This window comes from Ambystoma mexicanum, chromosome 6q (assembly GCF_040938575.1).
Source record: "Ambystoma mexicanum isolate Mex_15411 chromosome 6q, UKY_AmexF1_1, whole genome shotgun sequence".
NCBI classification, from domain to species: Eukaryota; Metazoa; Chordata; class Amphibia; order Caudata; family Ambystomatidae; genus Ambystoma; species Ambystoma mexicanum.
The window spans coordinates 1,676,956,306-1,677,028,394 of NC_090937.1; the positions used below are offsets into that span (position 1 = coordinate 1,676,956,306).

At 48.4% G+C, this 72,089-nt stretch overlaps 1 protein-coding gene across 2 annotated transcripts; it reads left to right on the top strand.

Annotated features, from left to right (window-relative positions):
* Window positions 1-14,342: 14,342 nt before the first annotated feature.
* On the top strand, window positions 14,343-42,356 carry LOC138517041 (zinc finger protein 615-like). 2 transcript variants are annotated; one of them, XM_069632559.1, is made up of 5 exons: window positions 14,375-14,477; window positions 22,591-22,649; window positions 22,902-22,994; window positions 36,902-37,089; window positions 40,289-42,356. In XM_069632559.1, exon 5 carries the CDS (start codon window positions 40,941-40,943, stop codon window positions 42,252-42,254), a length of 1,314 nt encoding a protein of 437 aa, XP_069488660.1. In that variant the 5' UTR covers window positions 14,375-14,477; window positions 22,591-22,649; window positions 22,902-22,994; window positions 36,902-37,089; window positions 40,289-40,940; the 3' UTR covers window positions 42,255-42,356. The 2 variants fall into 2 exon arrangements, with proteins under 2 accessions (XP_069488659.1, XP_069488660.1); XM_069632558.1 differs by lacking the exon at window positions 36,902-37,089 and having other exon boundaries at window positions 14,343-14,477.
* The last annotated feature ends 29,733 nt before the right edge of the window (window positions 42,357-72,089 follow it).

A 72,089-nucleotide genomic window follows, 5' to 3' on the forward strand; every position in this document is an offset into this window, starting at 1 on the left:
TCAGCTTTACCCTTGTCGGATTCTTAGGTCCTGTGGCGACTTCTGAAGATCCAGTCCCAAAGCCCTGCTTTTATGCAGAAAACCCCCTTTCATTCAGCCTAGCTGTCAATCAAAACACGCTAAGTGGTGCGCGGGGTGGCTCACCACTTGGGCCAATCACACCAGAGTGCGACTGGAATTGGCAAGGCAACTCAGTCCAGGGTGCCTAAACCCCCTCCCACACCCCCCGTGGTACCCAGACAGAATGGCACCACTTTGGAGGGCCTCTGTGCAGAAGCCCGCCAAAAGTGGAACAAAGGGCTCAACCTTTGGTTCGGAGTTTCAGAGGCGAACACATACGCCATTTTAAAAAACCGAGTTCTGGCAGAAAATACCATCCGGTAGATTTAAGACAAATCAACCAGCAGTATGTTAGAGACTAATGTGAAAAAGTATTAGCCTCCAACAATGGGAAGAATCCCATAGAACTATATTCGGGGTCGAATATAACAAGTAGTTTCTACTGCCACCAGCCAAAACTCGACGAGGGGGGACGGGACAGTGCCCCCTCGAACAACAGACCCAGGGGTAATCGAATTACCCCTACCAGTACGTCCACAATAGGATGGTTTGTACTGGTTCTGTTAGTAAATTTAGGTCTAGTAAAGCCAATGGTGACTTTACATGCCCTGGGAGACAGTAGTCAGTCCCAGGGTATGGAGTCTATGGTGGGGATCCTCTAGGACACCCCAGTGTTACGGCACGGAGGGTGCTGTGTAACACACATCGCAAAACACATCAGACCCTATGGAGTATAAGACCCCATAGCCCATAGAACACATTGACATTCAAAAGAATTAACCACATTCATGTCCAAGAGTGGGAGAAAAGAGTCTCACTCTTGGCAGGATGGAAAAAAAACAAACTCCAGAAATCCAGCAAAGCTGCTGGGGGACTCACTAGGTTAGGAAATTCAGCCTAAACAGAGAATTCTCCCTAACACTCTGCAAACGCGTTTCCCTCTCCTACTTTGCATGTTACCTTTTTGTGTGCCTCGCATTTCACTATTGCCAGGCGTTTTGGAAGAGTGAGTGCAGACAGCAAACGTACAATCAAAGGGACATGCTGAATTCTGGAACCATGTGATGTCAAAAACCCCCTCTCAGCCCAGAATCGACCAAAGTTATGAACCACCCCAAAAGCATACTGACTATCAGTATATATATTTATATTCAAATTTTCAGAAATCTTGCAGGCTCTGATTAATCCTATCATCTCTGTGGCTTGTGCCGAATTGTAGGGGATTCTTTTGGTTTCTACAACGCTCTCTAGGGTAGTGATAGCGTATGCGGCAGTTATCGTACCATCTGGTAATTTAAAAAATGAGCCGTCACAAAATAACTCTCCATCTGGCTCTTTCTGTGGGGTATCACTTAAATCAACTCTCCCCTTAGTTTCTTCCTCAGTGACCATTAAGCAATCGTGGGGGGGTAATTCATTCTCCCGAATTTCTTTTATGGGTAGTGGCATTAATTCTGCAGGATTCAAAGCGCTACACCTCATAATTTGGATATGGGGCGTGAACAAGATAATCTCATATCTTGTCAGTCTAGCAGAGGTGAGGTGTTGCGTCTGTGTCCTATTTAATAGAACGTCTATAGCATGTGGCACCATCAGAATGAAAGTGTGCCCCAATACCATCCCTTCCGTTTGTTTCACTGACGCAGCAGCCGCCGCGACAGATCGCAAACATCGTGGTAGTGCGCACGCTACAGGGTCCAGCGCAGAAGAAAAATAGCCGCATGGCCTATGGAGCCGAGCATAATGCAGTTTTCAATTGATCAAATGCTTTCTGACATTCCTCATCCCACTGTAACGGCATAACCGCATCTTTTTTAGTCAAATTCACCATCGGTTTCACAATTAACGCAAAATTACCAATCCATTGTCAGCAATATGAAGCCATGACTATTAGGGCTCTGACTCCTTTTTTTGTCTTTGGAATAGGCATACAAGAAATACTTTCTATGCGTTCTGGCGTTAGCCTTCTCCCTTCTTTCGAAAGTAGGTAGCCCAAATAGGCCACCTCCTTTCGATTATATTGAAATTTCTTCAAACTAGCTTTATTGCCATGTGCCGCTAGGTGTGACAGTAGTAATACAGTGCTTTCTTTACAAATCTCATCTGTGTCAGCAGCTAACAATAGATTGTCTATGTATTGCAAGAGTACACAACCCACTGGTAATTCTAGCATGTCTAGCTGCTCCTTTAATGCTCTACTGTAAATACTCAGCCTTTCCGTGTAACCTTGCGGAATCCGCGTGAATGTAAATGAACGTCCTCCTAATGTGAACCCGAACAAATATCTGCTGTCCTTGTCCACTGGAATGCTGAAGAACGCGTTTTTCAGATCAACTACACTAAAATATTCTGCTGAAACAGGTATCATTGTCAATATTGTAGTGACATCTGGCACTAAAGGAAATTGTGGATCTACTACCTTGTTTAATGCGCGCAAATCAATTATCAAACGGTATGGTACTTCATTGCCTCCTTTTTTATAAACTGGAAGAATCGGGCTGTTGCATGTACTGCCTGTAATTTCTTCAATTACCCCTAATTTCACCAAATCTGTAACAATACTCTTCAATCCTTTCTCACCTTCAACCGAAATTCTGTATTGGGGAATTCGCGGTAGGGTAACACCTTCTTTCAAAATGATCTTTACTGGCTCTATCTTCAAGCATCCTACATCGTTGTCATGCATTGCCCATATACAGGTTGGCACTTTACTTAGTTCTCCTGGTAAAGTTTCAGACATGAATTCTGACACAGGGGCATTGTGTGGCCAAATCGTTAGGAACACCCCGTCTGCCGTGCAATGTATAACGGAACCTAATTTTTTCAACAAATTTAATCCCAACAGGTTCTCCCCACAATTTTCTGTTAAAATGAAGGGACAATGTTCAGTGAATGGTCCTATAGTAATTGGGAATGGTTGGGACACTGGGTTTATGACTGGTGTACCTGCGAACCCTATGGAAACATTCTATTGCCCTGACAGTGGTATATCCGAAACCAAGTGGTGGTCTATTGAACACTTCTGCGCTCCTGTGTCTACAAGAAAGCGGTGCTCCTCATTCCCGACTCTCATTTCTACGTAGGGTCCTCTCTGATTCACGGGAATAGACACTGGTTCCGACCCCTGTCCTGGGCTGTCCTATTGGGGAAATAACACATCGTCCGATATGTAATCATTGCTGTTACTGTAATACGTGTTTGGCTGTGTATCAAAAACGTTCCCACTCTTTCCTCTATTTCCCCCACTCTGGTTTCCATACTGTTGGTTTTGCTGTCTCTGGCTCTGGTTAAGGGCATTTTGGTTTTGGGCTTGGTTTTGATTACCTCTGTTATTGTGGTGCTGCTGCATACTATTCCTATTTGGTCCATTCGCTCCTTGGTGTCCTCTATGCTGTCTTCTCTGACCAGACCCATTTCTATTCTGCTGATGCGGACATTGCGCTCGCCAGTGTCCTTCCTCCTAACAATAGGCACACTGATTTGGTCCCACTGTTCCCCCATGCATATTCGAATTACTCCTTCCTTGTGCGTTCCCACTCCCTCTATTGTGTCCTACTACTTGCTGTAGTAGTACCCGTGTTTTCAGATTTACCCTATCCTTCTCCTGTTTCTCTTTTTCCGCAGTCACTATGTGCTCATAATATTGTGCCATGTGTAATACTTCGCCCAGCGTTTTTGCTTGCCATGCACTCTCTGATGTCATTATTAGATCCTGGATTGGATGTTTTAACCCCCTCACATATTTGTCAACAAATAACCTCTTTCCCGCTTCCGAGCCCACATCCTGCCCACTGAAGTCTGTGAATGCTTCTTCAAATCTGTTAAAATAATCTGTAGCTAACTCATCCTTGCCTTGTACACATGCAGTCAATTTGTCCCATTGAATTCTTTTCTCTGGAACAATTTCTTTTAATTTCTGCACTATACGTGCTGGTAATGCTACCAGATTCGGTCCCGGTGTTCCTCCTGTCTTCTATTATCAAGTCTGCCTATGTGGTGCCAAAGGTCGTTGGGTCATCCACCTTTCTTATTTGTTTCCATATGTCTGCTGGCAGGATCACTGGGAATATTAGGTCTATGTCACCCATGGTAAGCACGGATGATTGCAGGCAGGACTCTACTTCCTTGTAAAACCCTGCAGGATTCTTTCTTATATCAGGAATCGTCTGCTTTATGTTGTTCACCTCCTGGGCCTCATTACACAGATGGCCGTGAACCATGGCGCTATTAGCGCCATGGTTCATGCCGGTAAAATACCGGCACCGCCTTGGTGGAAAGGGGAATTACCGCCCTATTCCAAGGTTGGCGGGGCGGTAATTCCCCCTTCCACCATTGCCTTTCCCCATTCCCATTTTTGCCCCATAGGGCTCTATGGGAATGGGGAAGGCGCTAATTACGGTACCGCAAATTGCGGTACCGTAATTAGTTCCCTGGTCCCTTTGCGGGTTGGATTTTTAACGCCTGCTTCCCCAACCCGCAAAGGGACCTCGTAGTAAGGCGGTAAGGATTTACCGGTACCGGTAAAATACCAGTACCGGTAAACCCTTACCGCCATCCATGTAATGAGCCCCCTGTCTGGAAAAGGGGACATGCACATATTGGGCGGTATAATGGGCTGGTGTTACCTGCACTGCTACATTGCCCGCTGCGGGAACCTCTACTTTGGGTACAAAGGTAGGTGGGACCTCTCTCATAGGAAATGCCCCACTTACTGTCCCTCCCCCTTCTCTCATGTGTAACAATATTCCCAGATCAAGTGATAGGGCTGTTTCTCCTGTCCCTCGCTCTAGTGCTCTTCTATATACTGCCATTATTTCGGGTGGGCTGGCCTTGTCGGTTTTTATATCTTTGTCTAATAAATGTTCAGCCATCGACTGCAGTGCTTTTCTTTTCATGGGCATGGAATATTCATCAAATATCTCATGTATCTCCATTGTGGGGATACTGGGATCCGACATCCATCTAAACGCTTCTCGTATACATACTTTTAACTGGTCGCCCCTCTGTACTGACGACATTGAATGTCGTTGTTGTATATACGGCTCTACAGTTTCCTTCCTATTTCTCCCGATATCCCTACTCCTGTACCCAGTTGTAGTAAACATTTTGGTATAATCATTATCTAATTCATCTTTAAGTTCAAAAAGTCCATATACATGTTCTCTCACTTTTTCATCCCTCTCCCTACAGCGTGCCAATGCATTCAAATCTAACAATCGCTGCGGTGGTAATTTCCCAATTAACTGTTTCCATTTCTCCACCAAATATTCATCCATGCATTCCAACACTACCTGTCTTTCTTTGAATCTTCGGAAGTCATATATCGAAGCCAATGTTGTTTTCCCATCATTCCCGTCTATATACATCTCTGCCTGTTGCTGCAATTCCACCTTCCTTTCTTTGCTGATCGCGCTGCGAGTTACCCTCGTGCATCCCCGTAATTCAGTCCCGCCTCTTGCCCCCGTGGTTTCAACTTCAACCCTGGGAGGAACAGACGGTACCGAGTCTGTGTCTGAGGCGGGAGGTGCGGAAGGGACGATGGTAACAGGGAGAGTCTGTTGTGGGCCTGGTTGGCTAATAGGAAGTGATATGTGCGCGGTCGGTGGCTGGGGGAGAGCTTGAGCTACGGGAGGGAGAGCTTGAGCTACGGGCGGGGTTTGGGCAATAGTTACTGACGTGTCTGGCCTCACTTCTGATCTTGGACCTTGTTTTGTATGGGTCAATATGTTTTCTATCAATTCATCTGCTATGTGTAATTCTCGTTGTGGGTATATTTTTTCTATATTCAACTGGTCACGCCTACCTGCCCTTCTTAGACTCTCAGTCCACTCCTCCTCTTCTTTCTCTTCCGCTACTTCATCTTTCGATTTATGCCTGCGCGTATGCTTTGCTCTTCTTCTAACTCGGAGCATTGCTTCCCTTCTCCAGTCTTTAATAGTCTCTAATGCTGCATGACGCGCTTTCTTTCTTGTCAACACCCTTTCCAAGTTCTCTATTCTCGCTATCTCAAAACTACCATTAATCGGCCACTGATGATCTTGTTGCTTTCTGGTTTGCCTATGCCAAGTCTCACAGAATATTATCGCACCCACTCCATACTTCACATACATCTCATACGCCGGCGTTCCCCCAGGTGGTTAGCCATCTTCTAAAGATTGTCTACCACAGCGGAAAAACCCTGCTAGGGTGTACAATACCTCAGGCATGTTTCAACCATCCCCCTGGTTAATCAACCTTACCTAGGGCATTTGATTTTGCAAAGTCAACTCTCAACCAATATCAGGATCACTTTGAATCGGGGAATGACTCACCTCATAAATCAAGACGTCTGTATACTGATGCACCAAATGACGTTGTATCTGCGTTTCTTGGCTTCCGCCTCGTTTCGGGACCCTCGCCTCCTTGTTCTCTAGCCAGGCAAGTCGATCAGGGATCAGATGTGTGCAGATCTGCAAAGGAGTCTCTCATCACTTCTACAGGGCGCCCCGAACACCTCTTGATCCCGGCTCGATCGTCCCATCCTCGCTGTTCTGCAACTTACTGAATTACAACGTATGCGATGGAACAAGTGGGGGAGGGTCCCTATTTGGGCGCCGTCTTGAAAGAGGCCCCTGGGGGTCCCTTATGTCTATGGAAACAAGGCGAGTCACCACACACGATAGATACGCCAGACACGAGGTTGTAGTCCCAAAGCTAGGGTTTATTGCAAAGGAAAAGTCTCAGTTGGCCAACTTGGTCTCACGCCCCGCGACGTGTATCTCTAGACCTCGAAGGACGCAAGAGAGTGAATTACGTACATCAGTTACATATATACAAAATGCTTATCAAACAATCAGCTATGACATGTTTAACACCCCCCTTTATTGGGTTTCTTTGAACTTGGTGTGATGATGGACATTTTTGACAACTATGACACCTTCGAACATCTATTCTAGTAACAATTTGCAATTTGTGAGTGCGGAGGCATCTTTCAGTTGTTGAACAGAACACAGCGCTTTTGTTCTTGGAAGCTAGCTACATACCGGGGGGAGAGTTGCATTCCAGACCTTGCTATCTATGAGGTGCTATTCGTGTCCTGGGAGCCGACACGCTCTAACGGGGCTCAGCAAAGGGGGGCTGTAAGAAGAGCATAATTCAAGCCTTTAGCTGCTTTATTCTAACATATTCTACCATATAACAAGACTGGCTGGCAGCTGCGAAATGATTAAATGCCCTGCAGCCCTGCTTCAAGGCTACATTCGGGAGGGAGCCGGGCATTCTTCCTGGCGCTGCCTACGTTGTGTTTCAATGAAGTCTTGTTATCCTCGCGGCACTGCGGCCTTGTCCTTTTACGTGCAGACAACAATGTTTTACAGTCGAGCAGTGTAAGCAGAAAATGTACTGCGAAGCAATAAGAACAGAAAGCAATGAGCAATGGTTAGAAAACAAAATGGCGATTCTTGTCACATCAAAATAGCTGTTCATTGGCAAACTCGGAAACCTATATTCTGTCATATCGTGCATGAGACGGTTGGCCCACGGCCATCAAAATATGTTTGCGGTCATACAGTAGCGGTATCCATTTTTCTAGACTGACAGCCCTCTTGTTGTTACATGAGTTAATATGCAGGTTTCAAGTTGATGTTCCACGTTTGAATAAAGAAACATCATCTGCAGCTATGCAGCCTCCTGCATCATTTCATAATTATACAACATAATTGGCGACGAGGATCACCACTGAAACCCTCGTGGTGCCATGCAAGGAGCAACGCCACCACCGCCTTTCCTGCAGACTCCACGTAGCCCTGCCATTCCGTGGCCACAGTGGCAACCCTTATTCACCATGTATGTGGAGGCCTTGGGCAGTGCAGGCTACTCGGCAGCGAGACGCAGAGCGATGCTACTAAATGCCCTGGGCGTCGAAGGACAAAGGGTGTTCGAAAGTCTCACCCCGGAGCCAGTAGCCGGCAACAACAATGACGTATTTAAGATAGCCGTGAGAAGAATTGTCAAAAGGTTCGCCAGCAAGGAGAATACTGTCCTACACAGTAAACGGTTTTACAGCCGCAAACAGGAGGCGTCAGAAGCAGTGGGTGACTATGTTACCAAACTGCGCAAATTGGCGGCGCTATGCAACTTTGGAAACAACGCGGAAGATCTGATCTGTGACATTCTGGTGGTTCATACGAACAGCAGGAAGGTGCAAGACAGGTTCATCCTATAGAAAGAACTATAGCTGGAAAAAGCAATTGAAATAGCGAGAGCGGTGGAAGAAACGGCAGGTAGAAGGAAAAAATACGCAAGTGGGCACAGCCCAGCCGAAGAGCAAGCAGTAGATTTTCGCACAAAGAAGGAGAGGCCGGTCCTCGGCGCGAGAGAAGGGAAATGGGTGAGGAAAGAACCATTAAAATGCCACAGGTGCACAGCACGAAACACTTAGCTTTTGATAAAGAGTGTTCGGCAAGGGACAAGGAATGCTCAGCGTGCAAAAAGATTGGACATTTTTCAATTGTATGCCAATGGCGAAACAGAAACACAGAGAGGGAATCGTCCTCTGAGGATGAAGGGAGACCTACCATCATAATGGTGAACTGCCCACGGGCCAGAAGAGAAAACTTGGATTGGAAACAAGAGTCATGGCCGACTCGGGCTCTGACCTCACCATAATACCGCTGCGCACGTACAAGGAGATGATGGGAACAGAGACAGTCCAAGTGGCATGCGGCACAGGCCTACAGTCTTCGGTGGCTCGTCGGTAGACCTGCTTGGTTACATTAAAGGTAAAGTGGAGTTCAAAGGAAGAGAGACTACCACAAAAGTTTACTTTAGTCAAGAAGGCCCAGCAGTGCTATGGTGGTATGACCAGGCAAAACTGAAAATTAAGCTGGACCCCAGCACAGAGCACCAGGTACTGTCAGTCTGTTTGAGAGGAGCGCCAGTAGCAAAAGGAGATTATCCAAAACTATTTTTGGAAGAGCCAGGACACATCAAGGGCTTCATCCACGAAATACTACTTGAGACCAACGCAGTCCCGGTCAAACACAGGGTAAGACCCGTACCGGCAACCGCAAGAGACGCACTCAGAAGCCAATTGGACAGAATGAAGAAAGATGGCCTTACACGGCCTCTGCCTCAATGATGAGAAGACTGAGCTTCTCTTTGTCGGATCAACAAATAACCTGGCAAAACTCAGCCCCAGCTACAATAGCTTCATCATCGGTGGTAATATCATTCCTATTGTTAAAAGTGTGAAAACCCTTGGCTTCTATCTTGATGCCAACACTAACCTGTCCAAACAAATTAACATGACTGCCTCAGCCACTGCCTACACTGGCAAGCTGGTCATGGCCTGCAGACCTTTCCTGTCCTCTAACAGCTGCCTTACGCTGGCCAGGGCTCTCATACAGTCCAAACTGGACTACTGTTACAGTGTATACCTTGGTGCAAACCAATCCATAATCAATAAACTACAGGTACTCCAAAACAACGCACTACGAGCAGCCCTAAACATTCCCAAACGAGATCACATTTCCACCACAATAAAATCATGCAAATGGCTCCCCATACAACAAAAAATTTACCTTAAAACCATTTGTCTCACCTACAAAGCCTCAAACCATCTAGCCCCACCCTATCTCACCAACAAATTCACTATGAAATCTACCACCAGAATTACTAGATCCTCCAATACCTTATGCCTAACAGTACCTAGATTCACATTAAAAAGAGCCGGAGGATCCAGCTTCACAGTCCTTGCCTCCCAACTCAACATCAAATCTATCGAGTCCTTTCAGTCTTTCAGGAAACATGTTATTAGTTGGCTACTGGACAAAAATGAGCATTCTCCATCTCTCCCATGCCTGACGATACTGCCTATACTTAACTGTACCTACCTGAAAACTGTATTATTGCATAAATGTACAAATGTATAAATGTAAACTGTATATCATGTATTCTATAACCATCTCCTGATGCGCCCTTTTACCTCCGTGTCTGGAGCGCTATATAAATAAAATAAACACACAAACCATCGAGGAAATTAAAGCATCAGAGTGGCTGAGCCCAGTGGTACTCATAAAAAAACAGAATTCACAAGAGCTAAGGGTATGCATCGATCTCCGCAGTCTAAATCTGGAAGAATTTGCGGACAGCTACCCCCTGCCGAGCATCAACGAGTTAATCCTCATGATGAAGGAGAGCAGAGTGTTCTCGAAGTTGGACATGAGGAATGTGTATCATCAAATACAACTACATAAGGAGTCCAAGCCACTGACTGCTTTCATCACTCCGTTTGGCACTTATCAATTAACAAAGATGCCGTTTGGCCTATCATCTGCAGCCTCAGCGTTTCAACGCATGATGGACTCCCTACTACGGAACGTCATGAACGAGTCCTACTTCCAGGATGACATCCTGGTATACGCAGCAGATGAGCAGACACATGATGCCACATTGAAAACAGCCCTCACCAAGCTTCAAGAAGCAGGAGTAAGATTAAGGTATGAAAAATGCTTATTCAAGGCGCAAGAAGTTGAGTATTTGGGGTACAAGATATCAGAGCAAGGTATAAGTCCCAAGCAAAACCTACTACAGGCTATAATTAAAGCTCCCAAACCCACCAACAAAGACGAAGTGAGGTCATTCCTCGGGCTGGCGGAATATTACGCCAAATTCTTCCCCTTATTCTCTGAATCCTCAGCGCAGCTCTGCGAGCTTCTCAAAAAAGGGTCAGAGTACACGTGCATGGCAAGAAGCCCAGAAGAAAGCAGTGGAAAGCATCAAACGACACATAGTGGAAGCACCATGCCTGCAACCGTTCAACCTAGACTGGAGTACAGTCATAACTACGAACACCAGCGCATACGGATTAGGAGCTGTTCTCACCCAGAAAAAGGGTGACACGGAACATGTGGTAGCATTTGCCGCTAAAGCCCTATCGTCGGCCGAACAAAACTACTCCACCATCGAGAAGGAGATGCTGGTGTGTTCATGGGCTGTGGAACATTTCAGGACATATGTGTGAGGCACAAAGTTCAGGTTAGTCACCGACCACAAACCCCTCATCCATATGCTCAGCCCAGGTGGCACCAAAGTGTCAACACCCAGATTAGCACGTATAGCAGCCAAACTGCAAGAATACACCTTCTAGGTACAACACATCTCGGGGTGGAAGAATTTGCAGGCGGACTGCATGTCAAGATTGCCAGAAGGCAAGGACAATGTCACTACCTTCTTGCAAGAAGAATGCATTGTATCGTCCATCACAGATCTCAAGGCCCCAGACTACCTAGAGCTAAGTGAGAGACATTGGATGGAAGAAGACGGAAAAGACCCCACCATGGTGAGAGTTAGAGAATGGGTCAAGAACGGATGGCCAGATGAAAGGGCAGTGCCAGAAGGAATGAGACCATATTGGAAAGTGGCAGATGAAATCTCGGAGGCTGACGGCATAATTATGAAGACTGACCAGGTGATTCCGCCCACAGGCATGAGGAAAACCATCCTGTGCAGAGCTCATGCAGGCCATTTGGGGAACACCATGACACGTCGTAGAGTGAGGGAAGCCTACTGGTGGCCGTCCATGGATCAGGAGATCCGTACTATGATTGAGAGATGCCATGAGTGTATCAACAGTGATAAGCGCCTAAAAATAAGACAAGTGCCCATGATTCCCACGGAAACCCCTGAAGCAGTGTGGTCAAAAGTGGGCCTGGACTCATTGGAAGCAATGGCGCCCGAACCTCGCTATGGTGTAGTGCTAGTGGACTACTTATCAAAGTGGGTTGAGGCCGAGTTTGTCCCCAACATCACGACTGCCACCGTAAAAGAAGTCGTCACTGCCATCTTCCAGAGGGAAGGGCTGCCAAATGAGTTGGTGACAGACAATGGGGTACAACTAATATCCAGAGACAAGGAGCTGTTCCTGAAGAAGCACAACATACACAAGAAAGCCATGCTGTATCATCCCCAAGCTAATGGGCTCGTGGAGAGGGCCAACAGGTTTATTAAGGGAGCCATCCAATTAGCGAACGCCTCGGGAATGGATCCCCTCAAAACAACCAAAGAAACCATTGCAGCTCACAGACTGACTCCCAACAGGATCACCCAAATCTCCCCTTTTCGCATGTTGAGAGGGAGGACAGCAGCCGCCACACTAGTGCCACCATGGTTGGTCAGAGTAAGAGAAGATGAGGAAGTAGACATGTCGGAAGTGGTGTGGAGAATAGAGAACAGCAAAGCACGCATGAAAAGGTGGAGTGACAGAAGAAGGACAAAACCAAGGGTCAGACGTAAAAGAAGGAGATTGGATCAAAATACGTTTGCCAACCAAGGATCAAATGACGGGCTCAAAGTTCAGCAGACCCGTAAAAGTGGTTCACAGAGGAACCAATCACGTCCGCACCAAAGACGGCACACATGGAACATGGAGAGAGTAGCCATGTTTGAAAAGAGGCGAGGGAAAAGACCCATGAAAGACCCGAGGAGAGAGAGAGAGAGAGAGAGAGAGAGAGAGAGAGAGAGAGAGAGAGAGAGAGAGAGAGAGAGAGAGAGAGAGAGAGAGAGAGAGAGAGAGAGAGAGAGAGAGAGAGAGAGAGAGAGAGAGAGAGAGAGAGAGAGAGAGAGAGAGAGAGAAGAAAAGTCGAAGTAGATGAAATTGAAGCAGATGCAACCACAGTAGAGGAAGAAGATTACCACAAGCAGGATGCCCATAGCGAGAGAGGTGAAAGGCCGAGAAGGGGAACACAGAAGACCGGTGAGACACAATAACTATGTCCTGCAATAACCTGTTTTGCATTATCAGAGGGAGGTGTGTAGAGATATCGCGAGGAAAGGGAAATGCGGCTCCCGCGCTTCACGCGCGCAGACGCTGGGAGTGGAGGCATGGCGCAACATAAGCTCCTGTGTGCTCCTCCATTGGACTGGCCTGAGAGCCTTAATAGAGGCTAACTACTGACACCATCTGCACCAGAGTTTAAGGGCCTGTTGCCCTCTTGTTGTTACATGAGTTCATATGCAGGTTTCAAGTTGATGTTCCACGTTTGAATAAAGAAACATCATCTGCAGCTACGCAGCCTCCTGTGCATCATTTCATAATTATACAACAGTAAATTTTCTTTTTTGGTGATTCTGATTTTGGTTTATCGTGTTTTACATATTTGAATCCTAAATCCACTGACTGCGATGCTGTGTGGGCCAATGGAATGTGATGTCATTAAATATGAGGAGCATGCGCAGTGCGCAGTGCGCAGTGCTAATGGTGCCGGGCATGCGCAGTGTGGGGAGATTGCCTCGCCAGTCGGGGTTCGAGGCTGCCGTTACGGATCGCGTCTAAAAGGGACATTTCGCTTAGACGCATGCGTAGAATGGTTAAAAGGTTGCCGAGCATGCGCACTAGAGAGAGCCGCGCCATTGTGAGGGTTGAGGCTGCCGCAACCGAACATGTGCGAGATACAAACTATGGGCGGGGCGCACGCAGTTCGTGGCGCTTCGAGGCCTTGAGTTTCGGAGGCGGCAGTCGGAGTGCGGGCCCCCGGGGGTTTGAACGTTGGAGTGCGGTCGGCGTGTTTCGGGTCGGTGGTCGGGCTGTTGAGGGGTGTTGCGCGGGTGGCGGTTGCGATTAGTAGTGGCAGGAGTAGCGGAGCTGGGGTCGGGGAGTGAGTTGGTGGGGGGCGTTTGTTTGTGGTGGGGTGGCTGTTGGTGTGGATTGGCTGGGTGTGGTTGTTTGCGGTGGGATTGCGGGTGGCTGGTGTTGGATTGGTGGGGTGTGGTAGTTGGCGGGGGGATTGCGGGTGGCTGGTGTTGGATTGGTGGGGTGTGGTAGTTTGCGGTAGGGTTGCAGGTGGCAGGTGTTGTTTTGGGGTAGTAGTTGTTTGTGGCTGGAGGTTCGTGTCTGGGTGTCGCTTAGGTTAGTCGCGGTGGGTTGGCGGCAGCGCGCGGTGCCTCGCCTGAAGCGCATGTGTAGGCGTACGGGCTGGGGTCTCGCGGGTCTGCGCGCTGGTCTCCGGGCTCCCTGGGTGGTGTGTTTGGGGTGTAGTGTCTGTTGGTGTGGATTGGTGGGGTGTGGTTGTTTGCGGTGGGATTGCGGGTGGCTGGTGTTGGATTGGTGGGGTGGGGTTGCGGGTGGTTTGTGTGGAAGTGTGGCCTGTGTGTTGATTGGTGTAGGTGGTGCACATCATCCTTTAGGATGGGGAAGCGCCTGCGTGGGTTCGCCCACGCGTTCGTTAATTAAGAAGAAGATACAAACTATAACTGAGCATGCGCACATTCGTATTCAGATACTGGGCATGCGCATATGCAGTGTTAGATTACTGGGCATGCGCATATGCAGTGTTAAGGTGCTGCGCATGCGTAATCGGGCGACACTGCTCAGCTCATGCCCGGTCTCTCTTCGCCTGCGGGAGACCGACGTGACGCCGGATTATCTCCAGAGTCGGAAGGTCAGTGGTTTATATTCCCCTTAATATCGTCGTCACCCCATTAGTATCTAGGACCGACCGTTTCTGCCCCCGATAATCCCCATTCTCGTCTTTTTCCACTCCTGCTCTCCCCGGGCCCTCCTTTTCACTCTGCCTGTCTCTGGCCCTCATCTTCCTCTCGGTCGCTCACACTCCTGCTCTCCCCGGGCCCTCCTCTTCTGGCCTCTCCTCTTCACTCTGCCTGTCTCTGGCCCTCATCTTCCTCTCGGTCGCTCACACTCCTGCTCTCCCCGGGCCCTCCTCTTCTGGCCTCTCCTCTTCACTCTGCCTGTCTCTGGCCCTCATCTTCCTCTCGGTCGCTCACACTCCTGCTCTCCCCGGGCCCTCCTTTTCACTCTGCCTGTCTCTGGCCCTCATCTTCCTCTCGGTCGCTCACACTCCTGCTCTCCCCCAGGGCTTCTCCTCTTCACTCTGCCTGTCTCTGGCCCTCATCTTCCTCTCGGTCGCTCACACTCCTGCTCTCCCCGGGCCCTCCTTTTCACTCTGCCTGTCTCTGGCCCTCAACTTCCTCTCGGTCGCTCACACTCCTGCTCTCCCCCAGGGCTTCTCCTCTTCACTCTGCCTGTCTCTGGCCCTCATCTTCCTCTCGGTCGCTCACACTCCTGCTCTCCCCGGGCCCTCCTTTTCACTCTGCCTGTCTCTGGCCCTCATCTTCCTCTCGGTCGCTCACACTCCTGCTCTCCCCGGGCCCTCCTTTTCACTCTGCCTGTCTCTGGCCCTCATCTTCCTCTCGGTCGCTCACACTCCTGCTCTCCCCCAGGGCTTCTCCTTTTCACTCTGCCTGTCTCTGGGCCTCATCTTCATCTCGGTCGCTCACACTCCTGCTCTCCCCCAGGGCTTCTCCTCTTCACTCTGCCTGTCTCTGGCCCTCATCTTCCTCTCGGTCGCTCACACTCCTGCTCTCCCCGGGCCCTCCTTTTCACTCTGCCTGTCTCTGGCCCTCATCTTCCTCTCGGTCGCTCACACTCCTGCTCTCCCCCAGGGCTTCTCCTTTTCACTCTGCCTGTCTCTGGGCCTCATCTTCATCTCGGTCGCTCACACTCCTGCTCTCCCCCAGGGCTTCTCCTCTTCACTCTGCCTGTCTCTGGCCCTCATCTTCCTCTCGGTCGCTCACACTCCTGCTCTCCCCGGGCCCTCCTTTTCACTCTGCCTGTCTCTGGCCCTCATCTTCCTCTCGGTCGCTCACACTCCTGCTCTCCCCGGGCCCTCCTTTTCACTCTGCCTGTCTCTGGCCCTCATCTTCCTCTCGGTCGCTCACACTCCTGCTCTCCCCGGGCCCTCCTTTTCACTCTGCCTGTCTCTGGCCCTCATCTTCCTCTCGGTCGCTCACACTCCTGCTCTCCCCGGGCCCTCCTTTTCACTCTGCCTGTCTCTGGCCCTCATCTTCCTCTCGGTCGCTCACACTCCTGCTCTCCCCGGGCCCTCCTTTTCACTCTGCCTGTCTCTGGCCCTCATCTTCCTCTCGGCCGCTCACACTCCTGCTCTCCCTGGACCCTCCTTTTCTGGCCTCTCCTCTTCACCACGCCTGTCTCTGTGCCTCATCTTCCCCTCGGTTGCTCACACTCCTGCTCCCCCTGTGCCCTCCTTTTCTGGCCTCTCCTCTTCACTCTGCAGGTTTCTGGACCTCATCTTCCTCTCAGTCACTCACACTCCTGCTCTCCCCGGACCCTCCTTTTCTGGCCGCTCCTGTCTCTGGTCCTCATCTTCCTCTCGGTCACTCACACTCCTGCTCTCCCCAGGCCCTCCTTTTCTGGCCTCTCTTATCTCTGGGCCTCATCTTCCTCTCGGTCACTCACACTCCTGCTCTCCCCAGGCCCTCCTTTTCTGGCTTTTCCTGTCTTTGGGCCTCATCCACCTCTCGGTCGCTCACACTCCTGCTCTACCCGGACCCTCCTTTTCTGGCCTCTCCTTCCTCTCGGTCACGAGAGGAAGGAGAGGCCACACTCCTCAGCCTCCTGCCTGTTCTTTTTATTCTATTTTACCCTGCGCAGAGGAATCACTGCAAAGCTGTCCATGACACTGCACAATATCTATTTCTATAGGGATGCATTTAATAAAGGTGCAGCACAAGCCCAGGAAGCTCGGTCAGCATGCACATGTGGGTCTGCCTGTGAAAGGGCCCTTTATATCCCAAACCTAGGGGGCCGTTCAAATGTACGGCCCCCCTAAACCATTTTAGGACATGGTGGCTCGAGATGCCTCTTGTCTGGAGAAGCCGCCCCTCAGTTAAGCACTGTGAGGGTAATGCAGGGCAGCACGTGGCGTGTGGAGGATGTGCAGGAAGTAACCTTGCTTCTGCTGGCAGTGACCCTCACATCCCTGCCTGTGTCTAGAGAATGCTCCACTCAGTTATGCACTGTGAGGGTAATGCAGGGAGCGCGTGGAGTGTGAAGGACGTGCTGGAAGCAACCTTGCTTCTGCTGGTAGTTACCCTCACATCCTTGCCTGTGTCTGGAGAAAGGTCCCCTCTGTTGTGAGGGTAATGCAGGGCAGCAAGGGGAGTGTGGAGGATGGGCAGGAAGTACCCTTGCTTCTGCTGGCAGTGACCCTCACATCCTTGCCTGTGTCTGGAGAAGGTGCCCCTCAGTTAAGCACTGTGAGGGTAATGCAGGGCAGCGTGTGGAGGACGTGCAGGACGTGTCCTTGCTTCTGCTGGCAATGACCCTCACATCATTGCCTGTGTCTGGAGAATGCTCCCCTCAGTTAAGCACTGTGAGGGTAATGCAGGGCAGCACGTGGCGTGTGGAGGATGTGCAGGAAGTAACCTTGCTTCTGCTGGTAGTTACCCTCACATCCTTGCCTGTGTCTGGAGAAGGCTGGAAGTGACAGGGACAATGGTGTACTTCAATATAAAGTGGAACTATTTTCCTCCTGCCTCGCTCCCTCCTTCTACCCCGACTCCATACACCCCACGCTCCACTGGCACCCATCAATTCAATCCCCATATCTGTGTCCTTCTTCCCCTCCACCCACTGTATTTTGCAACACTACTATCACAACTGATAAACTACGGTAAAAGGGTAGCATCAGTGATCACAGACACGTTCTCCAAGAGAAACTCCAAATCGCGTCGAACAACACGGGCCATACATAGCCATTTGTGCGACCAACTCATGCTAATAAGGGAAGGATTCTGCGGGCCACTCTGCCTGCACTATCTATGTCTCTTTTGGATGGACCAGCTCTTGCTATTCGCATCAAGTTAGCAAAGAGTGATTATCGCAAATTATCGTTGAAAAAACGATACCACCTAGACTGTGGCTACTAGCGATCTCTAGTTGGCCTGGCACTAAATAAAGACAGCCGTCCATTCTGGAAGGCCGTCCAGGGATACCATCTGGTGCCGGCTCGTGATATCATTGGCCTCTTCGAAACAGTTTGGTCTGAATTCCTTGCCAATTCTTTGGGAAACAGTGGGAAAGCCCTACTCTTGCCTCTAATTGAACGAGCAAACTGGCAATACCAAAAGGGGCCCTGTGACATGCTGAAGTTGATCACAGGTAGCAACTCATTGAGGGCCCCGGGACTGGATGGAATTTGCAGTTCCTTAATTAAAAACGATGCTGCTCATTGGGCGGTTGCTCTCGGTTGGCTCTTCAAATGCATTGCAGAATTCCAGGTGCTCCCCCTCTCAGGGCACGATAGCATCATTGTGCCTATTTGGAAGAAGGGTAGCCGTGAGGAATCAAGCAACTACCAGTTGCTGGCAACGTTGGACGCTTCATCTAAGATTTTCTCTCGATTACTAATGAGTGAGCTACATGAATGGGTTGTGGACGCTAACCTTATTCCTCTAAATAAAACAGGTTTTCAGCTGGGTTTAAATACGACCACACATTGCCTGGCATTAAGATCTGTAATACAGCAGGCATGGGGTATCCGTGGAAGCCAAGTGTTCGTGGCCTTCATCGATTATAGTGCAGCCTTTGATTCTGTGAACAGGGGTCAGCTTTGGACAAAACTGGTGGACTGGCATATTCCACCAGAATTGGACTCTATGATCATCGCTTTACACGAGAACACTCGGGTAAAGGTTAGGTTAGACCAAACAGGGACGACGTCTACCTGGATTTCCACCTACCAGGGTTTAAAGCAAGGATGCAATCTAGCCTCTCTCCCATTTAACCTACATTTAGCGGACATGGGGTCTGCACTGGTCAATCAGACCTCGGTCGCAACGAAACTGGGCACTGCCTCAATGCCGTGGCTAGTCTACGCCAATGATATTGTATTGATGGACCTCACTCCGGCAGCCCTTCAGGCATCCTAGGACCGCCTGAAGTCCTTTTCAGATGCAAATTCCTTGGTCATCAACATTAATAAACCCAAGGTCATGGTCTTTTGCCCGATGCCATAAAACAAAGCGGATGAGATGGAATCTTGACAGAAAGAGTTGGATGTGGTACAAGAATACAAATGTATCGGTCTTCTTTTTGACCACCATTTGCTGGCTCTAGCCATATGGAATCTCTGAAACTTAAGGGTGCCCACATTACAGGGTGACTGAAAAATCTAGCCTCCAAGGGCGGTGATTACTCAGTGGGCATTTTAGTGCAATTGTACACAGCCACGCTCCTACCCATTTTAATGTATGGAGCGGACAGCTGGGCTAATGCTAATACGAATGCTCTCTCCAACCTTGAGGGGACTCTCTTAAAAAAGCTGTTCCACCTTCTGTCACACACTCCTGCAGAAATGTTATATCTCAAGCTGGGATTGATGCCGTGTATAGCCAGAAATGTTATATCTCGAGCTGGGATTGATGCCGTGTATAGCCAGAAATGTTATATCTCGAGCTGGGATTGATGCCGTGTATAGCCAGAAATGTTATATCTCGAGCTGGGATTGGTGCCGTGAGTAGCGGGAGTTCAACTGTCTAAACTTTTCTCTCACTGGAAACTGGCTAATGCACCAACGGGAAGCCTCCATCATCTCATCTTTGAGGCAGCACATCTAAAGGTGTCTTTATTCCACGCAGTAATCTGATTAAGATCATCACAGATTCTTCTAGCTGGCACTCTGGGTTCCTGGAGGACCCTTTGACCTTTAGCTTCCCCCGCTATAAATATGGGCTGAAATCGAAGGTTGTAAACAGCCTTCCAGGAGCAGTACTTCAGTAAAATCCAAACTAAGAATAACTGCCTGGAGTTCTCTGCTTATATTAGGAGCAGTATCGGGTTCCAAGCTATATCCAGGAGTTCCTGGAGAATCCACTAGCCTGGGACTTTCTAAGGCTAAAAACAAAATGCAGTTAATACCTTCGAAATTACTGGCTCATGGACCAGCAGCCGGCATAGCCAAAGAACTTGTCGCTTGTGTAGAGAACAGGTTTTGGAAATGGTTAAACATCTATTGACGGAATGCGAAACCATGGTCACAATGAGAACGAGTGCTTTGAATTCAGCAGGAAATTGCAATGTATTGAGGGGGGAACTCTGGGACCATCTGATTAATAGGAATGAAGTTGGTGGCAATAGTTAATTTTTGTGGAAGGGGGAACACAAGCTTATGGACTGTGATTAGGGGAACTGTGCTGGAAGCGATAGTCGTGGGTCTGTTGTATTCCATTTGTTGTTTTGGAAAATTGGTTACGTTTTTGACTCTTATTCGGGGTCCGAAGGGGGGAGGGGTGTGGATGATGCATTATTTTGTCGCGAAAACACAAGTAAAGAAAATGCATTTAAAAGAGCACCATTAGTTTGTCCCCACAGCAATGCAGCTTCATGCAGCCCCCCCTCTAATCAGCTAACATTCACACCTCTTATGGGACGCGCCCAGGACTATAGCCAGACCCCCCTCCCATTGCCTGGACAGGACAAACTCGCATCATTGCCGAGCGCTGGCAATGGACGTTCTGCCATCTAAACAAAATCGCACTGGCACTTGCTCCTTGCACGCTACTCACTTGCACCCGCCCAAAACAAAATCCTCAATTTCACCCGACCCGGTCACTTCAATGCGCTCTCACCCGTCCAAAATGAAATCCTCTATTGCCCCCGGCCGGGTCACTTCAATGCGCTCTCACCTGCCCAAAATTAAATCCTCCATTTCCCTCCAGCTGGGTGACTTCAATGCGCTCTCACCCGCCCAATATGAAATCATCCATCCCCCCCCCCCCCTCCCGCCGGGTCACTTCAATGCGCTTTCACCCGCCCAAAATGAAATCCTCCATTTCCCTCCAGCTGGGTGACTTCAATGCGCACTCACCCTCCCAATATGAAATCCTCCATTGCCCCCCGGCCGGGTCACTTCAATGCGCTCTCACCCGTCTAAAATGAAATCCTCCATTGCCCCCGGCCGGGTCACTTCAATGCGCTCTCACCCGCCCAAAATGAAATCCTCCATTGCCCCCGGCCGGGTCACTTCAATGCGCTCTCACCCGCCCAAAATGAAATCCTCCATTGCCCCCGGCCGGGTCACTTCAATGCGCTCTCACCCGTCCAAAATGAAATCCTCCATTTCCCCCCGGCCGGGTCACTTCAATGCGCTCTCACCGGTCCAAAATGAAATCCTCCATTTCCCCCCCGGCCGGGTCACTTCAATGCGCTCTCACCCGTCCAAAATGAAATCCTCCATTTCCCCCCGGCCGGGTCACTTCAATGCGCTCTCACCCATCCAAAATGAAATCCTCCATTTCCCCCGGCCGGGTCACTTCAATGCGCTCTCACCTGCCCAATATGAAATCGTCCATTCCACCCCCCCCCCCTGCCGGGTCACTTCAATGCGCTCTCACCCGCCCAAAATGAAATCCTCCATTTCCCTCCAGCTGGATGACTTTAATGCGCACTCACCCTCCCAATATGAAATCCTCCATTGCCCCCCCGCCGGGTCACTTCAATGCGCTTTGACCCGTCCAAAATGAAATCCTCCATTTCCCCCCGGCCGGGTCACTTCAATGCACTCTCACCCGTCCAAAATGAAATCCTCCATTGCCCCCGGCCGGGTCACTTCAATGCGCTCTCACCCGTCCAAAATTAAATCCTCCATTTCCCTCCAGCTGGGTGACTTCAATGCGCACTCACCCTCCCAATATGAAATCCTCCATTGCCCCCCGGCCGGGTCACTTCAATGCTCTCTCACCCGTCCAAAATGAAATCCTCCATTGCCCCCGGCCGGGGGACTGAAACAGCTGAGAGGTATGCTTGGCAACACGGGGGCAGTGTTGGTGAAGATTCTGCCCTAATGTTCTCCAGCACTCCTGAAACCAAAGGGGCAGCAGGCGAACGCTAGGAGGGGCCACATGGATTCAGACAGGCCAAGGTCATCATGTTATGTAGAACGCTAGGAGGAGGAACATGGATTCAGACAGGCCAAGGTCATCCATATTAAGAAGAACGCTAGGAGGGGCCACATGGATTCAGACAGGCCAAGGTCATCCATATTAAGAACGCTAGGAGGCGGCACATGGATTCAGACAGGCCAAGGTCATCCGTGTTATGGAGAACGCTAGGAGGGGCCACATGGATTCAGACAGGCCAAGGTCATCATGTTATGTAGAACGCTAGGAGGCGGCACATGGATTCAGACAGGCCAAGGTCATCCGTGTTATGGAGAATGCTAGGAGGGGGCACATGGATATAGACAGGCCAAGGTCATCATGTTATGGACAATGCTAGGAAGTGGCACATGGATTCAGACAGTTCATTGTCATCCATGTTATTTAGGGGTTCATCCAGACCTCCCCTTTTCTATTCAAAGCATCCTCAGAATTGTATGGGGGCATGTTTGTATGTATGACCACTTTTTGGGGTGTGAATTGAGTGCTTTGTCCTTAGTCTCTCTACACTGTGAAGAAATATTGCCAGCTTGATCATTAGAACTTGCTTGAGTATAGGTACTCTTCTTTTGAAGTTATACACATTGTCAAAAAAGAATTGCATGAACTCAGACAAATAGTAGTACTTGATTAAAGCACGACTTGTGATGCAGTAGCCACCGATGGTTATAACTGTGAGAATTGTTCTTTGGTTTTTGGGTGGTGGGCTGGAGGAAGCTCGGTGTTACAGAATGCTCGTAGAAGCCACACCTGAGTTAATTTTTCAAATATTTGACCTGCTGTCCTCTTCCCTTTTAGGTTCAAAATTCTAGAAGAGCAGTCCCCGGAAGTTGGACCTTGTGGAAGTGCACTGCCAAGTAAGCGCACCAGAGTGACTTGTGTGGTCATCCTTAGTGTGGGGCAAGCATGGTAGCTGTGGGGTGGGTGCTGCAGCTGTGGGGTGGGTGCTGCTGACAGGAATTCACAACTGAAGGCTTGTTCGTGTGGGTATTTTCTTCTCAGTGACTGGCAAAGCAGAGGCACTGGGAATGCCGAGGGCTCACAAGAACCATCGTTGAGAGTTTTCTTTTCTAAGATTAATATTCTGACTTACTGTTGTTACTTTCCAGGGTCAGTGGTCAATATAAAACAAGGCAGTGCCTACCAATTTCTGAGGTTGAAGCACGCGACATCCTCTGCATGTCTCACCACAGTGAAGTGAGGTAAGAAGTTTGGTGGAGAGGGATCCAAAGCTGGTGCATTGTGTGGGAAGTTTGTAAGCAACCAGCAAGCATGTGTTCATATGTGTTGCTACAGCGGGTATTCCTGCAGAATTCTGGTTGCAGAATTATTTTGGAGTGCTGTAAAATGGAGGGGCTGTGTATTTGAAAGTTGAAAGGTTTTAAAAAAGTTGCCATGTACAGAGGGCTTGTTTTTGTGAAGTGATGGGCAAAGCGGCTTGGAGTGCGGCTGAGCTTACTGGATGCAAAGCTAGAACCTCACACTTGGAGAGGCAATACTGAATTCCTGAATGGGCTGTGGTCAGCACAGTCAGCAATGTCCCTTGGAGAGGCAATACTTAATTCCTGAATGGGCTGTGGCCAGCACAGTCAGTCAGCAATGTCCCTTGGAGAGGCAATACTGAATTCCAGAATGGCCTTTCGCCAGCACAGTCAGTCAGCAATGTCCCTTGCCTATCTTTCGATGCTGGAATCCACCCAGCTCTTTAAACAGGGCTCCTTAGGACATGTAGAAAACACTATAGCACCTGTGGGGGCCCTTTTAGAGGAACATGATTGTCCTGCCCCTGATTTTACTTAACAGCCTTTTGGTGCACCTCATTCGGTACATGAAATTCAGGTAATCGTGATAGGCTTTGTTAGGGAGAATTCTCTCTTTAGGCTGAATTTCCTAACCTAGTGAGTCCCTGTAGGCCGAAGATACAGAGATAATGACCTTGGAGATGGTGGTATAAGATTCCAAACTTACCTCACTTCACTGTGGTGAGACATCCAGCTCCCCTGAGTGCAAGACTCAGGCTTCCTCAAAGAGGGGCTCTTTTCCACAATGTACCTCTCTGCTGTTTTAGTTAGAACAGACAGAGATGTCAATTGAATAAAAGAGCGGGGAGAACACACACCGCCAATACCAATGCTGCAAAAGAATACCAAGATATTAAAAAGTGTTGATATTATGCAAGTAATTAGAACAGATGAAATGATGGGACAACTACCTATATAGATATTGGAGTGGAGTTGAATTTCCCCGGGAATGATCTAAATAAAGAATAACACAAATGAGTGGAATTGAACTAAATTCAGTATCGGTTCCCACTATAGCTATAGGATTGATATTCACTGACCTGAAATAAGATAGTAGAGTAAGAGGAGTCCAAGATTCTGAAGACAACGACAGGAGAAAATAACAAACAGGGAAGTTAGTACTGGTAAGTAACCCCAAACGGCACTAGGGACGCACTAGTGCCGGGTTGGTGCAGTTCAGGAGGGCGTTCATGTGCACTTAAGAGCAATCACAAGAAAAGTCACTCAATGTCCCAGAATCCAACAGAAGACAATATCCATGGAAGGCAATAGGTATGCACCTGAGTTCACGAGTATAGCTGAGTAGCTGATCCAGATAGGAGACGGCAATTGAAGAGCAGAGCGGCAGCTGGGAAGAACCACCAAAGAAGAGAGACGTATCCATTAGCGTTCCGAGTCCAACAACCAGATGAGCACGACAGGAATAAAGGATGAGACGAAGCAATCCAAAAGTCAGGCAAAGGGTCAAAACTAGGAGTTCAAAAGGATTCGTGTAAGGAAACACGAAGAGGAAACAGTACGTAGATCGCGTGTAGCTGGTAACGCTAATTAGCAGTAACGAGCCCCTTGGAAGACAGTGGTTTTATAGTCGTAAGTGGGGCGTGGCTTGCTGTGCGTCTTCCACGTACAAGACGTATCAGGTGACGTGGAGTGCGTCGACGTCTGTACAGACGCCGTGTTAGCTTGTACCTGGACCATAGAGGAGCCTGTAAAGAGGTTGTATTTTGCAAGGATGCCCGCGGGGAAGTCTGAAGTGTAACAGTCCCCCAGCAGCTTTGCTGGATTTCTGGAGTTTTTTTTTTTTTCTCCTGCCAAGAGTGAGACTCTTTTTCTCCCACTCTTGGACATGATTTATGGTGTTCCTTTGACTGTTAATGTGTTTTATGGGCTATGGGGTCCTTTACTCCATAGGGTCTCATGTGTTTTTACTATGTGTGTTACACAGCTCCCTCCGTGCAGTGACACAGGGGTGTCATAGTGACACCCCACCATAGACTCCATACCCTGGGACTGACTACTGTCTCCCAGGGCATGTAAAGTCACATTGGCTTTACTAGTCCCAAATTATTAACAGAAACCAATACAAACCATCACATTGTGAACGCACTGGTCGGGGCAATTCGATTGCCCCGGGGTCTGTTAGTCGAGGGGGCACGTCTCCGCCCCCCTGATCGAGTTTTGGCTGGTGGCAGTGGATACTACTTTTTATATTCGACCGCGAATATTTCCCTATGGGATTTTCCCATTGTTGGAGGCTACCAACTTGAATTATTTAATTCTCATAGCCTCGAACATACCGCCGGTTTATTTAATTAATATTAATTCGCCGGTTGGTATTTTTTGCCAGGACTCGATTATAAAATGGCGTTTGTGTTCTCTTCTGTGACTCCAACCCAAGTTGAGCCCTTTGTTCCACTTTTTGGCTGGCTTCTCCACAGAAGCCTCCAAAAGTGGTGCCACACTGTCTGGGTACCACAGGGGGTGTGGGAGGGGGTTTAGGCACCCTGGATTGAGTTACCTTGGTAACTCAAGTCGCACTCTTGTGTGATTGGCCCAAGTAGTGAGCTGGCCGGCTCACCACTTAGCATGTTTGACAGCTAGGCTGAGTGAATGGGGGTATGCTGCATAAAAGCAGGGCTTTGGGGACTGGAACTTCAGAAGTCGCCACAGGACCTGAGAATCCGACGAGGGAGAAGCTGAGCCGACCTACCACGACAACCCCACCGGTGGAGCCCTGCGGAACCGACTCACCACTTCCCGACGACAGAGAAGATCTCCCGGCTGGAGAGGCTTCTTCCCCTCACTGGTGGGCACAACCAGTTTACCTTCTTCTCTTCGCACCCCAGACCGGTCTGTGGTCGAATTGCCCGTGCCAAGCACCCCGGCAGCCGGATAGCCACTTACCACTGGACCGCGAATGAACGGACCGCTCCTTGTACCTGAGAAACTCCGCGGCTGGTTTCTTCCCTGGCAGTGCAACGGACTCCTGTCTTCCTCCCTGACGAGATCCTCTCTTCCCCCGGACGAAGCACCGACTTGCATCCGCTGCCAGGAACAACTGTCCCTGCTGGAGTATTCTCACCACTTTAAGGTACCGTGTCCGCCAGGCCTCCCTTTCTAAAGATTGCTACAAGGTAATAATAACCCCTTAACCTTCTGGACTGGGCTGGCCGCCTTGACCCTGTAACTGGTCCCTTTCTTTGGTCCAACTCCTTTTTGAACCGTTACAAGACTTTTGTGCACTGCAACCGTGTGACCTTGGACACGTTTCGTTTTGATCCTCTTAAAGCGGATGCGGCCTACTGGCTCTGAATTCACGGTGTTACTTTGCCTTCCTCTCTTGTTGTGTTTGTGAAAAAGTGTTGGGATCTGTTTCAATTTATTCTCTGCTTTTCTCTCCCTTTTTAAAACAAATTATTAGAGTGCCATCTACGTTAAGCGCTCACCGCTGTCTGAAAATAAGTGGGGCTTTACTTAGACTTGTCTAATATTCTTTTAAGGGAGTGTATATCTTTTAGTGACCGTGTTTTTAAATTGCTTACTATTAGTGCCTGTGTGTTTTTCTAGATGTGGTTTTAAATAAATAATTATATCTCTTTTACACCAAGCCCTGGTCAGTGTTTACTTGTTCTATTGTGTTCTCTTGACCTATTGTGAATACTCTGTATACTGCCTAACTCTTCTGAGGGAAGTCTGACTGCTCAGCCACAGCTACCAAGTGAATCTGTGTGGTACAGACTGCTACCAAGTGGGTTTACTGCCAAACACCTGTAGTCCTAAATCTTTTGCAGTGGTCCCAGAGGGAACTGCCAGGTTTCTGCCTAACGGGCTTTAACACAGGAGTTTACATTTTTTGTTAGGTGAGGAACTCGTTTTGAGATGGTTTTTGTCCAAAAAATATAGTGTCAAAAAGAAGTCAGACATTGGCAGAGAATGAAACCTGCAATGTCCAGGAAGTGATGGCACATACGGAAGCTTCTCCTTGGCCAAAATAAAACAACCTACCACTGATGCTGAGAAAATGGTTCTACCAGCAGGCATGGAAATGTGCAGGAGAATGAGTGCTGAAGTCCAGCTTTGTTGTCTGTGGCCATCTGGCCACTGGCCATGGCCAGAGGGGACCGGCTATGTGGTTGTAGAATCCCATTATGTGGGAATTTTGTAGGAAAAGTTGGCAGCATTGTTCTGGAAGAAGGTTTTCCATATCCCAAAAGCAGTACCATTGGCCGATGTGCTTCACAAACTGGGTCAACCCCCAATCCAGACCTTTATAGATCGGGGTTGTCTACAATTCTATGCCAAGACTTTGGTGCCCAAGCCTGCTTCTTTTTTTGTCCATTATAATTCTATGCTGGGAAAGGGTTCCTGTAGAGCATTGGAGCAGTGGGGGCGATTGTGTAGAGAACTGTTGCTAAATATAGATATGTCAACCTAGGAGTTGTCAGGGGGACCCCAATAAATCAAAAATGACGTTGTATAGATATGTATGGATTGAGTTGAGGGCAGAGTTAATGGTATATCATTGTTTTAACACCATTTTAGTTGATCAGTTTAAAATGTTAATGTGCTGTTGCCATACTTAACGAAACATCCTTCCAGGGACTTCGATTTTAAAGTCCTGAGGTTGAAAATAAATCTGCTCCAGACAAGGGAAGTGTTGGGGATTAGGGGGAAAGGTCCAAGAGGTGTGCGACTGTGGCGGTATTGTTTGAGGAGGATCAATCCCTGAAACCCTTGTGCGTACCTTGTCCTGATTCCGCCCCCCCCCCCCCCTTAGGGAGAGAGAAACACTTTGGGTTAGACTGGTCCTTAGCTGGTGATGAGTTTTGGGTTAGGATTTTATTAGAGTTTTAGATTTCTTGGGAAATATGCTAGAGTTTTAGTAATGATTTGAATCAAGAGTTTTAGATATTCTGGGAAACGTGTTGGATTTGTAGTATTGCTATAGAATTAACGTGTCTGGCTGATTAATAATGTATTCATTCTTACTAAGATTGACATGTGTGAAAAGTCCAATTTTCAACTAAAACACAATAAATACAATTAAATAAATATGTGGGTAAAGTGTACAGGGGGGCCCTGTGGCGTCCCTTCCGACCCACGTTGCAGCGGCGGAACTGGCACCGCAGCGGTATAAGGGAATCAACGGCAATAAGGGAAGTAAGGGAGGGGGGATAGATATAGGGCTGCTGGCGGGCAAGGGATTTGGCTTGTTTGGCTGGAGGTCAAATAGATTAGCAGCGAAATAAACTACGGTCAATTCCACCATAAATGTATTGACCTCGGTCAAACAAACCATATCCGCCGCAAAACATGAACACTGCACATTGTGAGGAATCTGAAGTCTGCCTCACATCTTTTCCTATATATCCTCCTCCCAGGGGGCCAGGGAAAGGCCTTTGCTTTTGGATCCTGACCCTGGGGGTGGATTTGCAAGGGAGGATCACCTGGTTGGAGAAGACTTGGGGAGTGGGGACGAGGCCCCCTTGGGTGAGACACGGTATCCCCTATTTCCCTTTTAAGATGTCCCATCAATCCCCTAGACCTTTGCAGGGTATTGTAGGTTAGACCCTTATTTTCCCATAGACATTCATTCATTCATACATACACACACCACTCAAGTACTGTGACGAAGAAGATGACTAACGAGCTCTGCAGGTGGAACAACCAGAAAAGTCCACCTAATAGCTTTGGCCAGTGTTGGGTAAGATTTCCACAGAGCTGGTAAATCTTCCTGACCTGGGTCAACCCCAGAACATTTTGCTTTACTGGTGGGATATTTTTCCTTCATACCTCAGTGAGTGGGAACATTTTTCCACACTCACATAATCTTTAACTCCTACTCTCCATAGTGTCTTTTTTAAAGTTATTCTCTTTGACAACTTATTGGCAATAAGTGACTATTGTTGCTGGGTTGCCTAGGGGCTCCTCTTTTAACTTTCTTTTGCTAACCTTGAGAGAACTACAGTTCCCATGGGTAGAAAGGATCTTTGGATCCCTTTTACATTTTGTTAAGTGAAACCAGCAACCCCCCCTTATGTGGATTGCTGAGGAGATACAATGTATCCCCTTTCACATTTAAACTGTAACAATTCTGTTGTAGGGACAATCTCAGCTTCAATGGCTGGTGGCAGTGATACCTTGTATTAATTTGGTGCACCTTTACCGCGGGCTGTGTTCACGGTTGCAGTAAAGGGATCTAAGGGTGTACATTTTTACCAAAATGGCTCCTGTCTTCTTTTTTCACCATTTTAGTGTTTCTTGTCGTTTCTTGATCCTTCCCCTGACATCCAGGGTGGGAAATTCCTTTGTGTGATTTTTATCTTTAACGGGAGTCCCCTGGACTCCCCTCCCAGGCTCTAGTCTGTCGGTGAGGGCAGGAAGTGAGGGAGGAGTCCAAAACTCCACAGCCCTTTGTCTTACGCCTTGCCTGAATGGGGACAAATCCCAGTGGGGGTGCTGGCTGTCCTGATTGGACAACCAGACGACCCTTCTAGTAAAATGCAGGGAGAGAATGCAGAGGTTGTGTTGTAATTCCTGATAAATACTGTGAAGCTGAAGAGTAGTCGACCACTGGAACTTAAACCGAAGAGGATAGCGAAGTAAAAGTGGCAGAAACATTTTCTAGCGACCGGAGAGCCTGCTGTGTAACCCGATCCTGCTGCAGCCCTTCCTTCCAATCGACCATGGGACTCCGGAAATGACGATCCTGACCCAGAGACTGGTGCAACCACTTGACTTAAGAAGACCTGCATTTTGAGCTATCCCACATGTTGCTGCGACCTTCCGTTGCTGCAATACCCCTATACCCTGGGACCTCGAGCCACTGTGCGGTGCACAGTTTTCTGAATTCCAAATCTCGCTGAAACTTTGTGGGCATCCTGGTGGATCTCCAGAGACACTAATCGAGTCCGAAAAGTCCCCTCAACAGACTACTGGACATTGATTATTCAGTGTGCGTACATTTATTTCTAAACAGTCTTCACCATTCCCAGTGCCTTGTGTAACCCAGTTCATCAGAAATATTGTGCATGTGCAGTCAAAGATTGGCATACAGCACGTCTTTCGGGCACATTCTGCTGTGGCCGATATGCAGCATCTTCCTCCTCATCTTCCGGTGGATTTAGTTCCATGTCAGGTGGCAGGGTACATTGCGCCGGATGCACATGTTGTGCAGCATGGCACATACCAAAACAATCTTCCCCACCTTCTCAGGGCTGTATACGAGTGCCCCACCAGACCTGCTGAGGCAAGGCAGCGAAACCGTGCCTTCAACAGCCCAAAAGTCTGCTCAATCATCACACGAGTGCGTGCATGTGCACGATTGTAGTCCTCTTCATGCCTGTTGAGTGGATGCCTGGCAGGGGTGAGGAGCCACGGCTTCGGGGATACCCAGCATTTCCTGTATGGGAGCAATTGAGATTATCATTGTGAGGGTTTTTGCCATTCCTTGTGTGCGCTGGCTGTACATTGTTCGTGGTCAAATGTAAGAGATCATTGCTGCCAGCTATTGCCATTTCATTAGAGCAACACTCAGGTTGGTGTACTTGATGTTGATCCATGGTAGGGGAGCATGGGTAACTCCCCCCAACAACCACCCCCATGACCCAGCCAGCAGACAGGTTACATATGCTTGTTGCCCCCACAACAACCCCCATGGCCCAGCCAGCAGACAGGTTACCTATGCTTGTGCCCCCCCCCCAACAACAACCCCCATGGCCCTGTGGTTGTACTTACCCAGCAGCCAGGCATGTTGTGCAGCGTGTCGTTCCATGTAGCGGGGAAGCGTGGAGTTGCGCAGCACCATTGTATCATTGTGGATCCCGGAAATCTGGCACTGCAATGCATTATTATCTTGCCTGCATCGCACACCATCTGGACATTCAGGGAGTGGTAGAGTTTCCGGTTGCGGTACCCTACCTCCACGGCATGCCAGACTACCAGCTCCACATGGGTGCAGTCGACAACACCAATGAGGTTTGGCATGCCTGCCAGTCCATAGAATGCAATTTTGGTGGCATTCACCTCCTCCGCAGTCCGTGTTAGCGATAGGTGGTGCCTTGCGTGTTTCAGGAGTGCATCCAGCACCTGGTTGAACACACGGGAGAAACATGGTTGTGAGATGCCATGCAGCTGCCCCACTGTGTGCTGGTAGGTGACTGTGGCAAGGATGTAGAGCACAGACATTACCTTGAGCAGAGGGGGGATGGCGGTATGGATGTTGATCAGGTCATCGTGAATGAGATCCATAATTGTGCGTATTGTGTCCCAGTTAGGGAGACTTCTCATAAATGGCTTATTTCCCTTACCTAATGAGTACCTCAGCAGCATTGCTGGATTTCTAGGATTTATTTTTTCAACTGGTAAGAGTGTGAGCCTTTATCCCACTCTTACATGTGTTTTGCTGTGTGTGTTTTTACCACTTGTATGATCTTGGGCTCTGGAGCCTCACCTACTCCATGAGCATCGTTTTTATGTGTGTTACACAGCACCCTCAGTGCAGTGACACAGGGTTTTCTTTTAGACTTCCCACTGACTCCATTTTTCTGGGACTGACTACTGTCTCCCAGAAACATGTACAGTTGCCATTAACTTTATTTAGTCTGTTAACCACAGACCCAGTACACCTCATCTTACATGGAGTCTTGGAAAGGGTTAATTTGTATCCCTTTTTGTTTGTTTCTCTTGGAGCACTGTTTCGCTCATCAAGACCTGGCTGGTGGCAGTGGTAACTACCCTATTTTTCATACTGCAGTTATCTTAAATAACCATGATATTGTTTTAGGCTATTATATTATCCTCGAACATAAATCTGCTTGACCAAATATATTTTATTTCTGCTTTTATTCACCATTTCTTTTTGTAAAAGTCTTTCTCGTGTTTTACTCTGCGCACCAAACCAGGTTTGGTCCCTTTGTTCGCCGTCTTTTCGCTGGCTTCTGCACAGAAGCCCTCCTTAAGGCGCCTGAAAGTCTGGGTAGGCAGGATGTGAGGGAGGGGTCTTAGGACCCCTGCCATGGGTTCCCCTGGTAACCCAAGTTGCATTCCTGTTTGATTGGCTGGGTGACTGTCCTTGTCAGGACAGCCACCCTGCTGTGTATTTGACAGCCAGGCTGTGTGAATTGGGGGAAAAACTGCATAAAAAGCAGGTCTCTGGGACTGGAAAGGCAGAGTCGCCACTGGAACGAAAGAACCAATGAGGAGCTGATGGAAGAGGACCCCTACTATGACTGAACCGCCCGGTGAAGCCCTGCTGCAGGTCCGAATCTTCAGAATCCGACAACAGAGAAGATCCTCCATGAAATGTCTTCCCTTGAGCTAGTGGGACCAACCAGTTCGCCCAAACTGCAAGCCAGGACCCCTCCTCTAGTCAAATTTGCTGTACAGAGCTATAGTGTGCCCGATAGCCAGGAAGGTCGGACCCTGCTTGGGTTTTAAGGAGCGCACCTTTTATTCGCTGCTTTGCTCTGCTGCTAGTTTCTTCCCTGGGTAGTGCAGGACCCTCCAGTCTTCCTTCTTCGTGTCAGTCCGACAGTCGCTTCAGGAACCGTCAGCCTGCAGGAACTACCAGGAACGTCCGTCTCAGCTACAGCTTCTTCTCCATTTTAAGGTACTTTGCAAATCCGGTTCCGTTCAACCGTGGTGAAATTGTTTGAAATCTTTCTCCAATCCGAGGGCTTGTCCTTCTCTTCTCTTTGAACTAACTTTTCTACCAACCAATCTTGTCCGGAATCCGTGGCACAAACTTTACCGCGAACTACCCTGAACCGTGTGATCTTCAGCAAAAGACTTTTGACCTAGTGACTTTGGCCCTAAGCCTTTTTTACCTGATTCTGTCATTGTAGTTCCTCTTGCTCAATTGCCCTGAGTACTTACCTGTTGGTGTGGTTCAATTTTAATTAACTTGGTCTTTCCCTCCCTTTTGAAGTTGCTGGAGTGCCATTTTGCTCCCACTTCATTTTGTGAGCTTAACTTGTCTGGAACTTGTTGGGGGTGGTGTGGTGTATTAAGAATGCAATTTTTAAACTGCTAATAGAGAAATGTTATATAACTGAAGAGTAAAATAAATATATATTCTTTTACTTGAAAACCTTGAATCAGTGTTTGTTGAATCATAGTAATTGTTGTCCTTTGTGTAACTATTTGAAACTGCTCACTTACTCTAGAGATAAGTCTGGCTGCTCAGCCATCACTACCACTTTAACTTTAAGCCTTAACTGTGTAGTACAGGCTTGTACCAAAGGCGAATTTGTACTGTCACTTGTAGTCTTAATTGTGTGTCGTATTCTCGAAGGGTACTGCATATAATTCTGCCTAACAGTCCCTGTCCTGGGGGTACAGGGTGTGGATCTGTGCAGGGGTTAAGTCAAATGGACTGGCCCTTATGCGAGGAATTGGTGGCTGACTGCGGGGTACACTGCCTGCACTGGTGGTATGTGCTGGCCCAGTCTCACCCTCCTTCTCCCCCTGCTCCTCCTCTGCATTCCCTGGTTTAGTGCCTGCTGCAGTAGTAGGGGTGCAGGCATGTCCTCCAGCCCCTGTATGGCAACTGCTAGTGGTATTGTTTTGGACTTGGAAGGGGGGTGGTATGTGGGTGTGCTCCTTTTGTGCTGTGCCTGACTCCATTGCCTCCACCTGTGCTGATTGTGTGCACCTGTGGCAGTTTGGAACACAGCAGATTGGTATTAATGCCTGTCCCGCGATGCCTGTATTGCCGGCATAATGGTGACCGCTCTTACCAGCATCTGGATGCCGGTAGGTGCATGACCATGCAGCTCGTAATGTTCACTTCCTTACGACATGCTGCTGTTACTGGCACGGCTGCTGCGTGCCTGCGCCCATACCGGGTAGGCGCTACCCGGTCACTGTGGGTCACTGTGCTTGCCGGTAGCACCAGCATCGCAGGTCGTAATGCGTCAGTTCGGTATACGATGCCGGTATTCACTTACCGGTATCGTTATTACCAGACCGCCTACCTTGTAATGAGGCCCATGATCTCCCATGCTAAGTCGGATTACTACACCTCCACGACTGAGGCAGCTCTACCAGGAGCAAAGCCTTATAGGAAGAAGCCAAGCACTGCTCCAAGTGCACACCGGCTCTTGCGGTGCACACCGGTCCCTGCTGTGTCCCTGCGGTGCACATCGGGCCTTGCAGTGCCAGATTCTCAATAGAAATGCAACAGAATAAAACCTTCTTCATTAACAAAATGGATAAAACCAGACAGAGAGCCCTGCTATCCGTACCCTCACCCCTCCTAGACAGGCAGTCGGTCTCCTCTCTCCTAAGGATCTCTCAGACAAACTAATTTCACTCAAGCCCATTACTTACACGTGCAGAGCTAAGGGCACTCCCAACTTGGGTCCCAAAACTCCCATCTTGGGTCCCAAAAGTGAGGGAAAAACAAACTACAAAAACTCAAAAAGGAATGCACCACATGCAGGAAAAACACATTTATTTGTACATCATCGCCAGGAAGACAAGACAAGCCAACTTCAACCCTCCCATCGTGGGCTCAACATTGTATAGCCATAATCGGGACATTAGCATATCTTAATAAATGTGTTAAAATAATCATCCTAATATTGTGATTGGCTCGTCATCACCAGCCAACTAAATATCTCTGTACATTATCAAAAAACTACAGGCAGTTTCCATTTTGTCACAGATAGATCACCACCCATCCTTCATAGTCACACCCCCTTGATCTTGGGCTTGTGGATGGTCGACCCACATGGAGGCAGGTGCCCAAGGCTGGAGCTCTGAACGGCCCGCCTTAGAACTTTTCTCTCTGTGGAGGGCAGATACCCTGACGGGGCTACCCATGACCACTGTTGGGCTGCTGGGCAGTCGACCCAGGTGTGAGGCAGATGCTGAAGGCATCCCCAGCAGTCCTAGAGCTCTGGCCGGGCCATGTTAGAGCTTTTCCCTCTGAGGAGGGACAGAGACCCCGCCAGAGCTCCCCGGGTCTGCTGCTGGGCTTAGGCACGGTCAATCCACATGGGCGACAGGTGCCCAAGGCTGGGGCACAGCACCCCCGGCCATCCTGGAGCTGTGGCTGGGACACATTAAAGCTTTTCCCTCCGGTCTTCCCAAGGCATTTGTTGTACCAGTGGTTTAGCCTTTTCCTTTTGCACCCAGGTCAGTGCACACCCCCACACAAGCGAAGTACCGTTTTCATTGGAACACCTGTGAGAACGTGGGAAGGTAGGACTGGTGTTCTTGCCCACGTGTTTTGGTTTATTTCTTGGTTGCAAATATTTCAAGTGTGTTGTTTCCCCTTCATTCTGGACTTTGCTGGGCATTCTGGGTAAGCACTTCTTCCCTGACCCATGCAAGTGAGGCATCTTTGGATTCACACGTGTGTATTCTTTTCAGAAATGCATGGGGTTCTCTGTTTTACTGCGTGGCTTTGACACCCCAGGCCCAAATCTTTGGGTTGTCCACAAGGCCAAATATAGTAAGGTTTGTTGTTCCCAGGGCGTTTGATGTACAGTGATATAACCTTCTCCCTTTGCGCCCAGTTCATTGCACACATGTAAGGTACAGTTTTCATTGGGACACGTGGGAATGTGATAAGGTTGACATGTATTTTCTATGTCTGCCCATTTTCGCCATGCTTCAATGGGCTTGTGGTCAGAGTCGCAGACCAGACCTTCTGCTTGTGCTAAATGAGAAAGCATCATGAAGTAGGACACACACAGCAGATTCAAGATTCAAAACAAAAGATATTTATTAACTTAAATGTCAGGATGGTAGAAGGCCTAACTTGCCCTATGCTACGGTGAAACTAAGGAAAGTCAAAGAGTTCAACTTAAAAGTCTGTCTGTGTCCAAAATCTATACTTGCCCTCACAACTAAAGCTAAACCGTGTGTAGGGATGCCAATAACAAAAGAAGCACTGTTAAACTTGAAGTTCCAAGCTTCTTCCAGCTCCCAGCTCTCTTTCAGCTCCCAGCTCTCTTTCAGCTCCCCGTCCCAAAGTGTAAGAAAGTTCCACAAATGTCTCAAGATTACCTCTCTTGGTCAATGCAATACCTTTCTAAACAATACTCTGGGTTCCCTTCCCCAAGTTCCAAGCACACAATTCAAAACCAAAGATCTCGAGGTTCTGTTCTCAAGACAACACATGCGTTTCCCCGAGTCTCAGGGTGCCCTGCTCCAAGACTTTATCTTCCCCACTGATGCTTGCTTCAGACTTTTCTAAAGGTTTCACACAACTCGGGGTCCACTTGCCCCTCCTACTGGTTTGCTTAGCCCGTTCACTTTCAGTGCTCTCATTGGATTGTTTCATCATGGTTTCCATCGTTCAGGGCTCACTGGGGTAAGCACAGTTTATAGACCACACGGTCCACCCATCACAGGTCGTCCAACCAGGATCCCTGTGCTCTTCAACCCACAGAGGTTCTTTGGCACTGGCTCCTGTGCACCAAATCACCTTCACTTGGTATTTTTATTTCGGCCTCTTGGCTTTATGTGCTGCTTTACACTCTTCTGGCTTTCCCTTTGTTAGCCTCGTGACTCTGCCATCATGTTTCATACACCTTTTGTCAGTCTTCGGCCTTGCAGCACTGTTATGATGCTCACTCACACTTGCACCCTTTTCTGTCATTCGCTTTCATGTGGGCACTTGGGTGGTTCTCTCTTGCTCTCTGTGTCCATAAGGGTTTATTCCATTTAATGTTTGATATGTTTAGTTTCAGGATTTTACTCAATTCGCTGTATGTTCAGTATTCAATATATACTAATTTTGCTCAATGTAAAGTTTCCATTCAGTTCGGTGTTCAATATGTATTTGTTTTGATTAGTTTCCCAGACCGTTACTTGAATTCAGTCTGATGGGAGTGCCCCGGTGCTCGTGTGCCCCCCCCTACGACACTCATCTGCTTCAGGCGTCTCCTCTCGGTAGCTCCCGCTGCTTCCTCCACACTTCTGGAGTCGGGAAGTCCACCACTATGAGCCCAGCTCGCCTGTGGGTGTTCTCCTCAACACGCTGGTAACCTGAATGCTTCTACACTTACTCCCTTTCTTCTCCTGACTTTCTCACCGCTCCTGCTGTCTGCTCTCTATTATGGAGTCTCCCCAACCTGCAACAATTACACGGCCCACATGCTTTGTGTCCCGCTAATCCTCCGGGTTATATGCCGGCGTCCTGCTCCTGCCCCACTATGGCTTTCTCCTCTTAACAAGGGTCCCCTGATGATCCCCCCCAACCCCGCACCCACACAGGCCTCCCTGTTCCTCCGTTTGGTGTTCTCTGTCTCATTGTATACACCTTCAACCAATTAACAGGTTGCAGGTGTGCTTTCTTAGTTGGTTCTGCCTGACTTTGATATATGCCTGACTCTTTCAACATTCTACAGGCCTCTGCCTCGTCCCAGTACTAGAGTGTTGAAATTGTATAGCGTTCTGTACTCTTAGTCACCGCTTCCTGGTCCCAGAACTGTTTAGTGTCACATGTGGGGAAATGAGGAGAACAGTTTTATAGTAACCCATAACAGTCGGGGGAGGGTTAGGTTGGTCCTCAACAGGAAAAGGGGGATACCATGTCTCGTCTGTATGTACCCCACTCCCAATCCCCAAGGATCCTCCACCCAGGTGATCCTCCCTCGCTGCTACATCCCGAGGGTTGTGATCCTAGAGCAACAACCTTTCCCTGGCCACCTGCGCAGAGGATCCAAGGGGAGCAGGAGTGAGAATATCCTCAGGTTTCTCACATCAGTAAACACATGTATATTTAGTGTAATGCAGGCCTTCTTGTTATAGTACACAGTGCCATATAAACACATTTATATTTAGTGAATTGCAAGTCTCGATATTTGCTTTTCCAAGTTGCAGTGAAGTACATTCAAGTTTTTTCTAAAAGTCTGGACTGCGAGCCAATGACCTTGCGCCTGGTACAGCACCCTCTGATTGAGTAAACAATGCCTGTTATGTAGGCTGTGTAGGCCCTGTCCGGGAAGGAATTCAATATACTCACAAAACATAGATAGCAGCGAACACTGCAAACTGCAAAAGGCAGGCCTTCTGTAGTTCTATTATGTCAATTTAAATTGGAATCTGTAGTTCGCTGGCAAGTTCCTGGAACATTTCCTAATTGTCATTGAAGGACAGGACCATATCCTGTGCCATGCTGAGCACGTGGAGAGTCCAGTCAGCTAAAAATACTATTGCTGGCAAAATCCCTAAATGCCATTGAAGGACAGAGAATTGTCCTTGGCCAGTCTGTACACCAGTACAGTGAAGACAGATAGAAGTTTATTATTGGCAAAATCCCTAAATGCTGCTGAAGCACAGAAGCCATGCTTACTGCCATGTCGCGCACGTGGGCAGTGCAATCAGCTGAACGTTTATTCTTGTCAAAAATACCCAGTTGTCGCTGAAGGCCAGACATAGTAGGCGTAAAAGGCATGTAAAAACATATAAAATAGTCCAGAGGGTATATTACAGGGTGAGCTCAGACCCTGCACATTGCTATTCGTGGCGACAGAGCTGACAAGAAGATTGAGGCAGACTCGGATGGCTGGAAGGAAAAAGAAAGATGGGAGGGGTGCACCCAATCCTAGTTCTTTCTCTGGATTTTTGAAGCCCTAAACTGGGTTCTGGCTATTGTGATTTATTTCTTTTATCAGAACTCTAATTCCTTTTGAGCTGCTAGGTGCGAATGCATCATGAAGCAAGGACACAGACAACAGATTCAAAGTTCAAAAGAAAATGGTTTATTGTATCAAATGTCAGGATGGTAGAAGGCCCAACTGCCCTATGCTAAGGTGGGATTTCCCAACCTGAACGAAAGTAAGGAAAGTCTGAGTCAAAGAGTTCAAGAGTCACCAATTGCTCAGGCTACCATGGCGGGATGGTCCGGTGGGCAGCCCACCAGGGAAAGGGAAGCATTGACCATGACAGGCAGGTTCTAGAGTACAGAGAGAGGGGCATGGCTGAAGGCAGCAGGTAGGGGTGGTTGACTAGACAAAGCACTGGCAGGCAAAGCCATTCACAGTATGATGGCACACTGACACGATAATAGTGGTGCTGGCAGGCAAATGGCCTGGGCCATGTGAAGACTTTACTCTTTCTAGAATTCCATTGGCAACTTGTGGGAGAGTATTCAGCCGCAGCGCAGGTTCCTGACAGCCCGGCTGAAAGCAGTCCACCAACATGTGGAACACTGCAAAGATCGGGAGAACCTTCTCTGGCGGAGGAGCATGTGCATTAAATCTTCCCCCTTAATCGTGGAATACCCCCCCCCCCCCCGAGCTGAATGATACATGGACTTGGCTATGCCGGGAGTGGTACTGGGTCAAGGGCAGGGGTGTAGCTCTGGCTGCCTCACAGAATTACGGCCTTTTAAAGGGTTTTTCACTCCGCGAGCATGGAGAGAATAGGATGGAGGGCATTGAGGTTCAGCAGGGCATTCTTCTTCTTTTTATGGTACATTGTGGCCAGATAAATGGATCACCATTGAGGGAGCGTGGAGATGGCCATTCAAAGCAGACTCGAAAGATATGCACCACATAAACATAAGGATAGACCCAGATTATAAAATGTTGTGGGAGTTGACTCCCTGAAACAGAGGTGTTGCTTCTGGAGGGTAATTTGGATAAGGTCGGGGCTGTACAGACGACCTACCTGAGAACAGAAAGGGGGAGGTTGTCTTATAGGGATAACCCACTCGGAACATGGCAGTGCTGACAAAAAAGGGCCGGTTTGGCCATCTTGTATAGCAATGTCATCTATACCCTTTATAGAGGTTTTAGCCGACTGTAAATGCAGGTATGCTCTGAATGATGGTGGATGCACTGGATACATGGTGAGTTCTTGGCTATTAACAGTGATGGCAGCACCTATATGCACGGCCCTGATGGTTAAAATATCCACTTTGTGTTTGTTCACTTACCCTGTGTTGTTTTTTCTTATGCTCTTGGATGCTAAAATGTTGTAACTATAAATGCATCACTCTGTTCCTGCTGCATGTCCCCTCCGTCCCATTATATCATTCGAGCACCACTACTCTGCCAGCTGTCAGGGTGCCTGCCCCCAATCGATGGCACCCGATTATGCCACATATATTTAGTTATTGTGTTGGTAATTAATGCACATCACTACTACTGAGAACCAGTCTTCCTCTTACATGTGATGCCTGCGATAGTGAATGTGTTGAAACTAATAAAGTGCATCTCCTTTTATTTCAATAGGTGATTGATGCCCCAGAAATGCAACAGCAGCGATTGATACGTTCTCTGGACTAATGCACTGCAACACTTCATTCTTATAATATGCAATTCCCAAACATCTTGGAAGTATGCAGGTCCGGGATCCAGTTATCTTTTCAGAGGACTTATGGAACTAAGATTGATAATCCGGTTGAATACATTATTGCATCCGTGCATGCCATCCCTTTATAAAGAGCTGCCCTAAATATATAGCATTACAGACTAATGATAGCAGCAGTGCTTGACGATGATAGCAGCAGTGCTTGACGATGATAGCAGCAGTGCTTGACGATGATAGCAGCAGTGCTTGACGATGATGGCAACAGTGCCTGATGGGCTGTAAAACCAGCCTTTTTGTTTTGCCTGTTATTCCTGATCTGGTTTATATACATTCTGAATCTAAGGCTAGTTTTGTTTAAAGAAAAACTCCTGTAAATATGAATGAAAAACAGAATCCATGCACTGAATATTTTAAAAGCTTCAGCCAGAGGAAAAATATTGTTTGTTACCAGGAATAACCTACATGATAGAACGACTATCTTTGTTCTGAATTTGGGAAAAGGGTCAGTATTAAGGGTCCTCTCATTAAGCACCTGGCAGAATAAACTGGCGAGAAATTGTAAATATACACACAATGAGGGAACGGTTACCATCTCAAGAACATACTTATTGCACACATGAGGGCATAGGTGAACATTCTTATCAGTGCACTGAATTTCAGAATAGTGTCCATTTGCCTGATACACTTATCTGCTACAAGAGAACACATCCAGGTGAGAAACCTCATGAGTGCAGTGTATGTGGGAAAGGTTTCATTCAGAAGGGCAATCTTATTCACCACCTGAGAAGACATACAGACGAGAAACCCCATGAATGCACTGAATGTGGGAAAGGGTTTGCTAAGAAGGGATATCTTATTCTCCACCAGAGAGCACATACCGGTGAGAAGCCTCATAAGTGTATTGAATGTGGGCAAGGATTTGTTTGGAAGGTACAGCTCATTGATCACCAGATAGCACATACAGGTGAGAAACCACACACGTGCACTGAATGTGGGAAAGGGTTTATTCGTAAGGGAAGTCTTATTTACCATCAGTCCTTGCATACAGGTGTAAGACCTCATAAGTGTACGGAATGTAGGAAAAGCTTCTGCATAAAGAGAGATCTTATTCGCCACCAGAGAATACATACAGGTGAGAAACCTTATCAGTGCACTGAATGTGCAAAGAGGTTTGTTCAGCAGGGACAGCTTATTCTACACCAGAGCACACATACAGGTTTGAAATCTCATGTGTGCACTGAATGTGGGAAAGGGTTTGCTCAGAAGGGACAGCTTACTCTCCACCAGAGAACACATACAGGTGAGAAATCTCATGTGTGCACTGAATGTGGGAAAAGGTTTCTTCGTAAGGGAGGTCTTATTTACCATCAGTCCTTGCATACAGGTGAGAAACCTCATGTGTGCACCGAATGTGGGAAAGGGTTTGCTTTTAAGTGGGATCTTGCTAACCACCAGAGAACACATACAGGCGAGAAACCTCATGTGTGCACCGAATGTGGTAAAGGGTTTGCTCATAAGGGAGATCTTGTTTGCCACCATAGAACTCATACAGGTGAGAAACCTCATGTGTGCACTGAATGTGGTAAAGGGTTTGCTCATAAGGGAGATCTTGTTTGCCACCATAGAACTCATACAGGTGAGAAACCGCATGTGTGCACTGAATGTGGGAAAGGGTTTGTTGAGAAGGGAAAGCTTACTATCCACCTGAGAACACATACAGGTGAGAAACCTCATGTGTGCACTGAATGTGGAAAAAGCTTCAGTCAGAACAGTAACCTTGTTAGGCACATGACAAAACATACCCGCGAGGGTCAATTTCAGTGTAGCGAATCTGGAAAATACTTCAGTGCACAGGATGTTCTTATCTGCCATGAAAGCGACATGTAGGTCATGAAATCCCCTCTGCAATTGAAGCTTCAGAGAGGAGGAGGGGCTTCTTCAGTGGGACTAAATTTGGTATGACTATTGAATAAAACTGTGAAGAACCTATCTACATAGCTGTTCCCAGTTTCCTTTGGCACACACATAGAAGCTGATTACAAATTGTTAAATCACTGCTGTTTTAAATGCATCCCTTCTGGCACATTCTAAAGAGAGACTGTACCGTCCATGTTAAGGTAGCCATCCCATGGAACACTTAGGCAAATTAATGGGCACCAACATTTTTGAAAGCCCAAAGACTAAGCGGTTGAATCAAAACTACAGACCCTCATTTGATACATGGAGGAAACTGTCCTATGAATTATTTGCCCAGAGGCCGCTTAGTCATTTGTGTGGCTGGTGTCAGAGAACACATACAGATGAGAGCCTGCATTGGTGAAGTACATTTGGGCAACCTTTAGTATTCTCTTGGACCTCTGGATTGCCTTTGACACCATTGACTATTAGATCCTACTTTGTCTTTGAGACACCTGCATCATGGTTTTAGCCATTGACCATTAGATCCTACTTAGTCTATGAGACGCCTGCATCAGGGTCTTAGCGTACTCCTTCTTGTGATAACTCCAGGCTAGTAGAACATGAGCAGCTATGTGGCCTCATTTGATATCGGAGTCCCACTTAACAGGATGCAGCATGCCCCAGGGTTCTGCCTTTTCCCTTATCCTGAACACTTTATACTCTGCTCCTGACTCCACTAATCTACTCCTGCAGCTTCAGATTTTAGGCTCACAACACGTGGATCCTCTCATGCTTATTTAGGAGGTCAGCAAAGAATTCACAATACTTTCAGAGCGGTCTGATGACTGAAGGAGTGAATGGTTTCTCACTGACTAAAGCTGAACTATGCCAACACTTTAGATTGATGTTGGAGTTGCACTTGCACTGTGCGCTTGGCATGCTTTTCCAGCCTTCCTATGAGTTTAGAGCTCATGCCATATACCTGGGTGTCAAAATTGACTGAGCTCTCGCATGTTTCTCAGACACTTCCATTGGCATCAATTTATTTACACACTAAGTTGTTGCAGAAACACCTACTTTTTCTTACCGTTCATACTATGATGTTAGTTCTTTTAACCTTACATTTTTCCAAACTTGACTATGGGCTTCATCACGACTTGGGCGGTATTATCCCTACCGCCGAACACCCCGGCGCTAATAGGGCCGGATCACGAGTTTGGCGGTAATGTTAATCCCCATTCCCCATTGAGCCCATTCGGGAATGCCACATTCGCCATTGGGCTCAATGGGGAAATTTCACGCTAATACCACCAGCGGATTTCCCGTTGGCCGTATGAGCGCGAATTTTCGGCGGATTTCCCCCCAGCTAAGAGCTGGGGCGAAATCCGCCGAAGTCCTGATTTGGCGGACCCTTAAATCCAGCAGTAATATTGCTACCGCTGGATTTAAGGGTTACCGCCAAAGTCGTGATGAGGCCCTATGACATTTTTTCTGTGCCCCCTGGGACATGTGACTAACTTCAGGTAGCCCAGAACGTGCTGACCTGCCGGTATTACCCAAATTGTTAGTTTACAATTGTTCGAATGAACAATTCACCGAATTTAAAGGGTCACAATTGACCTTTTCACAATTGACCGTATATATATATATATATATATATATATATATATATATATCGGGTTGGATATATATATATTCAGTAAAAAAAACTTTGTTAAAGGGACGTTATCGTTCCAAGTAAAACCGAAAAACCCCTGAAATTCGCCAGTTATGGTAAGCTAAGCAACCATATCTCACGCCACCACCGTGCACTGCTAAGGCTAACACCCAAGACATCAAAGATGACATCACAAATGTCATTGATGACAAAAAACAAAAATTGTAATGTCACCGGACATAAGGAGGGTTCTTAGAACAATACGAACAGCGTTCTCGGAACACCCCCATTTTGTTTATGTACGAACATTTAAGGACACCGCAAGTGTTCTTAGCTCAATTTTAGCTTGCTTGCGAACAAAACAGACACATACTCCGTCCTCAGAACACCCCACCATTTAGTTTATATAGAAAATTTCAGAACAGCCGTGTTGTCCGCAGACAAATCGAACACAACAAAAGCGGCTAGCACATAAAAAAAACAGAACATTGAACCTATCTCATACTCCCCCACCCTCCCCAAACACTCTTACACACCAACACACTCCACTAAATACAATTTTTCATCCAAGTTTCACTGCGCTGTCCGCGGTCGTCAGCGAATGCAAGATGGCGGGCGCCACAAAAAATCTGACGTGCTTCATGCACCACACCGTCCAATCAGCGAACACGTCGCATGTCCACGGACATCACGCAAGCCACTTAGCCAATCGGGGCGCTGTCCGCGGAGCAAACAGGAAAGTCCGTCTGCGGAGCGAACGGAGATATCACACATTTTTTTGCCTTACATTTTGGTCATTTTTAAAAAAAAACTACTGGACGGATTTACACCAAATTTGCAAAAGCACGCTTTCGGGACCAAGCCCCCACTCCTGCCGCAAATTTGGTGTAAATCCGTCCAGCGGTTTGGGCTGTAGGCGTGCGCAAAGTTTTTTCCCCATTATGTCTATGGGAAAAAACAAAAGTTTTGGGACCCCCCTATAACTTTGCCCCCCCCTGGACCAAACCTCTCCAAACTTTGCAAATAAATTCAGAGTGGGCCATATACTTTTTTTGCAAAGTTTGGTGAGGATTCGTCCAGAGGGAGCGAAGTTATAAGCCACCCAAAAAATGCTCTTCCTATGGAAGCACCAACTTAACCATAACTACATGGACGCTACCGTGTCCATGTAATATATAGGGGTTTTGGGGGGATTGGCATTGGGCGGGCGGTTGTGGGGGGTTTCCCCCACATATATGTTACTATTGACCTTCACAATTCGATCAATTGTGAAAAGGTCAATTGTAATTCGAACAGTTGTAAAACGAACAATTCGTATACAACCGACCTGCCTCTTTCAGGCGTTCACAATTGTGACCATATCACTCTGGTTCCTTTCACTCTGCACAGGCTTCCTGTGATGTCTCTGATTGGGTTTAAAGGGTGTTGTTAAGCTGATTGTGCCTTTTATGGCACATCTCCCCCCTTTCTGCAGCCCATCTTCCACCCTGGTCCTTCCTGTAACTTTAGTTCTACCCTTCAGATGAGATTCCTGTTTCATAAGGCAGCCAGGTGGTGTAGCCTTTATGGCACATCCCCCCCCCCTTTCTGCAGCCCATCGTCCCACCCTTGTCCTTCTTGTATCGTTAGTTCTGCCCTTCCGATGAGAGTTTCCCTTTTCAGAAGGCAGCGGGGTGGTGTAGCCTTTTATGGCACTTCAATCTCTTTCTGCAGCCCATCTTCCAACCCTTGTTCTTTCAGTTCCTTTAGTTCTGCTCTTCAGATGAGTTACCTGTTTTAGAAGGCAGCCTGGTGGTGCAATCTCTTTGGCTCATCTCCCCCTTTCTGCAGCCCATCATTCCACCTCTTGTCCTTCCTGTATTGTTAGTTCTGCCCTTCAGATGAGTTTCCTGTTTCAGAAGGCAGCCAGGTGGTGTAGCCTTTTATGGCACGCCCCCCTTTCTGCCTCCCATCCTTCCACGCTTGTCCTGCCTGTATCGTTAGTTCTGCCCTTCGGATGAGTTTCGTGTTTCAGAAGGTAGCCGGGCAGTGTAGATTTTTATGACACTTGCCCCCCTTTTCTGCAATCTATCCTTCTACCCATGACCTTCTTGTACCTTTTAGTTCTGCCCTTCAAATGAGAGTTTCCTGTTTCAGAAAGCAGCCAGGTGGTGTAGCCTTTTATGGCACACATCCCCCTTTCTGCAGCCCATCTTCCACCCTGGTCCTCCCTGTAACTTTAGTTCTACCCTTCAGATGAGATTCCTGTTTCAGAAGGCAGCCAGGTGGTGTAGCCTTTATGGCACATCCCCCCCCCCCTTTCTGCAGCCCATCGTCCCACCCTTGTCCTTCTTGTATCGTTAGTTCTGCCCTTCCGATGAGAGTTTCCCTTTTCAGAAGGCAGCGGGGTGGTGTAGCCTTTTATGGCACTTCAATCTCTTTCTGCAGCCCATCTTCCAACCCTTGTTCTTTCAGTTCCTTTAGTTCTGCTCTTCAGATGAGTTACCTGTTTTAGAAGGCAGCCTGGTGGTGCAATCTCTTTGGCTCATCTCCCCCTTTCTGCAGCCCATCATTCCACCTCTTGTCCTTCCTGTATTGTTAGTTCTGCCCTTCAGATGAGTTTCCTGTTTCAGAAGGCAGCCAGGTGGTGTAGCCTTTTATGGCACGCCCCCCTTTCTGCCTCCCATCCTTCCACGCTTGTCCTGCCTGTATCGTTAGTTCTGCCCTTCGGATGAGTTTCGTGTTTCAGAAGGTAGCCGGGCAGTGTAGATTTTTATGACACTTGCCCCCCTTTTCTGCAATCTATCCTTCTACCCATGACCTTCTTGTACCTTTTAGTTCTGCCCTTCAAATGAGAGTTTCCTGTTTCAGAAAGCAGCCAGGTGGTGTAGCCTTTTATGGCACACATCCCCCTTTCTGCAGCCCATCTTCCACCCTGGTCCTCCCTGTAACTTTAGTTCTACCCTTCAGATGAGATTCCTGTTTCAGAAGGCAGCCAGGTGGTGTAGCCTTTATGGCACATCCCCCCCCCCCTTTCTGCAGCCCATCGTCCCACCCTTGTCCTTCTTGTATCGTTAGTTCTGCCCTTCCGATGAGAGTTTCCCTTTTCAGAAGGCAGCGGGGTGGTGTAGCCTTTTATGGCACTTCAATCTCTTTCTGCAGCCCATCTTCCAACCCTTGTTCTTTCAGTTCCTTTAGTTCTGCTCTTCAGATGAGTTACCTGTTTTAGAAGGCAGCCTGATGGTGCAATCTCTTTGGCTCATCTCCCCCTTTCTGCAGCCCATCATTCCACCTCTTGTCCTTCCTGTATTGTTAGTTCTGCCCTTCAGATGAGTTTCCTGTTTCAGAAGGCAGCCAGGTGGTGTAGCCTTTTATGGCACGCCCCCCTTTCTGCCTCCCATCCTTCCACGCTTGTCCTGCCTGTATCGTTAGTTCTGCCCTTCGGATGAGTTTCGTGTTTCAGAAGGTAACCGGGCAGTGTAGATTTTTATGACACTTGCCCCCCTTTTCTGCAATCTATCCTTCTACCCATGACCTTCTTGTACCTTTTAGTTCTGCCCTTCAAATGAGAGTTTCCTGTTTCAGAAAGCAGCCAGGTGGTGTAGCCTTTTATGGCACACATCCCCCTTTCTGCAGCCCATCTTCCCACCCTTGTTCTTCCTGTACCATTAGTTCTGCCCTTCAAATGAGTTTTGCTCAGCACTTTCCATTTCTTCCCCTCCCTCCCTGCACTTTTCCCCTTCCCTCTCCCCTTCTCTTGCGCATTCTCAATTTCACTGGGCCTAGAAAGATTGTTATTTTTGTTCTCCTTTGCCTAGTCGCGTTATGAAACACTTGTGTAGAAGTGTGATACAAATAAAACATCAATCAATCAAATCCCCATGAGGGGACGGCAGGCTTGAGCCCGGGAAAGAGGGAAGCCTGTGCAGAACTGTGAAAAGCTGAGAACCATATGAAATGAGCATTAATGGCAATGCGAGTTAAGCCTAAAGAAAGTGATTGAACTATTGGAAAGTGAAAGCCTGAGATGGAACGTTGAACTGTGCCAGTAAGCCAAACTGTGTGCAAGACTGAAAGAACTGTGCCATTCACCTATTTTTCGTTTTTCATGCACGACTCTCTGCATCCCGTGGGATTAAACCTGAGGCCATTGTGGCATTTCTTTTTGAAACAGTACTTTCCTTTTCTATTTCCTTAACACATTTGGTTACTTTGAGGAGGGCGGCAAGGTCAGGTTTTCTTAGTATAGGTCTTTTTATTTTGACCAGGCTGACTTGGACGTATTTTTTTTTATTATTTAATGGTCGAGATTACACCCATTTTAGAGTTGGGGCCAGTTAGGAATTCTACTTTCCCAAGCAAAACTTTGAATGAAGGTTTAGAAACTTGTATCCATTGTCTGTGTCTACTGCTTGGTATATGCCTTACTTACATACGCCTCCTCGGTTATGTGTACGGGAACTGGTCTCTGCGACCTGGCCCCACCTTCCCAGGCGTGCGGCCGTGAGCGCTCCTCGCGTTCTGCCCGATTTTGCTGGGGCCTCCAAATGTAGAGCTAGGGGCGCCTCCAACTCCGGTCCACAAAGCGAGGCAAAAACAATCCACAAAAACTCACAAAGGAGTGCACCACATGCAGGAAAAACACACAATGTATTTGTACATTACGGACGGGAAGATGAATGAGACATGTCAACTTCAACCCTCCCATCGTGGGCTCAACATTTTATAGCCACAATCAGGATATTAGCATATCTTAATAAAAGTGTGACACAAGTATCCTAACATTGTGATTGGTTGGTCATCACCAGCCTCCTAAACATCTCTATAGATTGTCAAAAAAACTACTGTCTGTTTCCATTTGGTCACAAAAAGATCACCACCCACCCCTCATGGTCACATCCCCTTGATCAGCAACAAAAACTGCACCATTCTCCAGCATGTGATCTGGCATGGATTCACATGTTCATGAATATTCCCTGTCGTCAGGCTGGGAATCCTCTGTAAAGAAAAAATCAGTTTCAATTCTGAACTGTCTTTCTCCTAACAACCAATCACTGGTCTCTGGGTCATACTGCCCCCAGCCAATTACTTCCCTCTACCTATGCCCCTCCTTTGGAAGCCACCTTCAGATTTGTACCGCATGTTTGAGTGGTGGGAGTCCTTGTGATTAGCTCTCTGGCTTTTTAAGTTTTACTCTACTTTTCGGTCCATCGAGCCTCAAGCTCAACCGACCCATCATCCGATTAACGGGGACCTGTTTTCAGATTTTCCATCGCCCCTCAAGGGCGAGTTTTCATCGAGTTCGCTTCTTGGAGCATTCCAGAAGATTCTTCGAGGCCTACCCCGCGTGGACATGGCAGAGGATAAGGAAGACTCAACGCCCCTGTTCAGGGCTTGCCAAGGATGTGGCCTACGGAACATCTACTTGGACGATGGGCATTCCCTATGCCTTTATTGCCTACTTTCGGACCAAACGCACATGGAGGAATACTGCGTTTTGCAAGGAGATGGTCCCCCGCACCGTGAAGGATCGGCGCAGGCATCTCACCGAGTGGCTCCAGGCGAAGGCTCCTGCTACGGGTGAGTCCCGGTAGCATGCCTTCCCTGGCCACAAGAAGAAAACTGAGCAGTCTTCTAAGACCTTTGAGGGCGCCCTGGCGACGGGGGCCCAATAGAAGGCTAAGCACCCGACCCATTGTATCATGAATACTGTATTTAATTTGTATGTGATTGTACTGTCTGTAATCTCCTACATGTATCCTGTAATCTGTGTATAATTCGGTTGCCTTTATGTTGGCATTCAATACCGTATATCATACTGTACTGATTGTTTTTTGTAGCCATTTCTACTTGAAGATATGCGCCCAGATGCCTTCGGGCCAGGTGCGCAATACAAATAAGATAAATACAAATACCGGCAGCGCCGTTGCGACAGGCTCTCTGGCAGTCAAGGCAGGATCAGTGTTGCCGGAACCTTCAACCACGAGCCACCGCTCAGGTTCAGCGAAGAAGAGGAAGTCGGACCATCCGGGTATGATTCTGGAGAAGTCCCGGATGGGCCACTTGGAAAAAGCCAGGCGGGGTGCGGCGCGCTGACCCCCCCCCCCCAAGGTGAAGGCCCCTAGCTCGACCAAGGTCGTGCAGGCCCAGTTTCACCCGGCGAAGCCTTCCATTGAAAGTGTGGTGGTGTCCCTAGCGAAGGCCGCAGGCACGGGTTTGCAGGGTACGGCCCACAAGGCGCAAGTTTCCCTGCCTGCTAGGAGGGAATCGTCGTTTCAGCCCATAGAGAAGACACTGGAGAAGGCGATGCCAAGTCCTACGGGAAGGAGCCCAACGAGGGGCGACAAGACCGTCGAGGAGGAGCAGACCATAGAGGGGTTGGAGAACCTTACACTGCTTCCTCTGTCACGCCCGTTTCCGCCACCTCCCCAACTACCTCAACCCCCCAGCGGACATTTCGGTGGACATTCTCCAGGCACTTCACACCTTGTGTTCGGAGATTCGGTCGAGGATGACACAATCACACTTTAAAGGAAAGGAAGAGAGCTCGACACTCTCCCCCGAACCACGGAAGCCGAATGAACTCGACCCTCCCACCGTGGTTGGCACAGACACCTGATATATAAAACAGATCGCCACATCGCAGCCAATGGGGGGAAGAGGGGTTAGGGAGAGGTTGTGGATAGGATGGGGAATTTAGGAACACCGGAAAAAGGGTAAGGAACTCCTACTTTGGATGGGACAGGGGAAGCACCAGAAAAGAACCCTACTCTGTCCAGCATGTAACACTGTCCACGTAAATAACCTGACTTCCTATCTAGTACACCTTAATACGTGTACTAACCCCTGTTGGTTCACAATAAAACACATAAGCAAGCAACATGATGAAAACAAACATTAGGAAAACTTCCCATCATGATAAATAAGACACATGGCCCTTCGGGCAGCAAAGCAACATATAACATAAATGATTTCCCTCCTACACTAGTTTACTGCACCAGTGAAGATTTGGTGAACTTGGTAAATGTAATATCCATGTATCATATTGAGTCTTTTGTAAGTAAATAGTTTGTTACTCATAGAGACCCATTAAAGATGCAAATTCACTATTGCTTGATACACACTAGGTTTGCGCAGCACAACCGTAAATGAGTGAACACCCTGGATGTTCCAACGCAGCAGTACATGAGCGCATGCACTGTGTTTTCTCAGCACAACATTCCAAAAAACATTCGCCGCTACTTATCTTATGTCTGGGAGCCCCTCGGGACTTCCCAGACGAAAATGAGACCCGCTGTAAATCACTCCCAACAATGTAAGCAATCACCATGCATTTCCCCGTACTTATCTTTGGTCTGGGGAGCCCCACGGGACTTCCCAGACTATGACCGTAAAGCCGTGATCCTTATCAGCACTCTCCTGCTCCTTCCGAAATGCGGCCGTCTGTAGTTCATGCAGTCCTGCTCTCCATCGTTCCTCTCCGCACGCGGCCGGTATGCCTCCACGCTGAATCAGAATAAGCCACACCTGCACGCTTCCGTTACCAGTTAATATGCTGCCCTTAATCCCAGACAGCTGACCAAGCGCGCACGTGTTGAACTACACGCAGACCCAGAGAATGCTGGGAATTGTAGTTTCTAGACCTTCCCAGCTTAAGAGGCATATCTAAACACTCCTCGTCTTTGCCAGCCCTGAGTCCTGACAGAGGATACCTCTTCCTCCGACGGAAGTTCCCGCGCCAGAAGATCCCGCATTCCCGGGGCCATCAGGCGCGCCTCTGGTCAAGAAAAGGAGGGTCCACCCTCCACCACCTTGTCACCGGTCGCTCCCCTCTCCTCCACCGAGGAGCCGGACATGACGACAACGGGCACGGACGACGACGGCGGGTTAAGAGACCTCCCGTCTCCGCCGCTCAGAATCTCACTGCCCAACGAGATAGGCTTGTTCCATGCCATGATCTCTAGGGCCTCGAACCTGTTGCAACTAACCTCCGAGGAAAAGGAGGAGGGCTTCCTGTACCAACGCCATGAGGCAAAGAGGAAGACCGTGCTGTTGATCCCGCTGCTGGATGACATCTGGGACGAGGGGCTGTTCCTTATGAAGATCCCGTCCTCAGCCCCGGCGAAGAGGGACCAGTACGAGAAAATCGCCAAGGACCCCAGGGCAGTGCCTCCACGGTGAAAGAAGATTGAAACGGCGCACTTGTGCACCCCGGTGGGAGGCCGGCTGGCGAGCTTCGTCTGCGTTTGGAAGTTTTTCTCCACCAACCATTGGGTGCTGGACGTTCTGGCCACTGAAACACCCTGGAATCCCAACGAAAGTGTCTGCGCGTACCACCACTGGCCAGACAGGAAAACCACGTCCCTTAGCTCCTGCTGCAGGTGTGGGCCATGTTGAAGAAGGGCGCGATAGAGCTCGTCCCAAAGAGGATCCGGGGCTCCGGAGTGTACTCTCTGTACTTCCTCGCCAAGAAGAAAACTGGTGATTGGAGGCATATCCTAGACTTCCGTCGTCTGAAAAGTACATCAGATCCCAGAAGTTTCGGATGGTCACCCTACAGCACGTGCTGGGACAGCTGGGATTACCTATCGTCGCTGGACTTGGAGGATGCCTACTTTCACATCCCCATTCACAAGGGGCACCGGAAGTTCCTGCGCAACATTGCCAGTTCAAGGCCATTCCCCTCGGATTGAAGTCGGCGCCAAGGGTTTTCACAAAGTGCCTGGAGCCAGTTTTGGCGTGGCTGCATCTACGAGGGATCCACGTTTACTCCTACATGGACGACTGGCTCGTCCGAGTGAAGTCGAGGGAGACCGCCGTCGCACACACGGCGGCAACTGTCCAGCTGCTGACAGAGCTGGGGTTCTCGGTGAACTATGTGAAATCCTGCTGGGTGCCATCGCAAGGCACGCTGTTTCTGGGGTCTCGGCTCGACACGGTGTCGTGCCTGGTGTCTCCTTCGGAGGAGAGGATATCGGCCATCCTGGGCAATGTACAATGGCTGTTGACCATGAAGATCGCAAGGGTGAGGTCCATCAAGTCCCTTCTGGGCATGATGTCGTCATGCATATACCTCATTTGCCTGTGCAGGCTGCGGATGCACCCACTGCAGGAGTTCCTCGACGCCCGTTGGATCCAGGTATCGGGAAGCTTTGAGGACAAGATCACTCTCGACGAGAGTTTCTGTCGAGTGATACGGTGGTGGGGAGTCTGCGTGCATCTGTCGGCTGACTCCACCTCTGCCAAACAAACCCCACCCAGTCACCAATTTAAATTCAAGTCCATCTCCATCGTAGAAACTGAGAAAATGATCATGTCCCTAAAACCATCAAAATGCCTGGGAGACACCTGCCCAGCTCCCATCATCAAAGAAGCAGCAAGAAACTTAGCCCCATTCATTTCTACCTTTATCAACACCTCCTTCAAATCTTGCTCAGTACCCATCAATCTCAAAGATGCCTTGGTATTACCCTTAATAAAAAGCCCAACCTAGATCCTGAAATCCCCACCAACTATAGGCCTATCACAACCGTCTCCTTTCTCCTCAGAATCCTTGACAAAACCGCATACGTCCAGATCCAAGCATATCTGGAGATCAATAACTTACTGGGTACATGCCAGTCAGGCTTCAGGCCCAGACACTGGACAGAGACGGCACTCATAGACCTCAAGAACCAACTAGACGACCAGAAAGATCAAGGTGAAGCATCCATCCTCCTTGACCTATCTGCTGCATTCGACTTGGTAAACAATAATGTCCTTTGCAACCGCCTCAATCAGCTGCCCACTTCTCTAAAGATGCCACCACATGGATTAGATCATTCCTGGACAAAAGGACCATGCAAGTCTTCTCACTGATCGCTGCAGCTGACCCAGTGCCCATCACATGTGGAGTACATCAAGGCTTCTGCGTCTCCCCACCCTTTACAATATTTTTACTACGCCCCTGTTTGACATACTTGATAATCTGGGTGTCTCATAAACTAACTATGCTGACGATACCCAGATCCTCATCCCCATCTCCGGTACCCACGATAAGGACACATCCATGATCAACAAAATGTACCTATACGTACAAACGTGGATGGCCACCCATGGATTATGCCTCAACAAAGATGAAACTGAGCTCCTCATCGTTGGGTCCCCAAAAAAACTGGCTAAACTCTCCACTCACTACCACTCCATTATCATTGATGGCATCACGATCAAAGTCTCCAACATGGTCATAACTCTAAGTTTCTACCTCGACTTCGGCCTCAATCTCAACAAACAAATCAGTGCCACAGCATCAGCTTCCAACTACACATGCAAACTGATACATGCCTGCAAACCCTTCCTCTCCGCAGCTAGCAGCATCACAATTGCCAGAGCCGTAATCCTCTCCAAAATTGACTACTTTAATGCCCTATACCTAGGCACCAGCAAATGCAGCACATCCAAACTGCAAATAATCCAGAACAACGCCCTTCGGGCAGCACTTGGAATTCCCAAATCTCACACATGAGACGGGACATCAATTGGCTCTCCATAAACGATAGAATGAAGTTTAAGGCACTCAATCTCACGCACAAATGCCTTTATAACAAAGCCCCACGATACCTTCGGACAGGTTTTCCAAACATAGCTTAACACGCCCAAGCAAATAGCCTCAGAATACCAAAGTTCAAACATAAAAAAACAGGTGGTGCCAGCTTCCCAGTATTAGCCGCACAGCTGTGGAATTCCATCCCAGACTCACTCAGAGCCATATCTCCCTTCCAGTTCTTCAAATCCAATGTAAAGAATTGGCTGCACTCCCTAGACTGTTGACAAGACCGCACCACTGCACACATCCTGGATGCGCCTGTACCACTGTATATAGCACACCTTCTGTAATGTGCATCATATGTTCATATGTTTATATTATGTTTCGACTATTGCTTTTCTGTCAAATGTAACCTGTAACCTGTTCATCACCCAGATGCCTCGGGGTCCGGCGCGCACTTTAAATGAATAAACAATTACAATTACCTCATCAGGAGCCTGTACTACGGACACCTCCCTGGAAGGATGGGGCGTGCACACAGGAAGTCTCCACGCAAGAGGCCTGTGGCTGCCGAAGGAGAAGTGGTTGCATGTCAACATACTGGAGCTGCGGGCAGTGTTTTGGGCCCTGAAGTGCAAGGTGGTACGGGTCTTCACGGACAACACCATCACAATGTTTTATATCTGGAAGCAGGGGGGCACCAGATCCCCAGTGCTCTCCAGAGAGGCGCAGGACCTATGGCACTGGGCAGTTGCCCTGGGGATGTTCCTCGTCCCTTTTCGTCTGGCAGGAGTGAAGAACATCGTCGCCCACTCCCTCAGCAGGGAGCTGCGCTCTTGTCACGAGTAGGAGCTTCAGCAGGACCAAGTGGATCTTCTGTTCCGACGATGAAATGCTACGGACATAGGTGGAAGAGGTTCGCCGTCTGTGCTGCACGCTGAAACTCGATCCTCTACGGATTACGGCTCCACAGGTGCTGCCGTACTTACAGTCACTGGCAAAGGCAGGGTTGGCTCATGCTTCCATCAAGGTTCATCTGGCGGCTATCTCCCGCTACACCAGAACTCCGAGACGGTCGTTGTTACGGTCACACTGCCTGGTCAAGGAGTTCATCAAAGGACTGTTCCGTTTGTTCCTGCCGGTGAAGGCTCCGGCCCTGGCATGGGAGCTTAATGTGGTGCTGACTAGGCTCATGGGTCCACCGTACGAGCCTATGTATTCAGCGCCGCTGAAATTCTTGTCGTGGAAAACAGCGTTTCTTGTGGCCATCACCTCTGCACGACGAGTGGGAGAGATCCAGGCCCTCTCTTGTAAACTGCCTTACTTGACAATCCACGAGACAAGAGTGGTGCTGCGGACACATCCCTCCTTCATGCCCAGGATTCCATCGGACTTTCATCTAAACGAGCCCTTGGTGTTGCCTGCATTTTTCCCGTCGCTTTTGTCGCCAGCTGAGAGGACTTTGCACTCGCTGGATGTGGCTAGAACGCTGAAGTTCTACGTGGACCGCACAAAGAGTTTTTGTAGACGTCACAACTTTTTGTGAACTTTTGCCCTGTGAACCAGGGGAAGGCCCTCTCCAAGGCATCCATTTCCAGGTAGCTCTCCAGCTGGATCACCCATTGTCATCGGTGGGCAAATGGACTGTTACCTGGCCGTCCGAGAGCCCACTTGACCAGAGCGATCGCTGCAACTACAGCTTGACGACGGGGAATATGCATGAGCATGTGAATCCATGCCAGACCCATGCTGGAGAACAACAGTTAGAGGTAAGTATCTTGTTTCATCCCATCTCAGGAAAACCATTTGAAAAAGGGCTTCATTTCAATTGGACCATCATATCTCAAACAATGGGGGCTGCAACGTCCCAATGAGATGGACCAATAGGCAATGACCAACATAGCACACACCTCCTCTATTCATCCCCCATTCCAACTGTCTCACTATGTATCTGTTTATCTGGTTACATGTTGCCAGTCCTGATACACTGCCTAAAAGTACCCTTACTGCAAGTAATGGCCCTCTTAAAATAAAAAGTGACCGATCCACTGCTAATCACCTCTCCTGGACGATCATTTTTGCTAATCTCTCCATATTATTCAGTACATTTCTTATTGTAGCTGATGCAAATCGGAGGCCTAAAAAGGACCTACCCATGCACAGCACACCCTCCCCAACACCATTACACCAGCAGGAGCAGGGAAGAGACAGCAACCAAGGCCCAGGTGAAACCAATGCAAATCAGAGGCCTACAAAGGACCCACCCATGCACAACACACCCTCCCCAACACCATTACACCAGCAGGAGCAGGGAGGAGACAGCAATAAAGGCCTAGGTGAAACCAATGCGAATCAGAGGCCTACAAAGGAGCCACCCATGCACAACACACCCTCCCTAACACCATAACACCAGTAGGAGCAGGGAGGAGACAGCAATAAGGTGGGCCCACTGCAAATCAGAGGCCTACAAAGAACCCACCCATGCACAACACACCCTCCCCAACACCATTACACCAGCAGGAGCAGGGAGGAGACAGCAATAAGGACCCAGGAGGACCCACTGCAAATCAGAGGCCTACAAAGGACCCACCCATGTACAACACACCCTCCCCAACACCATTCCACCAGCAGGAGCAGGGAGGAGACAGCAATAAGGACCCAGGTGAAACCAATGCAAATCAAAGGCCTACAGAGGACCCACCTATGCACAACACACCCTCCCCAACACCATTACACCAGCAGGAGCAGGGAGGAGACAGCAATAAGGGCCCATGTGAAACCAATGCAAATCAGAGGCCTACAAAGGACCCACCCATGCACAACACCCTCCCCAACACCATTACACCAGCAGGAGCAGGGAAGAGACAGCAATAAGGGCCCATGTGAAACCAATGCAAATCAGAGGCCTACAAAGGACCCACCCATGCACAACACACCCTCCCCAACACCATGCTGCCATTTGGAGCCGGGAGCCTTGATGATGACATCTACTTGCTGCGCCTGTAGCTGCAGAGGCCTGACAACCAGCCCTATTGTGCCATGTCCATCTATGATGGTCGCGGGTGCTTCCCAAGTCTGGGACACTCTGGTGAGCGGCGTATAATATTGTGCATGAATCAGCGCCTAGGTGATGGCTCCGGGGATCCCTCCGTGGGCGTAGTGGAGGTCGATGGAATGGTTCCGGTAACCTGCAGCTGCTGGCGGATCAGATTGTTTGACTCCCTCATCTGCTCTGCATGTGCAGATAGGCCCTCGCACAACTCCCGTACCCCCTGCCTGAAACCTGTCAGGGATGCTGTGCATCCCTCCACCACTGTACGGGTCTGTGCATTGTCACGGGCCATTCTCTTAGACACATTCCGTATGGCATGGCTGATGGCCTTGATGTGGGTGCTGTGCACTGTGGATGTGGCCTCAATTTGCATCTGTCTGGCCTCAATGACATCCAGACGCCACGTCACTGCAGCTCCTATAGATCTCGTCTACCCTGTGAGTTGTACCTCTGGTCCTTTCCTCCATGGGGAGGCGCTCTCCTCTAGACCTGGTCTGTCCTTTGAGGTGTACGTCTGGTACTTGCATCCCTGGCGAGGCGCTCTCCTCTATATCTCGTCTACCCTGTGAGTTGTACCTCTGGTCCTTGCCTCCCTGGGGAGGCGCTCTCCTCTAGACCTTGTCTGTCCTTTGAGGTGTATGTCTGGTACTTGCCTCCCTGGCGAGGCGCTCTCCTCTAGATCTCGTCTACCCTGTGAGTTGTACCTCTGGTCCTTGCCTCCCTGGGGAGGCACTCTCCTCTAGACCTTGTCTGCCCTTTGAGGTGTACGTCTGGTACTTGCCTGCCTGGCGAGGCGCTCTCCTCTAGATCTTGTCTACCCTGTGAGTTGTACCTCTGGTCCTTGCCTCCCTGGGGAGGTGCTCTCCTCTAGACCTTGTCTGCCCTTTGAGGTGTATGTCTGGTACTTGCCTCCCTGGCGAGGCGCTCTCCTCTAGATCTTGTCTACCCTGTGAGTCATACCTCTGGTGCTTGCCTCCCTGGTGAGGCGCTCTCCTCTAGATCTCATCTACCCTGTGAGTTGTACCTCTGGTCCTTGCCTCCCTGGGGAGGCGCTCTCCTATAGATCTTGTCTACCCTGTGAGTTGTACCTCTGGTCCTTGCCTCCCTGGGGAGGCGCTCTCCTCTAGACCTGGTCTGCCCTTTGAGGTTTACGTCGTGTACTTGCCTCCCTGGCGAGGTGCTCTCCTCTAGATCTCGTCTACCCTATGAGTTGTACGTCTGGTACTTCCCGCCCTGGCGAGGCCCTCTCCTCTTAACTGTGTCTACCCTGTGAGTTGTACCTTTGTAACTTGCCTCCCTGGTGAGGTGCCCTCCTCTAGGCCTTGGCTCCCTTGTGACCTGCTGCTTTGGTCAGTCACCCCTCTTGCTGTATGCCTGCGGCTGTGGTTTGGTGCATGGTTGCATTGTCAGCTTCTACTTCATGATGCATGCCCAGCACTACTTTTGGGCGTGCCTTTGCTGTGTCAGTAGGTAGTCCGAAGGAAGTTCCAGGCTAGCTACACACTGTGGTCTCTGGATTGTGTCATGGAACCAGATGAAGCATTACTTAGCCAAACATCCTACAATATGGCACAGCAAGATCGACACACTGAGGGAAGGATGCTTTTCATGGATATAAGCAAATATATGAGCAAGTGTAATGTTTTCCAAATGAAAAGGTTAGTCTCCAATTGTTAGTGTTTGGTCTGTTGGCAAGATGTGGTAACACACACCTGGAAATCATTCTCCACCCTTTTACCACAATGGAAAGCCCAGAGACACACAACCACCCTCTCCCACCAGAACACAGTTCACACAATGGCATGTACACCACCCCTGAAGACACTCTACACTAAACTGCCACAGATACATCAACACAAGTATAATATCCACACTCTTCACACTGTTACGACCACTAGGCCAACCCCATCACAACCAGAGCATTCACTGGCATGCTGATCCCATTCTTCTACTACGGAGCCATCACGTAGGAAGGCCATGAGTAGTGCAGGACCAAGAGAGATCAGCAAGAAGCAAAGGAAGGGAGTATGGACACTGCCTTGGCGCCTTTGGCACCAAGCTCATGGTTGGACTAATAAATTAGCTACTTCCTGTTCTGCTAACATGGCTGACTCATTAGCTCCTGGGTTTCCATCCATGCGCTCTAGTGTTTAGAGGTGTTTGGGTGTGGTTGCCTATATAAGCCACACCCTGCATCTGGAGCCCTGCTTTGTGTCATTCTGCAGCAGCAGCGTGATGCTCACCGTGACCTGTGGGAAGAAACATTGTTAGACCAGACATCAAGAGCACGTGGCTTATCTGCATCAAGTCTTCAGCATCCTCGACCTGTTACCGAGTCCACAGCATCCTGAACAACCATCTGGCGACGAACCATCGTGAGTAAGGAATCGAGGGCCGTATCGTGCATCAAGAGCAGTGCAAACATACAAACCTGGAAACTTTCAGCACTGCATGAGTCCGAACTGAAGCCTGCGGAAGGAAGAAGAGAAAGAGACATTAAACATTGAAGTAAGCATATGCTGCCATACCGCGCAGAGAAAGCAGCGTTAGCATACTTACTTCAGCTGTTTTAACGCCTATCCATGCGAACGGAAACCTGCAGAAGGAAAGGTAGAGACAGTTATTAAACAGTGCAATTCCATACTCGCACATCATTATTTGCAGCGTAAGGGAAATACTTACATCTGCATCACCGCACCAGTGCGATCCACGGCATCTCATCACCAACAAGGCCGAATCAGTGAAAAGACAAGAAAACAGAAAGTGAACTAAGATAGAAGAAAAAACGGAGCGCACTAAGGCAGCACAAAAGTTGTGACTCAAGCATGACTAGAACTGCAACATTCAACACACCAAGACCGCAGCTGGACTGGGTCTGGCTCTCATTTCCGAGTCAGTGAAGTAACTGGACTTGGACAACGGACAAGCACAGACATTGTGCTCCTGACGAAGAAAAGGATGGAGAGCCCACCTACTAATACTATCAGGTGAGCAGCAGTCAACGGGGAAAAGGAGAAAAGGGGGGGAAGTTACCGGGAGAAGAGTTTGAGAGAGGTCCCGCTGCGCTCTAATTCCTATTCCCTTGCTGTAGGTTTCGTGCCACGAAAGCAAGTCGGGGAGGAGTGAGGACTGAACAAGCACACATCCAAGCACCCTTTATCGAGACTCCGGACATCCCTGCAGAGACAAGGTGAGCATAACAGACACGCCAATGTGTATGGTTGTCTGTGCTAGCAGTCAATTGTTTAAAAATAGCACCTGGAGCTCACATTAACCACTACTTCAGACAAATCACAGAATATCTGAACGTCCCACCACAGAGTCCTATATTTTGTAATCTGCACTCATCAACATTGTACCTTGCCCAGCTCGTACATTGCTACCTTACCCCTCTTCTTGCAGATCCGAGGGGCTATAACCTCTACTAACCAGGTATAGCAAACCCATTTTCCTGTGGGGCTGTACTCTGGACAGCCCAAGCTGCTTTGGTGACTGGCTGGAACAGTTGTTGAAGTTAATGTGGTTCTTCCAGTTAGTCTTCTATACTAGAATCTCTGGTGCCCGGGGTGGCAGAACTCTATATTTGCCAAATCAAGTGACATGCGACTGAGAGACGGCCAGTGCTACAATACAACTCTAGATGATAGGCTTGTAGGGTATTTTGTGGAGATTTGGGGCCTGACGGTATTTTCTTACCGCCGAAAAATAACTTAGCAACAATCACTCCTTGTATTCAGATTGGGCCATGTACAACAATAATACAGTGGACATGCATTATTTCAGCACACAGACATGCGTATTTGGTATGCGTAGTTGGTATGCGTGGTTGGTGGTATTTTGGTGAGCATAATTCCCTTGTTTTATTTGTGGCCCCAATATCCAGAACCCCTTATTTTTGTTTAGATTTTTCATGTAATCACTAGAGTGACCTCAGGCTTGCATTTCAAGAACACCACATTTTCATTTTTAGTGTGCCACCATGGGCAATTTCTCTCTGTCTTATCTACGGCAGCGAGCTATTATGTGGTATTTTCACTATCTTATATACGGTAGTGAACTATGTCCCGGGCCTTCCTTTTTGCCGACTCATAGACCTCCGACAAACTACAACACTGTAACGCAGACCTGATTCCCGCAGAGGCGCCGGTCTTCACTGGGTGAATGCCGTATCTTCAAAGGTGATGTGTAACACACGGTTGGCTCTTTGGGCTGGACCTCTGTGCACTGTATGTCTGACTCGAAGAGTAAGATGTCTGCAGATAGAAAATATGGGATTAATGAACTGGGGTTATTGGGTGCCTCTCTCCTCTTCCCTTTCTCTTCTCCTGTAGAACCCCAAAGGTTAACGCCCTCACCTTAGGTAAGTGAACGCCGAGCTCTCCATCTGCCTCGGGGCAGGGTGCCGTAACCAGTTTCTTCACTGGATAAGGGTGCAGGCCTCTTGACCTCAGAGGACTGCTGTCCGTCGTTAACTGCACGAACGGTAAGTTCTGGGCACTTCAAATGTCTTAAAAGTCTTTTGTAATGATATCTCTTGTTTTGCAGGGTTCCGGCGATGGCGGATGGCGGGCTGATGAGAGTTGAGGATCGAACCCGCGTGAGGAATAGAAGCGCCTGGAAGCACGTAAGTAAGCGCTTGTAGCCTGCTTCACGATGCGCACTAACTGTCCCTTTTATCTTGCAGGTACAAGTTCGGAGCTTTAGAGAAGCTGAAGGGTGCTGGAATACCCACTGGATTCGGCGTGGGAAGGAGTAATGGCACGTGAGTAATAAAGTTGCCCAATGTCTTTAAACGCACCTTCTTTTGTCTTTCAGATGCGGGATGCAGCGCCGAAGGCCTCCGGAGCGTGCGAAGAGCTGGTAAGCTTTTGTCTTTCAGATGCCGGAATGCAGTGCGAAGACCTCCGGAGCATACGAAGAGTAGGTAAGCCTTTGTGTTTCAGATGCCGGAATGCAGCGCGAGGCGTTGGTGACTGCCGATGGACCAGGTAAGAGATGCGCTGCCACTGAAGACCGTAGTGTTAACCTGTTCTTTCTTTGTCTTTACAGGTGCTGCTGAAGACTGGATTCCAGGATGGTAAGCCTTTGTTCCCTTAGGCCCAGGATCAGAAGCAGAAGACACGATGAGCGTTCTGCTGCAGAGAATGCAGAATAACGCAAAGCAAGATTCATCCATCGGGTGTGGTTTAAATAGCCTCCTGTAGTGCTTAGGTGTCTCCTTCCACAGCCTCGCCTAGGTGAGAAAAGAGTTCCTGCTTTCCAGAAGAGTTCCAGTGTTCTGAACCTAGGGAGTGGCTCCTGCCCCACCCAACAGGAAAAGTAGTCCCAAACAGAAGAGGATCAGGGGCTCAACTGGCAGGCAAGTAAGCAGCATGGTCTGCTGCAGGTAAGTCCACCCAAGCATTATGAGCCCGGCGCTTCCAGCGCTGGGACTGGGCATCTTTATGAGCCTGGTGCCACTGGTGCCAGGATAGGGTCCAAAAGGTCCCAATTGGGACTGGCTGGCACTCGGAACCAGGGTTATGGGTCTGCTTCCAAGGGAGTCGAGCAAGTCCTGATCTTTTGGAAGCAGAGATCATGACAGCACCCCCCCCCTCAAGGCCCCTCCCAAACCGGGCTTCTCCGGGGGTTTGGGCTTGTTAGGAAATGTTCGATGAAATCTTTTGATTAGACGAGGGGCGTGGACATATTCTGCAGGTTCCCAGGATCTTTCTTGGGGACCGTAGCCTTTCCAGTCAATCAGGTAAAATAGTTTAGATTTGGAGATCTTGGAATCCAGGAATCCAGGATGCTTTTGACTTCAGACTCGAGTTCTCCATCAACTAGAATAGGTTTTGGAGATTTAGTTAGTCGGGTTTGAGGTTCCACGAGAGACGTGGAAGACCGGATGTATCTTCATGTAAGGGGGCAGTTCATATGGAATAGGGACCAAGGTATCTTGGGTTGAATGTGCGTGGTCCTTTTAGAGGTAGATATTTGGTGGATAACCAGACTTGATCTCCTACTTGATATTGGGGGGCTTCCTTCCGATGTTGGTCTGCTCCTTTCTTGTATTGTTCTTTAGCCATTTGAAGGTGAGAAACGGCTTCCTTAAAGGCTTGAGGCGATTGTAGAATGCAGGTGGTCTACTGCTGGTGTTCCAAGATCTTGGAGTGGATCCAACTCCGAGGTTCGAGGGTGACTACCGTATAAAAGAAAAAACGGGGTCTTCCCAGTTCCCGAGTGGACAGAGATATTGTAGGCATATTCGGCTATCCAAAGGATATCTTTCCAAGTTTTTTCAGTTTGTTGTAGCATGCAGCGCAAATACTGTTCCAGAGTTTGATTGGTCCTCTCGGTTTGTCCGTCGGTTTGAGGGTGGTGGCTGGTCGAAAGTCTCACATCAATTTGAGCCGACCGACAGCAACTTCGCCAAAAATGAGAAATAAATTGACTACCTCGATCCGAAATGAGAACTGAAGGAAAACCGTGCAGTCGGACGATGTTTTCGAGAAATTCTCGGGCCAGAGTTGCTGCTGTTGGTAAGCCTTTGAGTGGAATGAAATGCGCCATCTTGGAGAATAGGTCCACGATTACTAGGATCGTATTGTATCCGGAGCATGGAGGTAGATCGGTGATGAAGTCCATAGAAAGCGGATGCCAAGGGCGAGGTGGGACGTCAATAGGGCGTAAGAGGCCGGCTGGTTTTTCCTTTTGACTCTTGTTTTGGGCGCATACTCCACAGGACATTATAAAGTCTCTGATATCTTTTTTCCAAGACGGCCACCAGAAGTAGCGCTTGATCTTTTCCGAGGTCTTGGTCATCCCGGGATGTCCTTTCATTAAAGAATCGTGATAACAAGAGATTACCTTTTTCTGTAAATCTGTGCTGGGCAGGTATAACCGTTCTTGGAAATATAATAGGTTGTCCTTCACCGTAAAGTCCTTTCCCTGCAGATGCCAATTTTGTATGTCTGCTGGAGTTACCAGTAGCCTGGCTTTATCCTTAACTTCCTCTATGGATTGTGTGGCGATTACACCTAGAATTCTTTGTTCGGGAATGATAGGTACAGGTTTAGGATTGATCAAATGTTCTTCCACTCCCATCCGAGAAAGGGCATCAGCTTTACCGTTTTTTGTACCAGGTCGATAGGTAATTATGAAGTCAAACTCGGCAAAGAATAGTGCCCAACGGAGTTGCCTAGAGGATTGAGCTTTTGCGGTTTTCAAATATTGCAGGTTTCGGTGATCTGTAATCACAGTAACGGTGTGTCGGGCCCCCAGAAGATAATGCCGCCAAGCCTTAAAGGCGGACTTGATAGCTAGAAGTTCCTTATCAGTAATAGTGTAATTGATTTCAGGAGGTGAGAATTTGCGGGACCAAAATGCCACGGGATGCAACTGATTGGTTACTGGGTCCTTTTGTGATAGAACTGCCCCCATGGCAAGGCTCGAAGCATCAGTTTCAACGATGTAGGGGAGTTCTGGGCGAGGATGTTTTAAGATCGGTGCATAGATAAATCTAGTCTTCAAATTCTGGAAAGCTTGTTCCGCCTCGGTAGACCATTCAAAACATTTGTTTTTCTTTAACAAGGCGGTGATGGGCTGGACTATTCGAGAGAATTCGGGGATAAACCTGCGGTAAAAGTTAGCGAAGCCTAACATGCTTTGAACACCTTTTACGGAGGATGGCGATGGCCATTTGAGAATTGCATCAACTTTCTTTGAATCCATACGCACTCCGCTAGGTGATAATATGAATCCCAAGAATTCAACTTCAGTCACGTTGAAAACACATTTTTCCAACTTAGCGAAAAGTTTGTGTTGACGCAATCTCTCGAGGACCATTTTCACATGTTTCCGATGTTCAGTTTCCGATGAAGAATAAACGAGCATGTCGTCAATGTAAACAACAACACACACATCTATGAGCTCTCTGAGGACATTGTTCATAAAATATTGAAAGGCGGCCGGGGCATTGCAAAGTCCGAAGGGCATGACCTGATATTCAAATAGCCCATACTTGGTGCGGAATGCCGTCTTCCATTCATTGCCCTCTTTTACTCGTACCAAGTGGTAGGCTCCTCTAAGATCCAGCTTTGTATATATGCATGCTTTTCTGACTTGGTCCAGGAGTTCAGGGATCAAAGGTAACGGATATCTATTCTTAACGATGATCTGGTTCAGGGCGCGATAATCTATACAAGTTCTAAGGTCCCCTTCTTTTTTTGGAACGAAGAACAAGGCTGAGGAAGCAGGGGACTTGGAAGGACGAATAAACCCATTCGCTAGGTATTGATCCAGGTATTGTCGGAGGTGAAGATTCTCAGGCTCGGTGAGGGCATAAATTCTACTACAAGGAGGAGTAGATCCAGGTATCAGGTCTATCCGGCAGTCATAAGACCTATGAGGAGGTAGAGAGTTAGCCTGATCCTTCCAGAAAACATCTTGGAATTCTAGGTATTCAGGAGGTAACTGGGGAGCCTCCGAGGAAATTGCTGCCAGTGCAACACCAGGTCGAGGGTGACACGTAGAGACACAATCTGGAAACTGAACCGTTCTTGCTCGCCAATCGATCTGAGGATTGTGCTTCTCTAACCAAGGAATTCCTAGAATAATCTGGAACTGAGGGGCCTTGATCACATCGAACACGATCTTCTCATGGTGTCCATCTTGACTTACTAGCGTCACTTCTTGGGTGGTATGCGTTACTGGTCCGGAGGCTATCTCCGTACCATCCACCGTAGTAATGACATCCTTTACAGCCTTTGGACAAAGAGTCAGATTCATCCTCAAAATCATTTCATGATCCACATAATTGCCGATGGCACCGCTGTCGACGTAAGCTTCAATCGCATGTAATCGATCCGGATGTTCAGGGCTAATGAGGACCATAGGTATCACGAAATGCGAGGTCACGGAACTGGTTTTAACGCTCGGCAAGAGGACCTCTATTCTTGTCGGGCGAGGTCGTTTCCCTGCTCAGAGTTTGTGACCCTGGTAACTGCAGCTCCTACTGCCTTCTTGGCTGGTTTCACCGGACAGTCTCGAAGAAAGTGCCCCGAGTTTCCGCAATAGAGGCATAATTGCAGCTGTTTTCTCCTTTCCCGCTCCTTTTGTGTTAGTGGTCCTTTCAGGCCCCCTATTTGCATGGGTTCCCCGGAGTCTACTCCTTTGGTAGGAGTTGGTGGTTTGGAAAATACTCGAGCATCAAACTTGGAACGATCGCCTTCCTGTTCTGCAGTCTGTGGTCAATTTGAACGACTAAGTCAATATAGTCCGAACAGTCTTGCGGGGGATTCACTACTTGGGCTAACACATCTTTGAGCTCGCCACGTAGACCTCTATAAAACAGCGTAATCCTTTTGTCCTCAGGCCATCGAGTTTCCACTATCAGTCTGTTGAAAGACGCAATATAAGCCAAAAGGTCTTGATTACCCTGTCGCAATGAAAGGAGCTCATTGTCCAAGGCCTGCCCCTGTGAATGTGTTGCAAACAGTTTTTCCATACTGAGCTGAAAAGCTTGAAAATCATGGAGAACCGGATCATCTTGATTACCTAGAGGGATCGACCAGTCTGCCGCATTGCCACTAAGGTACGAAAGCACGAAAGCTACCTTAGCTTGATCAGTTGGAAAGGCTGCTGGCCGGCATAAGAAGTGCAACCGGCACTGATTAATAAATACTGCAAACCTCTTTGGGTCACCAGAAAATCGTTCGGGCGGAGCCAGAGGTACATTCCCAGGTAGGTTGATCTGCACTGGGTTCGTAGAAGATGTTGAAGGAAGATTTGCCCCTGATGCGGGTAACAGAGTTTGTCCGGCTTGTGACTGTAGCAATTGTCTAGCGAGATCGTCTGTTCGCTCTTTGGAAATAATCAGTTCCCTTCTTAGAGCATTCGTTTCCTGACGGGCTGCATGCACTTCTGCTCTTAGTTCCCCAAGTAACTGGGCTAGCTGGTCGGTATCCGAGGTTTCCATAGCGCCTGGGTGGAAGTTTTGCGGTCGGCTTTGCGTTCTGTAACGCTCACCTGATTCCCGCAGAGGCGCCGGTCTTGACTGGGTGAATGCCGTATCTTCAAAGGTGATGTGTAACACACGTTTGGCTCTTTGGGCTGGACCTCTGTGCACTGTATGTCTGACTTGAAGAGTAAGATGTCTGCAGATAGAAAATATGGGATTAATGAACTGGGGTTATTGGGTGCCTCTCTCCTCCTCCCTTTCTCTTCTCCTGTAGAACCCCAAAGGTTAACGCCCTCACCTTAGGTAAGTGAACGCTGAGCTCTCCATCTGCCTCGGGGCAGGGTGCCGTAACCAGTTTCTTCACTGGATAAGGGTGCAGGCCTCTTGACCTCAGAGGACTGCTGTCCGTCGTTAACTGCACGAACGGTAAGTTCTGGGCACTTCAAATGTCTTTTGTAATGATATCTCTTGTTTTGCAGGGTTCCGGCGATGGCGGATGGCGGGCTGATGAGAGTTGAGGATCGAACCCGCGTGAGGAATAGAAGTGCCTGGAAGCACGTAAGTAAGCGCTTGTAGCCTGCTTCACGATGCGCACTAACTGTCCCTTTTATCTTGCAGGTACAAGTTCGGAGCTTTAGAGAAGCTGAAGGGTGCTGGAATACCCACTGGATTCGGCGTGGGAAGGAGTAATGGCACGTGAGTAATAAAGTTGCCCAATGTCTTTAAACGCACCTTCTTTTGTCTTTCAGATGCGGGATGCAGCGCCGAAGGCCTCCGGAGCGTGCGAAGAGCTGGTAAGCTTTTGTCTTTCAGATGCCGGAATGCAGTGCGAAGACCTCCGGAGCATGCGAAGAGTAGGTAAGCCTTTGTCCTTCAGATGCCGGAATGCAGCACGAGGCGTTGGTGACTGCCGATGGACCAGGTAAGAGATGCGCTGCCACTGAAGACCGTAGTGTTAACCTGTTCTTTCTTTGTCTTTACAGGTGCTGCTGAAGACTGGATTCCAGGATGGTAAGCCTTTGTTCCCTTAGGCCCAGGATCAGAAGCAGAAGACACGATGAGCGTTCTGCTGCAGAGAATGCAGAATAACGCAAAGCAAGATTCATCCATCGGGTGTGGTTTAAATAGCCTCCTGTAGTGCTTAGGTATCTCCTTCCACAGCCTCGCCTAGGTGAGAAAAGAGTTCCTGCTTTCCAGAAGAGTTCCAGTGTTCTGAACCTAGGGAGTTCCTGCCCCACCCAACAGGAAAAGTAGTCCCAAACAGAAGAGGATCAGGGGCTCAACTGGCAGGTAAGTAAGCAGCATGGTCTGCTGCAGGTAAGTCCACACAAGCATTATGAGCCCGGCGCTTCCAGCGCTGGGACTGGGCATCTTTATGAGCCTGGTGCCACTGGCGCCAGGACAGGGTCCAAAAGGTCCCAATTGGGACTGGCTGGCACTCGGAACCGGGGTTATGGGTCTGCTTCCAAGGGAGTCGGGCAAGTCCTGATCTTTTGGAAGCAGAGATCATGACAAACACACACAGTTAGTTATAATTGCTCATACTGAATTACATGGTGCACATGGCTGCAGCCAAATTTGATGTTTAGCTACCTTGAAAATGACAATTGCACTGTCTAAACATCTCCCCACATCATCAGCACTGTATTGGTAAATATAAAACACACCACCCGTCTGCTTTCAAATATTTTTGTGTATTATAAAAGTTGCATTTAAACACGATCTCACTCTTTACAGAAATAAATAAAATAGCACAGTAACAGCATTGTCTGTGATACACTGAAAAGAGAGTGGCGGAGACAAGAACTCAATATGCAACATTAAACATGTGAGTAAAGCACAGGAATCTCTTTTCCTACACTGACTGAATATTCTCGTACACACTCAGCCCCCACACTTCTGTAATTACCTTATCTGTTCAGCATGAGTTTTCTCCAGCTGTTCTCTTTCTGAATTTGGCTCCCTTAAAGATTAACCCCAGTGAAAACAAGCGTCTTTCGTTCTCAAACCGGGGTTATTGCCTGGAATTCTCAGCTTTTGCAGCAGGAATGCTTCAGCCAGGAAACAGGTCCTTCTCCCAGCTCTGCCAAATCTCGATTGTCCTCCCCCTCTCCTCAAGCTCCCCCAGCAAAACTCTAATCACTGCCTCTAGCATGATACTTGCTATGACGCTGCTCCAATCAGAATCAATCATGCCATCTCCTCCCTCACTACACAATGGCTCATTTCTACAGTAACCATTTGTAACCAACTGATTTCCTGTTCCTTCGAGCCCTTTGCTTCCTGTTGTTATGTGGACAGAGCAGCAGAGAAAAAGAAAAAAAATGAATGTGCGTTTAAAAGTTCACTTTCAGAGTAGGCCTAATTCTACAGTGGAGACACATTTTTATTAGTGGGTTATGTTAAATGCAGTTTTATTAGTTAGGTTAGTTATTAATAAGGTTAGTTATTAATTTTCAAATGTGTCTCTTGCACCATAGGCATTTCAGGTGAAAAATAGTGTGCATTTTTGAATGTGCACGTGTGCTTTTAACTGTAAAAATAGATTTGCATCTTATATGTTAAAATCGTTTTTGACTGAATAGCCTGTCTTTACTTATATGTCCATGTTAATCTGGCAACACATATAGCAATGCACCACACCCATGTGGTGGTGCTGCATCAAAAAAAAAAATTGCTACCTGTGCAGTAGTGCTGTACTCTGTGCTGTAACACGCCAAATATCCTTACAGGCTTCAGTGGCCGCTCACAGAGGAGAACAAAGAGACACTGGGCCTCATAACGAGTTTGGAGGCTACCTCCAAACTCGCATTCGGGTCCGCCACCCGTGAATGGGCAATTACCGGGCTATTCCGGCCCTGCCAGACCCGGTAATTTTGGGCTCAATGGGAATGGGGAGGGTGGTAGCACTGGTACTGTTAATAACGGTACCGGTGCTATCATCATGTTCTGCTCGCACAAGGTCAGACCTGGTGGCTGCAAGGGCACCCGCGAGTAGAACTCCTAGTATGGCAGTACGGTAGAAACGGTGCCAGTAGCGATAACGGCACCGTTGTTGCCTTACCACCATACTTGTAATGAGGCCCAGTGTTTTGGTCCCAAAATCCTATAATCTGCCCCACTACACAAATGGCTTGAAGGAATATCATTCTAGCAAGTATAATTATAATACATTATTTGTTCAGGATCACACAGTTCATTTCACGGAAGCATGGATTTTAACACTCTGCAATTTAGGTATTTGACCACTTAACTCTACTTGGTACAAGTATTTCGTTTGTGACTTACAAAGCCAATAAAACTACTCTCTTGTAAAGATGGCTTGCAAAATTCACATAGCGTGCAGTAAACCATCCTGACACTATGTAGATCCTTAAAAGAATGTTGAGCCGAACCAATATTGTGACTGTATTTTCAAGTTTTCCGTTTAGGATGTGGAAGTCCCAGAAAGCATAATAATGGAAGCACCACAAATCTCCTGCTTTACACCATTCTACTGTTAGCACTAGACGTTGTGAGAAACCTGAAGGTGTCTCCCTGACTAGTCCCTGGGGATAGGTCATCCAGGTGGCCAGGACACAGCCATCGCTATTGGATCCGGTTCCTGGGGTTTCGACCAGTGTGGGAGGATCACCTGGATGGGGTATCTTTCACAGAGTTGAAGTGGGATGCCGAAGGGTGAGAGGCGGTATCCCCTTCCTTTTGACACCTTTTCCCCACCCTGTCCAGCAAGATACGTAAAAACTCTACCCCACCCCAATTTTCCATACATGAACACTTTCTCACCCCGTGAGAGACAACAGACTACTATCACAGCCTTTTATCTGACATGTCCCAACACAAGGGTCAGGCAGAGTCAGGCAATTACCGACTACTACACACACCTGACTGCCCTTTCCCTTCCCCACTGGGATAAAAGGCAGAGCACAAGAGCACACACGGAGAAAGGCAGAATGTACGAGGAAGCAGCTATTCCAAGACGGCAGTTCAAACGGAGGAGAAAAGTGGCGAAACACGAAAGGGCGTCAAGGCATGAGTTACCCTTGCCCTTTTCAACCCAGACCTGCAAAGCCTCTGACAAAAGAAGCATAAAACCAGGAATCACAGCTGGCGAGTGGTGTAACGGATGTCAGCGGTACATGGAACCCTCCCACACTGATAGCCAGTGCAGGGAGTTGCAGTTGCCATTGTGGTACCGTCCTTGACTCCAGAGGCAAAAGAAATGCCAACAAGTTCAGCACAGGCGGCGAGTCAGACGAACCTGATAGTGGCCCGGACTGTGTGAGACTCAAGCTTGCAGTGGCAGCATTAAGAAGATCAAAAAGTCTTTTGGAATGAACTTGGTACCAGAGATAGAGCGATTCAGCGCCATGTGGGAACCCAGAAGATTTCTGGATGGTACCCCTCTCTTGAACAAGGAAAGTATTTATCCGTAAGAAACTGGAACTACGAGTACCAAGAGGCCATAGAGAAGGCCAGTGTGAGGTGTTAAGGTGGTCATACAAGGACCAAGCCAAACCCCTTGTACAATCGAAAGTCCTTGGCACGTTGTAGAAATTGTGAACTGTGGAAATGCTAACTGGTAATTGTACATAGACCCACCCTTGCCATCGGCCAGTGGTCTTCAAACATTTTTGGCCTGGGCCCCCCTTAGCAAAATGGGGGCAGAC

Bases quoted from the DNA above. Each gene is read 5' to 3' on its own strand.
- LOC138517041 (XM_069632558.1), top strand. From the start codon at position 40,941: ATGAGGGAACGGTTACCATCTCAAGAACATACTTATTGCACACATGAG.